The 72,089-nt window shown below is 36.9% G+C and overlaps 1 protein-coding gene across 1 annotated transcript; it reads left to right on the forward strand.

Moving 5' to 3' along the window:
• Positions 1-25,855: 25,855 nt before the first annotated feature.
• LOC104110093 (GDSL esterase/lipase 5-like) lies at positions 25,856-28,688 on the forward strand. The gene is made up of 5 exons (XM_009619514.4): positions 25,856-26,171; positions 26,288-26,409; positions 27,021-27,245; positions 27,589-27,853; positions 28,217-28,688. The coding sequence occupies exons 1-5, from the start codon at positions 25,907-25,909 to the stop codon at positions 28,450-28,452; spliced, it is 1,113 nt and encodes a 370-aa protein (XP_009617809.1). The 5' UTR covers positions 25,856-25,906; the 3' UTR covers positions 28,453-28,688.
• The last annotated feature ends 43,401 nt before the right edge of the window (positions 28,689-72,089 follow it).

The raw sequence follows: 72,089 nt of genomic DNA on the forward strand, positions 1-72,089 counted from the left end.
ACAATGGTGTGGGCAGTCTCAGAGTAACTTCTTGTTTCTTTTTCAAGCTTGTCGAAGAGTCTCACCATCTCATTGTTGAAACCCAAGAATCTGGCTCCTCAGTGACTTTGTCTTCTTTGTGGGAAAAAACTTGATTAAGAATTTCCTTGCTAGATCATCCCAATTGTGGATTGAGTTCGCGGGCACTTTTTGTAACCATTCCTTAGCTTCCCCTAGCAGTGAAAAGGGAAACAGTATCAGCCTGACATAGTCCTTGGAAATGTTCGGATAATTGTAAGTGTCTGTAATTTTCAGGAAATTCTGAATGTATCTTTGTGGGTCTTCATGAGATAGACCCACATATTGCCCTGTGGACTGAATCAACTGTACCATGTACTGTTTGAGTTCAAAGTGACCCCTGATATCAGGCTTCATAATTGCCTGAGTCATAAGAGCCAGATTGGGCCTTGTAGCTTCTATCACCGGACGCTCTTCATTACCTGCCATCTCTGCTGGCTGTGGTTGAACTACGATGTCCAACTCTCTTTCAATTATAGTTCTAGCTTCTACTTCCCTCCTCACTTTATGAAGTGTTCGTTCGATTTCAGGATCAAGAGGAAGGAGATTGTTTGCGCTTCTACTCCTCCGCATTCAAGAGAAGAGCCTGCGTTATCACAAATAAAGCAAACTAAAAATTAAAACTTTAACAAATAACGAATAAAAGCTTAACTTAACTAAATAATCAATAACTAAGTCCCCGGCAACGACGCCAAAAACTTGTTGGTTCCCCAAGTACACGCGCAAGTATACGTGGTCGTCAAGTAATAAAGTGACTCGAAAGTCGGACGTCGAACCCACAAAGACTTGGATTGATCGTTAACTAAGCAAACTAAAATTAATTAATTGTCCAAGAAATTTAAGAGTGATATTTTTCTATTAATCTACTAATGGGGAAATTAAACAAACAACAACTAAATTATCAAGAATGATAATTTGTATGACGAGATTTTACTTCAGATGAGATAAAAATTCCAGGGTTGCAGTTGGTTTATCAATCCTATTAAGTTCAGTAATCACACTCGTTAATCCAGATTATCTATGGTTACTAATTAACCGGATCGTTTATATGAATAGCATATTCCCACAATACTACTCGCCTGCCCACAATATATCAATCATATATTCCTATGGTATTGAGTCTATCATGAACGAATATAATACGGTATTTAATTAAGCAAGACTGTTAGGTATATTCTTATCCTAACCGCTAAATCTTCCCCCGAGCCACGGGTTCAGAAACAAGCTCTCTCTAATTCTACTCTAATCTAAACACGGCTTTTCCAAGCATAGCATAGATAGTAGGGTGAATTGGTAGCTACAACAATTCACAAATTAAAACTAGAATTAAAGAAACAACCACAAGATGATAATCCGAATTAACGAAGATGATAATCCGAATTAACGAAGATATAATTAATAAACGTTAATAATCATGTCAACCACAACCCTAGAAACTAGAGTGCTTAGCCACTCAAGTTCGTAGTAATAACTTTTCAAGTATTTTGCATAAATAAATTATAAAGAAAAGATAAAGGGATGAAGAACTCTATGATTTTCTCCTCCAAAAGTTGTCCACGTAATGCTCTTGTCTCTGGTCGCCAAAACCTCCTCCAAGTGGCATTTTAGGTCTATTTATATGTGTAGGAAAAGACCTAAACGTGTAGGTCAAGTCCCAGTCAAACCAGGAGACGAAATAAATCTTCAAAACTCAGACTGGACCTCGCCCTAGGCCTGGCGTCACCAGGCTAACGCCTGGTTAAGCTGGCCTTTGCCTTGCAGCACCAGCCTAATGCTCGGTTAAGCTGGCCTCGCCAGGTCTAACGCCTGGTTAAGCTGACCTTTGCCTGGCCTCGCCAGGTTTCTCCTTTTCACTATTCTCGAGCACACTTTCAACGTTTAAGTATCCCTTTTGCTCTACTTTCATCTTCAATTCATCTACACATAAAATAGATCCCATTACGCGTAAATAAAGTATAATTTATCATTAAAGTATGTAAAATGCAAGGCAAATAATGTACGAAACTATGGAATTATAGCCACACATCATACATTATCGAGGCGTAAAAGGAAGTGCATATTACTCCGAGGTCTAATATGGGGACTTAGCCCTTATTCACAGATGGATCCACTAGTATAATGGAGCTGAATTAAGTATAATATTAATTTCACCTTCAGGAGAAGTTGTTAGACAAGAAATTAAATGTTATCATGTAACTAACAACGAAGCCGAGTTTGAGGATGTATTGCAAGTTTGGAACATCCCAAAGAACTGAGTATCGAGAAAATCGAGATCAAGAGTGATTCTAAGTTTGTGGTAAATCAAATGCAGGAGAATTATGCAACACGAGAGACAGAGATGAAACAATACTTGAAAAAAACAAAAGAACCATTAATTCACTTTCGAGAATTAAAAGATACTCAAATTTCAAGAGAAGAAAATGCAGAAGTGGGTACGTTAGCCAATCTTGGATCAGTATCGGATATTACAAATTTTGAAAGTACAATAATTGTGCATATATTTCACTCATCATTCGATCGAGTAAAAAATGAGGTAAATTCTACTAACTTTATTTGGGATTAGCGAAATGAATTCGTAAATTATTTGCAGAACAGGATATTACCCGAGGAAACTAAATAATCACAGTGGTTACGAACACAAGCTGCCTCGTATTACTTACCTAGATGCTTTGGACCCGGACAAACTGAGTATTTTATGAGAGAAATACATAAAGTGCATTGTACAAATAATAGGTGGAAAATCATCTGTGATAACATTGATAATAACAACAACAACAACAACAACAAAAAACTTGAGATTTGGGGAGGGTAAATTGTATGCATACTCTACCTCTACCTTATGACGGTAGAGGGGCGGTTTTCGAAAGACCCTCGGTTCAGATGAGAACATTGATAAGAGCCGGATATTATTGGTTTTGAATGGAAAAAGAAAGTAGAAAACTTTGTAAAAAAGTGCGACAAGTGTCATACCCCTATATTTTGTGTTTGCTATGTGACTATTTATGAAGTGGGGAATTGATATTATTTGTTCACTACCACGAGTACCGGGAAATGTACAATTTTAATTGGTTTTGACTTACTATTTTACTAAATGGATGGAAGCAAGAGTTTTCAAATAAGTTAGAGAAAAAGAAGTAGTAATAGATTTTATTTGAAAAAATATAATTTTCCAACTTGGAGTACGGAAGAAAATCGCATGTGACAATGGTCCTCGGTTCATAGGATCAAGCATAACTGAATTTCTTGAAAATTGGAAAATCAAGAGAATAAATTTATCACCGTATCACCCTGGGGCCAATGGAAAAGCGGAGTCAACTAACAAGGTGATTATCAATAATTTAAAGAAATATTTGGAAGTTGTGAAAGGAAAGTGGCCAAAAATGTTACCGGATGTGTTATGGGCTTATCGCACTACGTCAAAAATAAGTGCGGGAGAAACTCCTCTCTTATTTATTTATGGTACCAAAGCTTTGACCCCCGTTGAGATAGAAGAGTCAAGCTTGTGATTTGCTCATACAACAGAGTTATCGAATGACGAGGCATTAGGAGTAAATTTAGACATGGTAAAAGAATGAATGTAATTAATTTTGATTCGAATGGCGACTCAAAAGCAAGGAATAAAAAGGTACTAAAATTGAAGGGAGAATTTATGACACTTCAAAACTGGGACGTAGTCCTTTGAAAGGTATTCCAATCAACACAAGATGTTAATGCTGGTAAATTGGGACCAAGCTGGGAAGTACTGTATCGAATTCGAAGCATTGCTGAAAAAGGGACATATGAGCTGGAAATAATGGAAGGAAAAGTGCTACCATCAAACTGGAATGTAGCACATTTAAAGAAGTATCACTTTTGAGAAAACACGTACGATCAGATATCTCTTGTCAAATTATTTATTTGTTCATATAATTTTACTAACACTTTTAGATAATACGCACAAAGCTAACTCGGACCAAAGAATGATAATAAATTCGAATTGACATGCGGAATTACTAATTATTATCGGTCAAGATTACAAGAAGTATGAAGGGAAGGGTCAAGCACATTCTTCATCGAAGAAAACCCCCAAGTCTCGTGCATATTTCCTTTTCAAGAAAAGAACCAAGGGAAAAAGCCATCAAAGTTGCATAAAGAACAATGTTTAAGTTCTCATGCTTCCAAATCAAACACCGAGGGGACTATACGGCTTACGAAGATATTGGCTCGACATAATTCAAGTTACGAAGTTAAATCTCGGGACAAAAGCTAATAATCTTTATGGATATTTTGTAAAGTGTAGAAACAGTTACGGAACAAAGATTTTCAAAAAATTTACAAGCGTAATACAATCAATAGAAATATTGTATTTACATCAAAAGTCTTTATGTTGCAATCACAAAACAATTGTACTATTCATATGAATGAATAATTACTTCAAAATTTTGCAAAAATGTCATCTCAAGTTTCAATGTACTTGCATATTTTACATAAACATGAAGATGATACGTCATCTTCGTTAATATTGGATAGGTAAAAAGACTCTCTTTTATTGTTAAAACCATGTTTAGTAATGGCTTTAAAAATGCATTTACTTAGACAAAGTATAAAAGTCATGCAATCAAAGACTCGAATAATTTAAACGAGCAAAGGATAAAAATTACATAACGAAAGCAAAAAACTTGCAAGAACTGTCTAAAAACAAATAAAACTTGGCAAAAATAAAAGTTAAGTTCAATGATTAGGGGAGACAACTTATTTTGAAGAAGAGGTAGCTGGAGAAGGATTATTAGTTGTAGGAAGATCAACAGTCTAGGAAGGATCATAATGGGGGCCCGGGGATGAAGGAAACAATTCTATGTCCTCATTTTCTTTGCTTTCATCTGCTTTACCCCCTGAAAGTAGAGGAAGGATCATAATCTGCTTTAATCAGGTAGCGGATTATCTTGCTAAATTGGTTACCACCACAAATCACAGGAGATTGTTTCATTCATTCCAACAAATACCCAACGGTGCAAAAGGACCTTTCCTCCTAGATAAATGGCAGTTTCCTAGTATAAGGACAAAGTATGAAAAATCTAATTTCTTTGTTAGCTAATTTGCTCATACGTTCTCAGGAAGGAGGGTGTATATAGATGAACCTCACCTTCCTGTTTTTGGGGTGATGGTATCAATAGACTATTGGGATTAGCCAACAAGAAACTGAACTGTTTCTGCAGTCTTGTTGCTTTGAATTTCGAGCAATACACTAATGATGTTGTTACACTAGATGAAATGCTATTGGATGCAACAACAAAATGGAATAAGCTAAGGAAAAATAGCATCACAACTCAAATACAATTAGGTAATGACAGTGAGTTATGCACTGATGATACGACGACCTACAACATACATCTACTGTACAGTGGAGAGTGCTATGATTACTCAATGTGGAGGACATCACCACTCTATCAAGAAGAAGGTGTGTATGGTTTTGGTTGTGGACTATCAAGAAGAATGATCAAAAGAGGATGAACAAATGTAGTAACAAACACATGGATGTTACTGAAAATGCCCAGTTTTGGTGTATGCGCGAACAGTTTATTACAACTGAAGGAGTTGCACCTTGGGGAGTATATACACATGTGGAGGAGTTTAAGGCCATAATGAGGGGTTATACTAGTAGGAGAATAAATATACAAGGAGGAATCAATGGCCATGTTATTCGATTCCTAAGGGAGGAGAATAAGATGGTACAGTTTTTATCTAACAATGTGTTCTTTTTTGCAGGAATAGATACTGTACACATACACTATCTTTTATATGGTATTCATAGTGTGGTTTCATCACTTTGTAAAGCAGTTGTCAGCTAGAATGGAAGCAGCAACTATGGGAAAAGACACACAACTACTGAAAATAATGCACAGTGGTTTTTTATGTGCGACCATTTTATGCACTGTTTTTTGGCTGCAGATAAGTATCTTATGGATGCACTGTGACTTCAATCTTCAATGTATTTCATTAATATAATAGATCAAGATAAGATACAAATAAAGATGATAACAAATTTTACTGGGAGGTCGCTCACAAGTTTGAGACTAAGGTTGTCCATTCCTGGACAGTGGAGTCTCATGCGTGAGGGAATGTTAGATATCACAAGGACAAAGATATCCACAAGGAAGAGCTACAACAGAATTGTTAGAACTGGGATGGAGCAGTGGTACATACAGAATCACAACATCAAGGGCTTTCACTTCATGGAATCATGGGAACAAAAGCAATAAAAATGGAGTTTGTGCAAAAACTGGTTAGTGTGAAGCGCTCAACCACTCCCTCACAGACGCTACACACAAAGAGGAAGGAAAAAAGCATGCGCAGATCATCAGCTAGACAAGGAAGACTCCTAGTTTCTTCAAATATACATGATAGGATAAAAGACATGGAGTATGACACACAAGAAGTGAACTGGACAATGCAATTGATCAGGAAATCTTATACACTTATCAGCCACACTATCTGTGCAATTCTAATGTCATGGTTCATGAAGATCACGATCTCATTTTGGAGAATTTTCTGTTATAAGTTTAAAACTTTCAAAGGGCTAGTTTTTATAACTTTCATGTTTGATTATACTAGGTGAAAGTTAAATACTAGATCAAATTATAATGCCAAATTTGAGAATCTTTGCTCAAATATGGTAATAGGTATTATGTACTCTACAATTCCATCACGTGAGGACGCATGACAATGTTTTTGTAATTTTATTTTTAATTATTGATATAGTAACAATTTGATTTAAAAAAAAAAACTGAAAGTTCCTCTTCGGGAGTAGAAAAGCTCGTACAACCTGTTAGATGCTTCAATAGACTCCTCAACTTTTTAATTCAACATTGAGATCAAAACCTTCACCACGAGTCTCATTCAGTATATCAAAACGACTGCAGGCAGGTCCAACTTACATTCATGTCTAATTTATTTTCAAGGGCTTCGTTTTTTTAGCCCATTGTACAACTTTTGCATGTAAGTTTTTCTTTTCAGCCTCGGCAGCTTTGTATGAAGTCTTTAAAGGCTCAAGAGAAAACTCGAGAAACCTAATCTCAGAAAATACACGGAGGTCTTCTTTGGCTTTTGTGAACTCTTGAACTAGTTCATCTGCATACATCTCTTTTTGGTCAAGAACCTATTTTAAACTTCGAACCTCTTATGTAGCTTTGGAGTGTTGCGCAGTAAAATTTACCTCAATTTTATTTATTTTCTTGTCTGCCTGTTTCACCTCAGCCTTCGTTACTACCAATTCTGAGGTCATCATTTTGATTTGTTTGCTAAAGAGCTTCTTTCTCTCTATCTGACTCTTCCTTTTCAAGTTGGAGTCTTTCAAACTATACTTTCAAAGGCAGGTAAATACGCATGAGAAAAAGAAACTTACCAAGGGTTTTTACTTTCTTTAATTTTCTTAGCAAAAATTCTCCGGGGTCATTACACATAAGTCAACATTCGGTCAATCTTTTCAACTTAAGTTCTAAACCTTAGAACTAAGTGTTCCAAATCACTCCAAAACCTCACCGGACCCTAACCAATTACCCCGCAAAGTCAAATAACAACCGCAAATCATAAATTGAGCAATAAATGAGGGAACGAGGTTGTAATACTCAAAACGACCGTGCGGGTCGTTACATTCTCCCCCTCTTAAACAAACGTTCATCCTCGAACGGGTTTAGAATTATACCTGGAGTCATAAATAGGGGTGGATATTTGCTCTGTATCTCCTGCTCAGTCTCCCAAGTAACTTCTCCGACTGGCTGGCATCTCCACTGCACTTTCACTGAAGCTATGTTCTTTGATCTCAACTTTTGAACTTGCCGGTCTAAAATGGCCACCGGCTCTAAAACATGAGACGGATCCCCGACATACTTCCGGAGCATGGATACATAGAATACTGGATGAACACCTGATAGACTAGGTGGCAAAGCAAGTTCATAAGCCACCTCTCCAATTTTATTAAGCATCTCAAAAGGCCCTATATACCGAGGGCTCAACTTTGTCCAGATGAGGGTCATCATATTGACGTTCTCTAATACGATCATAAAAAGAAGACAGAGAAACCACACAAGCCAAAACTCGACTCGACTCGAAAACATCTAATATGACAAACTGTTTGGCCAAGGCCTGAACATCCAAGGCTAAAGGCCTCTTTGCTACCGGTAAGTATGCTAAGTTGCCCAAACTCTCCGCCTTACAACTCAAGGCATCGGCCACCACATTGGCCTTTTCGAGATGACAGAGAATGGTGATATCATAATCCTTAAGCAACTCCAACCACCTCCGCTGCCGTAAATTAAGATCCATCTATTTAAATAGATGTTGTAGACTCCGGTGATCGGTATAAACCTCACAATGGACATCGTACAAATAATGCCGCCAAATCTTCAAGGCATGAACAATAGCTGCTAACTCAAGGTTGTGGACAAGATAATTCTTCTCATGTACCTTTAACTGTCTGGACGCATAGGCAATCACCCTACCGTCTTGCATCAGCACTGTGCCAAGACAAATACGCGACACGTCACAATACACAGTATAAGACTCTGAACCTGTAGGCAACACCAATACTCGGGCTGTAGTCAAAGCCGTCTTGAGCTTCTGAAAGTTCTCTTCATACTCATACGACCACCTAAACAAAGCACCTTTTTGGGTCAATTTAGTCATAGGCGATGCAATAGACGAGAAATCCTCTACGAAGCGACGATAATAATCGACCAAGCCGAGAAAACTACGAATCTCAGTAACTTAGGATGGCCTGGGCCAACTCTAAACTGCCTCTATTTTCTTCGGATCCACCTTAATCCCTTCACTGGACACTATGTGACCCAAGAATGCCACCGAACTAAGCCATAATTCACACTTAAAGAATTTGGCATACAGTTTCTCCTCTCTCAGCCTTTATAATACAATACCCAAGTGATGTGCATGCTCATCCTGGCTATGTGAGTACACCAAGATATCATCAATAAATACCATGACAAATGAGTCAAGATACGACTCGAATACACTATTCATCAAGTGCATAAATGTTGTTAGGGCATTGGTCATCCCAAAAGACATCACGAGAAATTCATAATGATCATAACGGGTCCTGAATACCGTCTTTAGAATATCTGAATCCCAAAGTTTTAACTGGTGATACCTAGATCTCAAATCAATTTTGGAGAACACCCTCGCTCCCTGAAGCTGGTCAAATAAATCATCGATACGTGGCAAAGGATATTTATTCTTGATTGTAACTTTGTTCAGTTGTCTGTAATCAGCGCACAGCCACATAATACCATCTCTCTTTTTCACAAACAAAACTGGTGCACCCCAAGGTGACATACTAGTCCTAATAAACCCGTTATCAAGGAGTTCTTGTAGTTGCTCTTTCAACTCTTTCAATTCAGCTGGTGTCATACGATACGGAGGGATAAAAATGGGATGTGTGTCCGACACCAAGTCAATACTGAAATCAATATCCGTGTCGGGTGGCATACCCGACAGGTCTGCAGGAAATACATCCGAAAAGTCTCGCACTACCGGTACTAAATCAATAGGAGGAGTACCTACATCAACATCTCTCACAAAGGCTAAATATGACAAACATCCCTTCCTAACCATATGTTGGGCCTTCAAATAAGAAATTACCCTGCTAGGAACATAATCTAGAGAACCTCTCCATTTAACCTTTGGCAACCCCGGCATTGGCAACGTCACGATTTTTGCGTGATAGTCCAGAATAGCATGACATGGGGACAACCAATCCATACCCAGGATTACATTAAAATCAACCATACTAAGCAATAAGAGATCAACTCTAGTCTCCAATCCCCCAATAGTTACCACACATGACCGATACACACGGTCCACCATAATATTATCGCCCATCAGCGTAGATACACATACAGGTGAAACTAAGGACTCACGGGGCATATCTAGATAATGAGTAAAGTACGATGATACACACGAATAAGTAGAACCAGGGTCAAATAATATAGATGCCTCCATGTTGCACACTGAGACAATACATGTGATCACTGCATCTAAAGCAACAACATTTGGTCTGGCAGGAAAAGAATAGAATCGGGCCTAACTGCCACCTGATCGACCTCCCCCTCTTGGGTGGCCTCTAGCTGACTGAGCCCTACCCTGAGCTGGCTGGGCAGGTGGTGGAGAAACTGGTGCAAAAGTCATAACATGACTCCTTTGCTGGACTGGACCTCGCGTAAGGTGGGGACAATATCTCTTTATGTGGCCCAAGTCTCCACAACTCAAAGCAACCCCTCTCTTAAAAGGCTGGTAAGTTCTGAGGCGGACCTTGAGAACCAGAATAAGTACCAGAAGTACCTGGCATAGATGATCCCTGAACTGAAGGAGCACATGGCGTACTCTAGGCTGGAAGTGCACTGAGAGATGACTGACCCTGATGAGAACTGTATGAACCGTGGTTGGATAATGCACCACGGTGAACTGGACGACCCGTTTGAGCGCGTTTGTAAGGACGACCCCTATTGTGGTAGGACTGCCCTCCAGAAGGTACCCCACCAGAACCTCCCAAACCTCGAGGCCCCTTGGCCTCCCTCTCACCATGCTCCTGGCTACGGACCACCTCTATTTGTTGAGCAATGTCAACCACCTCATCAAAAGTGGCACCAGATACCCTCTCTCTAGTCATAAGAAACCGCAGCTGATATGTGAGGCCATCAATGAACCTCCTAATCCTCTCCCTATCAGTTGGAACCAACCAAACTGCGTGACGATCCAACTCAGAAAATCTCATCTGGTACTGCGTCACAGACATGCCATCCTGACATAACTGCTCAAACTGTCTGTGCAGCTCCTCCCTGCGAGACTGCGGCACAAACTTTTCCAAAAAGAGAACGGAGAATTCCTTCTATGTTAGTGGTACTGCACCAATCGTCATGCACCTCTCATAGGCCTCCCACCATCTGAAAGCAACCCCAAAAAACTTAAAAGTAGTGAATGAGACCCCACTGGTCTCCATAATACCCGTTGTCCGAAGCATCTGCTGGCACTTATCCAGAAAACCCTGAGCATCCTCTGACTCGGCACCACTAAATGATGGAGGTCTAAGCCTCCCAAATCTATCAAGTCTCCTCTGCTCATCATCTGCCATAACGGGGACTACCGGGGCCTGAACAGCTGCAGCCGACTGGGCTAGTAGTGCCCCCGGTATCTGAAGTCCCTGTACTACCTGATCTGGAGTACAAGCAATAGGGATATGAGTACCTCCCCGTCCTGAGAAGTGGTTGGTGCGGCCTGAGGCGAAACCACCTGAGCAAGGCCAGTGCAAACAGTCAATATCTGAGCCAAAGCCTCCTGTAGGCTTGAAATCTCAATGGGCACAGCTGGTGCCTGAGCGGGTCCCGCTGGCTCAACTACATTTGGAATCTGCTCCTGAGTTGGAGCAACTGCTGGTGCTACAGGTGCTACTTCAACTGCTGTACGAGCGACACCTTGACCTCTACCTCAGCCCCGGCCTCTACCACGACCCCGGCCACTCACCGCCCTAACTGATAGCACTGGTGGCTGACCATCCGATCCGGTAGTACGTGTTCTCACAATCTGTGAGAGAATAAAATAACAGAATTTTAGTTTTCCGGAATCAACATGTTCGCACGATAGAATACAAGAAAGTGAAATTTTCCTAAGGGTTCGGCAGCCTCTCGAAGATAAGTACAACCGTCTTTGTACCGATATGCAAGACTCTACTAAACCTGCTCATGACTCGTGAGACCTATGTAACCTAGGCTCTGATACCAACTTGTCTCGACCCAATAATCTCACATGTCGTGATGGCGCCTATCTCAATATTAGGCAAGCCGACAATCTCAGTAAACCACCATATCTCTTGAATTTGAAAACAATATATTTAAATTTAGCGGAAGAAATCTCACAATACAGTTATAATCACTCCCCGAAACCCGGTGTCACTGAGTACATGAGCATCTAAATAATAACAAAGTCTGGCGGATAGGAACGCTGTATGAAAATATAGAACAGTATAATAACTAAAAGGAAAGAGAGTCAAGGTCTGCGGACGCCAAGCAGCTACCTTGATAGTCTCCAACAGATAAATCCTCAAATCTGGCAACCGTCGTACCCGGAAGTACCTGGATCTACACATGAGGTGCAGAGTGTAGTATGAGTACAACCAACTCAATAAGTAACAAGACTAACCTCTGGGCTGAAAGTAGTGACGAGCTCCGCAGGTACAACTCAGTATAAATAATAACAATGCATAAATGTAGGCATGCTTTCAAGTTCAACAGTTGCTTTCAGTACAAATAAAACAGATCAATTCTGAACAATACGAGGAATATGACATCTCTATATCTACATGCCAATGTACATATTGTATGTGATGCACCTTAATGAAAACTCCGTGTACTCACAATCTAAAATACTCAATCACTTAGTACTGTATATGGCCAATCCAGCCCAGGGAAGATCCATCCCGAATATATATATGTATATTCATCAACTGACAGTCAGTCACTCAGTATTGTATAAGGCCAATCCAGCCCAGAGGAAGATCCATCCCCAAATATCAATGATTCGGACAAGATACATGTCCAGGGAAAATCCATCCCTCAATATAAATTCTTCGGGAAAGATCCATGCCCAAGGAAGATCCATCCCTCAATATATATATCTATGGCAAGATCCGTGCCCAGGGAAGATCCATCCCAGCTATATATATATATATATATATATATATATATAAACTACGCTCACTGTGGGGTGCAGACTCCGGAGGGGCTCCTTCAGCCCAAGCACTATAATAGCCAGATCCAGGCATAAATAAATAAGCATAACTATCACTCAGAATCTCCAGTCTCTCGGGCTCTCAATAACATGAAGAATCAACCCGACATGATGATATGAATTATCAATGAATGATAACGGAGACTGAGATATGATATGCAAGTGATAGATGTGACTGAGTACAAAATTATAAATTTAAATAATTAGTTCAACAACAATACGACCCATGTGGGTCCCAAAATATACCGGCGCATAGATCTTTAACATGAGTCTCAACTCAATTTCTCTAACATGTGGAGGATGTGCGGATAATGACACTTATTTAATTATGCAACTCTACTGAATCAATTAAGTCACAATTCCTATGATGCACGCTCACACGTCCATCACCTAGCGTGTGCGTCATCTTCAAATAATTCATACAACATGTAATTTAGGGATTCATACCCTCATAACTAAGTTTAGAAATGTTACTTACCTCAAATCGCATAATTTCTTACTTCTGCTATGCCCTTGCCTCGCGAATTGGTCTCCAAAATCCTCGTATCTAGCCATAATTAATTCGATTCAGTCAATACGAATTATAGGAAATTAATTCCGTATGAAAATATAAATTTTCCGACAAAATCCGAAATTGCACTCAAAAATCGCTCGTGGTGTCCATATCTCAGAACCCGGAAAAATTTACAAAATATGAATGCCCATCCAACCACGAGTCCAACCATACAAATTTCACCAAATTCCGACATCAACTCGACTCTCAAATGTTCAATTGAAGTCTTTGAAGATTTCTACCATTTTCAACCCAATCTTTACCCATTTGAACTCAACAATCTTTCCATAAACCTTATTGATACGTATAAATAGTACTCTTATACCCAAGAATCATACTCTTAATCATCCATCTTTACCCAAACTCGAAATTGAAGACTAGGGGTTAGAACCTTACCTCTTGGGTGAAGATCTTGTGATATTTAGTTGTTGGATTTCAAAGCTTGAACAAGATCTTGATGAACAAAGCACTTGAGCTTCTTCCTTTCTCTAGAACACTCTCCGTTCTCTCTAAAAATGTCAGATTTTTGCTCCAAAATGAGCTTCAATGGCTATAAATCGAAGTTGGGTCAGGTCAAAAATTAGAAAGAATTGAAGCTCCAAAACGAGGGTCGCCTGGATTGGTCTATGGTGATTATGCGGCCCGCATACCTGTTCTGCGGTCGCATAATGCACCGCAGAATAGGTCTGCGGTCGCATAATGCACCGCAGATTTTCTCAAATCTTGTTTCACATCTACTTCACTCCGCGGCCATTATGCGGTCCGCAGAGTGATTCTGCGACCGCATAGTGGGCCACAGAAACGTCCTCTTCTGCCGAAAATTTTTCTTTACTCCTCAATGCATTGTTCAACCCAAAAAGTTCGAGTTGTACTAATTGATCTACCTCGGTACCACAAAACCTTAATTTCCTTAGCAAAAATTTTCTGGGGTCGTTATACATAAGTCAACTTTCGGTCAACCTTTTCAACTTAAGTTCTAAACCTTGGAACTAGGTGTTCCAAATTACTCCAAAACCTCACCAGACCCGAACCAATTATCCCGGTAAGTCAAATAATAACCGTAAATCATAAATTGAGCGGTAAATGGGGGAACGAGGTTGTAATACTCAAAACGACCGATCGTGTCATTACACATGTCCCACCAATTCATGAGTGTGAATAGCTGCGAACCTGTTGTACCATCCTTTATCATGATCATTCTCGGGGTTGACGATAATTCATTTTCTTCATGCCGTGAGAGTGAATACACTGGCACTAACAAGTTTCGGAGAGTATAGAGGGATAAGATGGCACAGAGTAAAATCTGTCGAAACTAAACCAGACAAATATCAAAGGCACGCTTTAAATTATCGGGTCTATATAACCAAGATACACATTCAAATTCTAGAAAAAACTCCATGATCACCGTGTCTATTGCAGGTTGGAACTCGATAATGAATGGATAAGTATATACGAAAGGATGACATTCACAGTAAGTAGTTATTTATTCACCTTTATGAGGAGCTTCGATTGAAAAATTAGCTCTCCACCGGCACTCTTTGCAAATAAGAGGAAGATGACCTGATTTGACAAGAGAAGGGTAATGATCCTGCAGATCATTACGGCCATCCTTTTAACTAATCTTCTAGTTCCACTCAACACAGTCAAATGTAAAGAAAATTCTTGTGGCATAATTTTAGACACTAAGGGTTCTACTAGGGCTTTATGGTATCTTTTGTTCTAGGTTTTCCCTTAGATGAAGTTTTGAAGGTAGAGGATTTGAAAGAACCTCCTTTAACAGAGGAAGAGCCACCGATATTCACCAGAGAACCAAGACTACAGAGCCTTCCTCCCCTTCTCCTAAACGTAGCTGGAGCCACTATGTTAGGGAGGTCGTCTACTATGATGGTACGACAAGGAGAAGTAGCAGGGTTGGAACAGACAGAGGATATGGAAGTCATTACAGAGGTGGAGGAAGAGATTGAAAGCAAAACAATGGGAAAGTAGAAAGGATTTCTAAGAAGGCAAAGATAAAAGAGAATAGAAGAATGTTTAAGGATTTGTGATTTCGTATTTATAGGAAAGAATTATGTCATCACAAATCGCGGTCATGGGACAGTCACTTCGAAGTCATGGAGCCGTAAGTGTCTAGAAAGCTGCTGCAAATCTCAGAACCAGTCAAAACTAAGCCATGTGTCTCGAGCATTAAATGAAAGAGGTGCATGTCTTTTTACTTCTACAGCACGTCATTACGATCTCGGGAAGAGGTGGCAAACATTCCCGCTATAAATAACACACCACTTTTCGAAAAATTGATTGATATTATTTGAAAAGTAGAGGGACTATCCGTATTAGTGAAAAATAGACTCGCCATGTGGGTAGTTTAAATAATGACACGTGTCACCAACAAGTATATGTATAGAGATAAATTATGCATATTAGAGACTTTGAGCAAGGAAGATTCCAAGTGAAACATTGTTACAGAGACTCCAATTATGTAGCAGAAATGCTTGTAACTATTAGAGCAAAGTCGAAACAAGAGATTTTCTTCACCGAGGCTATTTCTTTACTAAGACAAGTTAAAACCTCACTGAAGAGGGATCAAGAATGCATGCCAAACCTCAGAATTAAACTAAAGAAGAATCAGTTTAATTTTGATCATAGATATAGAATAGTTATTATATATTGCCTTTACATTACTATCTGCATTTTGAAAGCTCACAAACTACAGGGAAGGAATTTTCCTCACCTATCAAATGTAATAGTTTTAGCTTCGTCTCTGATTCAGGTCATATTTTGCACAAAGATGAGCTATTCATCTTAATTGTATCACATAGAGGAAAGGATAAAGCATCCACCTCATATACTAACATGATTCCTATGCAACAACACAGTCATAACATGCTCGAGGTCATGAGTACGCTACGTACAGTCTGGGTTATACATTTTTTTATCACAATCATATTTTAAATTTATTGTTCACTTCCAAAAGACATATTATAATGCATCGATATACAATGAAATAATTTTCTTAACATGGTATAATTTAATTAGTATGTAACTAGAACTACTAATAAATTCAGGTGGTTCCAATTTTAAGAAAATAAGATAAATCAGCTATATATACACACTTTATTTTCTCCTTGTTATTCTTAGGTGCACTTGAAGTTACAAAAAATCACACATAAATCAGATGACTTATAATCCAAATTTCCCTCATTATTTGATGCTGTAACCCCTTCCAATATAACTCGACTATATATCATAGGGTAAAAATAGTATTTCACTATTTGAGTAATTGTTTTAAATCTCTGATCAGTTCAGCTAGTGATTTACTACTAGAACAGATCTAAAAACATCACGCTTCATCCTTTCAGAAATTCAGTATTTTTTTAACCTATCGGGACATACCGATGCAGGCTAGTTGAAAAAATTCTCTCTTTTTTTCGGTTACTTACACGTTTCCATTTTCTGTTTGACAATTTCTATAGGATTTGAGGTTGGATCACCAAAATTGGACCTATTCCGTTTCGATGACTTTGCCCGCACGATCACACTCTCTTTGAATTTTCTTGCAACATAACATATCTACTCCATAAGTTTCTCTTTGAAAATTTTACCTCCTACAACAAACTATTACATCATATTTATTATAAATCAAAATAATTTCAAAATATTATAAATTATAGTTACCTTTTCTATTTTATAGCAAAATAGGTATTTATTTATATCTACCATTGAGGCATAAAATACACCAATTATGTTCTTTTTCTCTCTCTTCCTTCTCTCTATATCAACAAGATTCTCAATCCTCTCTCTTCTCCATCAAATCGGCAGAACCGTCGGTGTCATCATCATGGTCGTCGTCAGAAATCGTCGTCGACGTCATCATCCACTATTGGCTCATCTTCTTAGGCGAACAGATCTGGTCATGGCTACGCCGGAGAAGATTTGAGGGCCGGATTTTTTATCGTCTCTATTTTAGTTTTAATACAATGTATACAATATTTTGCTAGGCCGGAAAGCACCATCTCCGACGAACTTTCTTCTCTTCTTTGCTATTTTAGTCACATACAATGATACGAATATATTGTATTCTGTACAAATACACTCAAAAACATTATAGTTTTGTATAAATACATTATTTCTAGGCCTGTATTTATGTATACCGAAGGTATGTATTTTTTGAATACAGCCGAATAGTACTGTGTTTTGTAATTTTTTGTTGTTTAAATACAGTCGCATTGAATACGGTGAATTGAATACAATGTATAATAGTGAATAATGAATATCTGTGAATTGAATTCAATACACTCGAATTGAATAGAACGGTATACACCCTAACCTCACTGTATTTATAATTACAGACGCGCGAATACATGAAATACAACACAGTAGCAGCAAAATTTAGGTATAATTAATTTTATTGAGTTAAATTAGGAGTGATACATGCTAATTGATCCTCTTTCTGTATTAAACAGCTAAACTCCCCTATTCTTTAGCGAATTCCACTATTGTATTCATGAATACTGTCTCCCTTTACTTTACATCTTTCTTCTGGATTTCATGGTGTTCCTATTTATCCTATGATTGTTGTTGTGATACTAATATTGTCTCCCTTTTTGCCCTTTTGTCCTTTTTTTTATTTTTTTTTATTTGAGACGAGGTTCTTCCGGAAACAGCCTCTCTACTCATTCGGGCTAGGGGTAAGGTTTGCGTACACACTACCCTCCCCAGACCCCATTAGTGGGATTTTACTGGGTTGTTGTTGTTGTTGTTGTATTCATGAATACAGTAGCATGAATACAACAAATACAGTCACACAGTTGGACTCCCATATTTTTTAGGCAAATTCCGCTATTTTATTCATGAATACAGTAACGCGAATACAACGAATACAGTTGCGTAGCAACGAAATTTATGTAGAATTGATTTTATTGAGTTAAATTAGGAGTGATACACTCTCATTAATCTTCTTTCTATTATTAAACAATTGGACTTCCCTATTTCTTAGGCGAATTCCGCTACTGTATTCATGAATACAGTAGCGTGAATACAGTCGCACAACTGGACTCTTCTATTGTTTGGGCAAAATCCGCTATTGTATTCATGAATACATGTAACGACCCGACTGTTCTTGATAATTTACGCCCCTTTCAATATTTGAAGTCTTGAATAGTTTCATATGATGTATTATGGCGTGTATGAATTGTCAGTTTTGTTTTTAGGTGTTTCGGAATATGTTCGGAAGAATGAATTCCATGTTGGAAGCCTTAAGTTGAAAGAATTGACAAAATTAGACTTTTTAGTATTCGACCTCGGATCGGAGTTTTGATAATTTTGTTAGGTCCGGATGGTGATTTTCGACTTGGGCGTATGCCCGGAATTTAATTTGGATATTTCTAGAATGTTTCGACATCGTTTCTTCAAGCATAAGTGGTACCACATTAAGCAAATCAACTCCAAATTCAGTTTTGATTGAAGCATTAGATTCGTATTGATATTACGGAGCCATTATAAAAAGAATCTTCGAATTTGGACATTGTATGAGAGAGTTATGCTCATTTCCGTGTCAGAAAAAATTATTGTTTTTCTGGGGCAGAGGCAAATCGCAGGTATCAAATGCGATTTATAAGTCTCACGTATTAAATGCGACTTGCCTGGACAAATTCTAAAATGGGGGTTTCGACCATTTTTAACACATTTGGAGTTATAGAGCTCGGATTGAAGCGCGTTTTGATTCAATTTTCACCATATAGATTGGGGTAAGTGATTTTAACTCGGTTTTGGTTAAATTATACGAATATATTATTATTTTTATCAACAAATTAGTGTTTTGAGTTGAAAATGATAGAAAATTTTATAGACTTTAATTGAGGATTTGAAGGCTGAGTTGTGGTCGAATTTGAGTAATTTTGGTGTGGCTATACTCGCGGTTGAATGAGGATTCAGATTTTATAATTTTTGTCAGATTTCGAGACATGGGCCCCACCGTTGACTTTGGGTTGACTTTAAAGCGGAGTTGAATTTTTTTATAAATTGTTAAATTGTAAGTATTGAAGTATATTTTAATTAATTTGCACATTGTTTGACTAGTTTCGAATCGTTTAGCTTGGAATTGAAGAGATATGAAGGTGTTTGGAGGTTTATACGCGCGGAATGGAAATTTTTGAAGTATTGTTTAGCTTGCTCGGCATCAGATTCGGCTTATTCGAGGTAAGTAATATTTCTAAACTTGGAGTTGAGTGTATAAACCCTGAATATACGTGTTATGTGATTTGTTTGGAGGTGACGCACATGCTAGGTGGCGGGCGTGTGGGCGTGCACCGTAGAAATTTTGACGTAATTGATTTCGTGGAATTTTGTAGTCAAATAATCTTGGCATTATCCATGCACTTTCATGTGTTAAAGAAATTGAACTGAGAATCATGTTAAAAATCATGCTGAGACTATATGTCGGTATTATTGAGACCCACAGAGGTCGTATTACTGTTGAATTATTTGTTTAAATTGTAATTTCATACTTAGTCATGTTCATCTAGTTGTGAGGATATTTATGGGATCGAGCTGCACGCCGCAGCAGGCCATATATATATATATATATATATATATATATATATATATATATATATATATATATATATATATATATATTATTTATGGATCGGGGTCGCACGCCGCAGCAGGCCTTATAGGCATTATTATTATATGGATCGGGGTTGCACGCCATTGCAGGCATTATAGGCTTTATTGTTATGGAATCGGGTTGCACGCCGCAACAGGCCAGATTGGCTTATATTAGCTCTTGGGCAGGATCCGCCACTTTGGAGTCTGACATACCAGCAATGAGTGCAGGCACGATGAAATATAAATATATACACATGCTTTGGTGAGGGGCTTATGAGCCAGGCACCCGTACAGTGCTGAATGATTTGTTTTTGTATGTGTGTGTGTGTGTGATGAAGTGGGCATTTGAGGCAGATTGCTTGAGTATGTCGAGGGAGAGAGTGTCTGGGAATATCATCATGAAATCATTTATTTGACATGCATACTTGGCATGTAGGCATAGAGATGCATTTCTCCTCATGCTATGCGGTATTGTGACATTCATGGCCTGACATGTACATTGACATGTAGGCATAGAGATATACTTTCCTTATGTCATTTGATAATGAAATTCTTAATTGTGGAGGAAAGATTGTGTGAAAAAATCATAGTTTTTAAATTTACTCATACTTTGATGATTTGGTGAAAAGAATTGAGTTTTATTGTCATCTTTGAAAAACAATGTATATTTTTCCGGAAAATTGTGAACGAATAGAGCATCATATCTTGAGTTATTACTTATATTGTTTTATTTATGTTGTTATAAACTGTTTCTTGACTGTTGATGATGGACTCTAACTTTTGTCCAAGCTCGTCACTACTTTCAACATAAGGTTAGTTTTGTTACTTATTGAGTATGGGGTCGGTTGTACTCATACGACACTTCTGCACCTTGCGCGCAGATGTTGGATGCTGATGTAGCTGCGTACGGATGGAGCTGGATCTGAAAATATACCTACGTTCCAGTTATAACAGTCTCTTGTTCATGGTAGCTTTAGAATATTTAATATGTTCATGAATATTTCAGACATATGTTGTATTTTATTTCATACCAGCTTTGTAAATACTAAATCTTAGAAGCTCATGATTTGTACTACTAGTCCTTAGGGAGTGTATTAGAGTCAATTATATATTAATTGAATTAGATTGTTGTTATTTGGCTTACCTGGTGTGTGTGTGTGTGTGTGTGTGTGTGTGTGTGTGTGTGTGTGTGTGATGAAGTGGGCATTTGAGGCAAACAGCTTGAGTATGTCCAGGGCGAGAGTGTTTGGGAATCATCGTGAAATCATTTATTTGACATGCATACTTCGTATGTAGGCATAGAGATGCATTTTTCCTCATGCTATGCGATATTGTGACATTCATGGTCTAACATTGTCACCACCCAAAAATCTCACCACAGGCGTCGTGATGGAACCTAGTCTCTAAAACTAGGTAAGCCGATTACAATTACATTTCAAGCTATTTTTTTTTAAACATATAATTTAATACAAGTGTCGAAACCAACAGCGGAAATAATTATAATAACCTCCCAAGACTGATAATACTGAATCACGAACTCTAACTGAATATGCAATGATCTCAAGGATCGAATATATAATATTGTTCGAATAAGAGTTGACAGTACAATAAAATGGAAAGACTCCAAGGGACTGCGACGGCAAAGCAGCTCCACCTTGAATCCTCACGATCAACACACTAACTCTGTCCGAGTCCGATATCTCCAATACCTGGATCTGCACAAAAATATGCAGAAATATAGTATGAGTACACCACAGTCGGTACCCAGTAAGTATCAAGACTAACCTCGGTGGAGTAGTGACGAGGTACAGTCAAGACACTCATTAGTCTAACAAACGGTGCAATATATTATACAAAAATAATAGAAAACAAATAGCAGTGATAGCAACAATAATCAACTAGTGATGTAAATAGCAAGGCATCAAGAACACCATAATTATTACTCAGACGAATAAGAAACACAAGTACAACCAATTAAACAAGTCCTTCAAATATAAATCTTTCACGTATGATTCTTTGGAATAAATACCCTCCAAATATATTTCTTCAAATAAATATCCTTCGAATATAAAACTGTTTCAAGTAAATATCTTATATCATAATCATAAAATACGGGTCTCAGCCCCCTTTCATATTCTCACGGCACCTCGTGCCTATATCTTTATCACAACCGCATGTACAACTCTTGTGCCAAATATGCCAATACATAAAATACGTACGATCAATTTATTTTCAATAAAGTAAGGTTACAAATTTTAAACCAAGTAAGAATTTAACAAAGAAATGAGTTTATTTTAGAAATAGTTTGAGTGAAGAAAATGACATTTCAATTTAAATAAAGCATCAGATATGCTACTGGTTTGGATGTACAACTTATTAAATTAAAACATAATAGTAATTTTTTTTATTTAAAACAACTTAATTATCAAGAACAAGTACAAACCAGACATACAAATCCTCAGAGTCTCGTACGAAAAAGCCAAAGCCAACACAATACTACAAGAAATAAAAAATACTTAATATTAAGTCAAATAATACATCACGGAGAACACAGAAATTTACATATTACGTCAAAAATAAAATAACCAAAGGCAAGTGCAGCCAAAGAGAAATATCAACAAAAGGGCATTCCCGAGGTACCGCCTCGTAGTCTCAAATCATAAATAAATTTCAACAAACAATAATGCCCCCAGGCCATCACAAGTCATCAAAAATCAATCCCCGACATAGCCCACCTTGTCTCGCCACGTGCACAATAATAAAGTAAATGCCCGCCTTTTTCTCGCCACACGCGCATAATAATATTCCCACCTTATCTCGCCACATGTGCAAACCCACATATATATAGACCGCATTGTTATGCCGCATGTGCATATATCAATAGTAACAATAGCACGGCAGAAATCTCGTGCAAACACCCGAACAAACCTCCCAACAATATCACGTGCCAATATCACAACATCTCATAAATTGCACCTCAAGTGCTCAAATATTACAGTATATCAGAGATTGCACATCAAGTTCTCAAATATTATAACTTGCCACAAAAATCAACAATACATTAATTTCCACAATAAGGGGTCCATGGATCGACCATAATGTGCACAAAATCTTAACAAAAATATCCGGGAGTAAATAATTCAATAGAATAATATTTCACAATTTAACACTTTGTCTCAATATGATTTACGACTTTTATAACTCAATACCAATTTCAACAACATGAATTGGAAAGTAATTCATCAAGGAACAACGCCTTCTTAAATCCAAATTTTAGATAATTATATTAACGCCTCAATTTAAACTTATTTAATTATTTATTTGCAGATGAAAAATTCGTAATGTGATTATTTCCAAGAAATATCAATTTAACCAACACACGAATTCAGGTAAAAAGTCCAAGTGACAATCACACCAAATTATCATATAAAATACAAACTCGATAAACAAGGAATGAGGCATGAAAAATCAAGGATTTACTAAATTTCAACAATTTTCTAATTTAATATATAAGGGCGTCTACGAATTTCAACCAATATAATTTGCACATATAAACCAAGTACGTACTCGTCACCTCGCGTACATGGTTTTCAATTACACAATTTTCACATAGGACTCAATACCTATGGGGTAATTTACCCACTCAAGGTTAGGCAAGATACTTACCTTTTTAAAATTAGGTCGATATTCCAAAATTGCTTTCTTGCTTGAATTGACCTCCGAACAGCTCAAATCTAATCAAATTAATTGTATAACTTTATTAAAATTCATCGAAAATAATTTTGGATAATAAAACGTCAACTTAAAATTTTACATTAAAAAGTCAATGCGGGGCCCGCATCTCGGATCCCGACAGGATTTTTACGAAATCCGAACACCCATTCCGATACGAGTCCTACCATACTAGTTTCACTCAAATCCGACTCCGAATCGACATTCAAATCCCAAAAATTCGTTTTATGAAACTTCTACAAATTTTTCCAAAATTTTCATCTCAAAATACTAATTAAATAATGAAAACAATGATATATTCATGTATATTAACCAAATCCGAGTTAGAATCACTTACCCTTATTATTTTCTTGAAAAATCCACGAACAATCGCCACAAACCGAGCTCTCTAGGTCCAAAAATAAATGAGATGAAAACCTTGTTTATGTGGTACCACATATGACTTCCAAAGTGTTGACCGCACATTTTTTTGTGCGGTCCGCACATTTAAGTTCTTTGCGGCCGCAATCCAAATTGTGCGGCCGCACTTCAGCAACCACTGCACTACTAAGCTTCAGTTAATTGACCATAACTTTCGGCACAAATGTCCAAATGATGATTGGTTTACCTTACTAAAAACTAAACTCAAAGGGCTACAACTTTTGTTTTTGGACCATCTTCAAATTCCTCGTAGATCAAAAGATATAAGCTTCTGAAATTAGACCATCGAACATGCAGAATCCCCTTTCTGCGGCCGCAAGAGAAATTTTGCGGTCTGCACTTCACCTCTGCTGTCCGTAATTTTCCTTCTACGGTCCGCAATTTTTCTTCTACGGTCCACACATGAGGCTTTGCCTCAGCACTCCAAAATGTGCCCTCGCACTCTTACTGTTTCCAGAACATCATTAGAGTGTCGAAATTCCCAAACTCGTTCAAAACTCACCCCGAAACACACCCAAGGCACGCGGGACCTCAACCAAACATACCAACAAGTCCTAAAACATAACTCAGAGCTGCTCGAGGCCTCAAACCACATCAAACAACGTCAAAACTATGAATCGCACCACAAATCGAACTCATGAAATTTTCAAATCTTCCAACTTGCAAAACTCGTGTCGAAACATATCAAATCAATCCGAAATGACTTCAAATTTTGCACACGAGTCATAAATGACATAATGGACATGTTCCAATCTCTGAAATCGAATTTTGATACAATAGCGCGAATATAGTCGCATAGCAGCGAAATTTATGTAGAATTAATTTTATTGAGTTAAATTAGGAGTGATATACGCTAATTGATCCTCTTTCCGTTATTAAACGGTTGGACTTCCCTATTTTTAGGCGAATTTCGCTATTGTATTCATAAATATAGTAGCGCGAATACAACGAATACAGTCGTACAGCTGGACTCTCCTATTTTATTTAAGCAAATTCCGCTACTGTATTCATGAATACAGTAGCGTAAATACAACGAATACTGTCGTGTAACAACTAAATAGTAGCTATAGAAAATAATTATGTATATAGTAGGTATAAGAAGTTAATAGCCACTAAACAATAGTGAATTCTGAAAAATCCTTAATCTCTTTTATGAAAAATTAAGGAAAATATCAACCAGGTAACTTATACAATATGTCTTTAGTCAATGCAAGTCTAGCATACGCATGATGAATCTTATACTTATATCGAATGCACATGCGTGCATCTCTGTTTATATTTGAGCCATATATTTGCTGAATCAAAGTACACAAATTTGGAAAAGATTGGAGCTGGACCAATAAGCTGCTATTAAGGAAAAAATCACTTTAACCAAATTTTATGTAAATATTGAAATTACACCACCTCAAAATTTGAATAATTTACCGTTTTCCCAATATCCATTCTTCAATTCAAACATAAAAATGCTTCTTGGATTACGATATTCTAGTATTATAAGCTATTTCGTAAATGTATTTCCATGTAAGTTTCAGAATAGTAATTTCATTGACAAATTTAGCAAATAAGGACTGAGTCAATTGTCAAAGACTACATACAGTATTATATTTAAAATATGTACATTTCTAGCCTAACATTATTAGTATATGATCAAATGAAGTTTAATGTAGATCTTGAAGTTATTTTTCTTACTAAAAAAAAGAACAACTTTTTTATATAAAAAGGAAGACAACTAACAAACTGTTCCATCAATTAATCATCACAGAAATAATGGCTTTCGGTACGAACTTGTTTTTTGGATGCTGTTTGATTCTCTTTGCATTTCTTTTGGGCAGTCCAATTGAATTTGTTGAAGGCAATATTGGACCTTTTCCTGCCCTATTTGTGTTTGGTGATTCAATTTTGGATCCAGGGAATAATAATTACATTAACACTACGACTCAATTCCAAACAAATTTCCCGCCTTATGGCGAAACGTTCTTCAAATCTCCTACTGGTAGACCTTGTGATGGTCGTCTCATATCCGATTTTATTGGTATTAGTTCTATCGATGAGCTACCACTTAATTCTTAAAATTTCTATATATCTTTCCCTTTGTATTTGTGATTGTCAAGAACTAATTTGATAATGTTTTTGGTTTGTTGTTTGCAGCGGAATTTGCAAACTTGCCATTAATTCCTGCATATTTTGAAATTGGGACCGATAAATTTCTTCATGGGGTGAACTTTGCTTCCAGTGGCTCAGGTTGTTTAGTAGAAACCAACCGTGGTATTGTAAGTGGCCTTCTTATTTTTCTTTTTAAAGTAAAATTCTTTTCAATATTAGATTTTCTTTCGTTTGTTTCTTTGTTGAATTAACTTAAATAGCCGCACAATCAATTGCTTAAACAAAAAATAATCGGAGGATATATATATATATATATATATATATATATATATATATATATATATATATATAATTTATATATTATATGTGTATAATCATGTATATCTATGTAAAATTAATGTATACAAACTAGAGATAATACCGTCAATATTAGACTCTCTTTCATATTTTTTTCTTTTCATTTTGGCATCTCTTTTTCCGTTTGTACGTGATTTTTCTAGGTAACTATAAAAACCACTATCTTCCCTACGGAAAAGCTCAAATTTTCTGACGAAAGTAGTATACCAAATAATAGAAGTTGGCCAACAAGGATTGAGGTCGAGTATTAAGTACTCACCTTCATACTTAACTAGATGATGTTAGTCTTTTTTATTAGGGAGGGTTTTACTCTCTAATAAGAATTTTTCCGTGTCAATTCAGATTTAGTAGGGCCTCTATACGGGTACCGAACCCTATGTGAGAAACCAAAATAAATAACAAAAGTTGTTCCAATTTACAGGTTATAGATCTTCCGACGCAGTTGGCACATTTCAATGAGGTGGTTCAATTATTGGAGAATAAGTTAGGGCAACATCAGGCACAACAACTCCTCACTAATGCTGTATACATGTTTAGCACTGGAAGTAATGATTATGCTTTCCCTTACCTTTCCAATCCTAAGTTTCCATTTCCTAAGGAAGAATTTTCAGAGATGGTATTGGGTAATTTTACTGCTATTTTACAGGTAATCATGACATTATTATCAACATTATTTGGAGTCATGTGAATCAATGTAACATGCAATTTGGTTTAATATTTTTATTTGATAACCTTTAATTTAATATATTTTACTATTTTTGCTGATCATAACTTTTTTATTCTTGTATTTTCACACTTGTTCCGAAAATAATTTTTTTGAGCTAAGGTTTATGAGAAACATCTCTGCCTCACATAATGTAAGGATAAGGTTGCATACACCCTACCTTTCTCAGAGCCTTACTTACGTGATCACACTCAGTATATTATTGTTGTTGTTGTTGTTGTTGAAACTTTAATTTAACATTATTTGAATCATTATAATGTAACAGGAAATTTACAATAAAGGAGGAAGAAAATTCACCATATTTACGTTGCCTCCAGAAGGTTGTTCCCCAGGTGGAAGAGCATTTAATGAACAAGCAAATGGTACAAGTGGGGACTGCATGCAAGAACTCAATGGCTTATTGCAAATGCACAGTTCTGCTCTTCCCCAAAAGCTCAACCAACTACAACAGAATTTGACTGGATTTAACTATACGTTATTTGATCTTTTCAAACTCTTTACTGAAAGGATTGATAACCCTTCCAAATATGGTAAGTTCTATTTTCAGTTCCAACGCATTTCAAATTAGTTGACCCTCATACTCTGAACTCGATCGATTATTCTTTCTAGGATCAGAGGCGGACCTATATATCTATAGATTAGAGGGGTCACCTGACCCTGTTAATATCGGGGGGAAATTCCAAATATATATATATAAATATTTGTATATATATTTGTATATATGTTGAAAACGGTAATATAATTTGCTTGGAAACCTTAATCAAAAGTCCGATAGGGGCACTGGTTGAGCAGTCCGCTCATGTGTTCCCGCCACCTTTAAATCCTGGGTTCGGCTCTCTTTAGTATGGAGAGTACGTATTTCATTTTAATCACAATTTATTTTGTTTGTGCAGGTTTTAAAGTATCAATAGAAGCATGTTGTGGTACAGGTCAATTTAGAGGAATTAATAGTTGTGGAGGTAAGAGGCAAGTGAAAGAGTACGAGTTATGTCCAAATGTGACAGATCATGTGTTTTTCGATGCCAGTCATCCCACAGAAGAAGCAAACAGGCAATTTGCTGAACTATTATGGAATGGAACGACGGATGTCATTGCACCTCAAAATCTCAAATCTTTTTTTATAATGTAATCGGTGGCGAAACTAGAAAATTTAATAATTTTGAACACCCTTTGCCAGTGGGCAATGCAAGGGTATTCAAAGTTTATTTTTAATCAATAACAAGTAATATTTTACCTTATACGTAGTATAATTTTTCGGCGAAGGGTGGACCTTTGGGCCAACATAGCTTCGCCTCTTAATGTAACTTAATATTTGGGATTAGGGTATATATAGTATAAACCTTCTGAGTAAGATGATTTTTATTACTCCCACCTCAAAGATTGTACGTATATACTCAACTAAATAGAAGGGCAGAATTGTGTTTCCATATATATATATATATATATATATATATATATATAGGGGAAAATGCATACATTTTCTGTTAGTCTCAAACTTTATTCCGAAATTATTATCTTTTATCACATGTATCTTTTATACACTTGCTAAAGCTATTATTATGGTTCTCCCTTTATGGACAGCCCTTCTTAATGGGAATACATCACAAGTCCAGCAGTTTTCCTGGCCGTTGTTGTTCAGTTGTGTAGGTTAATTAGATTTTTCAATTATGCGTAGTAGTACAATTTATATTAAGCTCGTAACTTATTATTAAATAAATCGTACTAAATCAGTCTTGTCCATTAAGTTGGTCACTTGATATATAGATGTACCACGTAAAATGTCTAACCTTATAAATCAGTCATTCAATTAGGATTAACAATCACGGGATCTTTGACTCTGCATCTAGGTATATATTTTTGTGATTCTTTTTGTAAGATTGTCATTTATTGCAAGATAGTCAAATATGTCATTTAATTCATGTCACAGTATATATATTTATGCATCGAATTAATTTTACTGGACATTCTCTACTCTAGCTCTGATAAATTAATTATCCTTTTTTTCTTTTTTGCAATAATTAAATAGAAAAGAGAAGGGCAAGTATTATGGTTGACCCTTGAAAGAATGGACGGAGAAAAGACTCGTATTAGGGTTGACCTTTAAAAGAAGGCAACATGTTCCTTCCTATAGTTTAATGGATTTAATTACTCCAGTCGGTTTAACATAACAACTCATTGCCAACAAAACTATTTTTAAACAAGAACTCTTTGGTCGCAAATAGGAATTGTGGTAGTATGATTAGTACTTCTTTCATTTTTAAGTTATTGATTTGGGATCAAGTCCAAGTATGTAATCATCTTTATTAAGGATCGTTTTACCCCACTTTCCAATGCAAATCTAAATTTAATACCGAATAACATAGACAATGAGATAATATATTAACTATTTCTCAAGCAATAATTCATGATGTCCATTTCAAAGCCACTGGGAATTATAATACACAAAAACATGAATGGCATCTTTAACAAGTTCTCCAATGGCTTTGAACTCAAGCTTCTTTCATGGCTTCATCTTCATCTTATTAGTATTCATCTTAACCAAATTCACTGCATGCGTTGACAAAGATGTTATTACATGACTTGATAAAACTGCCCTCTTTGTGTTTGGCGATTCGACAGTGGATCCTGGGAATAATAACTACATCAACGCTAGTCTTGACTTCCAATCGAATTGGTGGCCTTATGGTGAATCATTCTTCAAGTACCCTACTGGTAGACCTTGTGATGGTCGTCTCATCTCTGACTTTATAGGTATCATCAGTGGCAAAACTAGGAATTTTTTTTGAAGGGTATTCAAATTTGAAAAGAGTGAAAAAAAGTTCCCGACAAAGGGTGTTCAATATGTGTTATATAACTCTAAAACGTAATATTTTGTCTATATACACAGTGTAATTTTTCGACGGAAGGTGATCAGTTGACCATCCTTGTGACCATGTGGCTTCGTCACTGGGTACCATATCTAAGAATTTCACCAACTAGATAATATCTTATACTCCATTTATAATATGTTTTAAGTTTTCTTTAATTTTGCACCAACGACTTGACAAAGGTTTTGAACCCCTTTAACCACTTAGTTATGCTTTTAGGCTGTGTTATGGGGATTTAAAATATGATATATAGAGACACAAACGAATTTTACATCTGCCCCTGCCATCGAGTAGGTAAGAGTCTATACAAGAGTTTATACTAGTACGGGTAATAACATCAGAAAGAGGGTGAATGACTTGTTGGAGCTGGTCAAATTACGGAAAGTAAGGGTGCGTTTGGTACCAAGGAAAATATTTTTCATGAAAAATATTTTTATTGAAAATGAGTAGTTTTATCACTTATTTTTTCTTGTTTGGTTGGTGAGTGAAAAAACGTTTTTCGGAAAATATTTTATAGTGTTTGGTTGGAGAGTATAAAATATTTTTAGAAAAATAATTTTTTATGCTACATTCCTCAACCCACCTTTCCCAAAATCCTCATGTTTCTTGTACTCCCCTCCCCCCTCCCCCCGGGACTCTATTTTCTTCAAGAATTTAATTATTCTTTTCAAAATTCACACAAACCCAAAGAAAATAATGTGCTACTTTACGTTTTTCACACAAAAACAATGTTAAAATTTGAGCTCGATAACTAAAAAGAAAATACTTTTTTTGTTGAAAAAGAAAGTATTATTTCTACAACTTGAAAAGAAATTACTCATTTTGTTGAATAAAAGAAAATATATTTTGTATATCATGAAAAGAAAATGCTCATTTTGTTGAAATGAAAGAAAATACTTTTTTCTACATCATGAAAATAAATGAAAAAATATATATTTTCTACATCAGGGAAATAAAATATTTAGTTTGTTGAAATGAAAAAATATTTTTTCTATATCATGAAAAATATATACTCATTTTGTTGAAAAAAAATTAACATGAAAATAAAATACTCTTAATAATATTTCTATTTAGGGTGGGTGGTGGGCGAGGTTGGGAGTGGGTGGGGTAGGGATGGTTTGGGGAGAAAATGATCAAAATGGTCCTTAATGTATAGGGGTTGAAATATTTTGGTCTTTGATATATATATATCACTTAATAAGAATAGTCCTTAATGTATACAAAAGGTGATAGCTTTGGTCCTCGACCCTAAAACTAACAGTAAAAAATAAAAAATTCTGTTAAACTACACCCCAATCTCTCCCGGCTCCCTCCTCTTCTCTCATACACCATTAACGACCTTAAATCCAAACCCTCTCTCAAACAAGAATGGATCTTCTTGGGAAGCTAAATTGTTTTGCTTGTTAGTCTTATGGATATTATAGATGGAAATCCTTTTTTTGTTGTTTGAATTTACTTGCGAATCTGTTTTAATCGATCACTTCCTTTGTTAAAATTTCAGTTTGATTTATAATTTTACAATCGGAGATACACAGACCTGAATCTAATGCTTGAGTGTTAGATCATGAAATATATTCTCTATGGTATTCCAAGTTTGGAAAACCAATTTAATTTCATTAATCTTAAGATAATAGTTTTCAATGTGCTATAGAATTCTAAACGTTTGCTTTGTATCTTGATGAAGTTTGAATTGTTTTCTTACTGGGAAAGATTCAAAGAAGCAAAATAATGTTGAACCAGAAAATTCTAGCCATTATAGGACTAGTAATATAGTCGAAGAAGAGGTGATGGGTCAATTCATGATATGCAACCAGTAATGGTGCTTGACAAGATTTCAACAGGGACAGTTAAAATCGTGTTGTCCAAATTGCTTTGTAGTTGTTGTGCAAAAATAAGTTTTGATCTTTAAATACAAGGATATATCATATGAGTTCACTCTTGTTCTTGATATTTTCTTCTATTCAACATATCAATCATGTGTAAAAATTTTGGTTGTTTGAAATGGGTGCTTTGGTAGTAACAGAAATGGTTGAAGATATGCGAGTTGGGGCTGGGTCTTTTTATTGAGAGATTGGCAAGGTAAAAGATAGAATAGGAGGGGGGAAATGGGTCTGTCAGACTTTGCTTTTGAGGGATTGGGATTAAATTTAACAAAATTTTTATTTTCTACTATTAGTTTTAGGGTTGAGGACCAAAGCTATCACATTTTGTATACATTAAGGACTATTCCTATTAAGTGGTATATGTCAAGGACCAAAATATTCCAACCCCTATACATTAAGGACCATTTTGATCATTTTCTCATAGTTTGGGGGTGGGGTGGATGGGGGTTGGTGGGGAAGGGGAATATGGTGGAGAAGGTTGAAAAAGAGTTTTGGAAAATATTTTCCCTTCTTTTGATAGAGAAAATATTTTCCTCCTGTTTGGTTGGCTTAAATGTTTTGGAAAATATTTTCCTTCAATTGAAGGCAAACATAGAAAAATTGAAAACATATTTTCTAGAAAATATTTTCCTTCATACCAAACACACCCTAAGTCATTCTTATTTTTATAAAACTCAAATTCACTTTAAATAAGTTTATCCAAATCTATTTGTATATGGATTTAATTAATACTACACTAATATAGTTGTGAGTAATATTGTGTTCGAAACAGAAAAACTCTGCAAGGTAAAAATAGAAAAAGAAAAGAGACAGAAATGTAGATGAAGAACAAAGATTCGTGCCAACTAATTTGACAGTATATCCTTAAGAAACTTAATCCCCTTCTAGTACCCGAGGTTTAGGGTTATTTTCTCCCATGATAGAACAAATTATCCATACTAGTGTAGCGGTATTTTAAACCCCAGTGTTTCAACCAACGCAATAAGGCAGAACAAATTACATACAAATTCTATTTTATTTGTGAGGAAATATACATAAGAAAGAAGAGTGCAAAAAATATGATGTGTTTAAAATCTGATATAGTGCCTCTATATTTATAGGCAATGAATGGGAGAGTAAAGAGATGCAACCCAAAAGGTTCCTTTTCGAAACGCCAACAATAGTGTAAGGAAAATTTTGTAATATCAAGTCAATAAGGTAATGTAAAGAAAATTCATTAACACAATCAGTTTATATAACATAAATCATTTTTTATATTGCGAGATATAAATATACTCTAGATTTTGACGTCTTTTAGCCAAAAAGGAGAGTAGTCTATATCCTTGCATTGAATTTGTACAATTTTCTTGTAATGGAGATCTAGCTGTACGACTTAATTTGGTCTATTGTTGTTTGCAGCGGAATATGCTAATTTGCCATTCATACCATCTTATTTTGAAATTGAGAGTAAAGGATTTGTTCATGGAGTGAACTTTGCTTCAAGCAGATGTGGATGTTTAGTTGAAACCAACCGAGGCCTTGTAAGTTACATTCTTTACTGTTATTTATGAGTATTTGACTGTGAACCCAGTTTTAATGTAAGTGCTAGGGCTTTTGTTCTTCTGCAAAATAAGACAGATGACTGCTTTGAAGAACTGAATGAGCTGCTGAAATTGCACAATTAGATTCTTCCAAAAAGGCTCAAGCAATTACAAGAGGAACTAAAAGGATTTATGTATACATTGTTTGATCTCTATAATGTAGTTGATCAAAGGATTAACAACCCTTCAAAATATGGTAAGTTCTATTTTTACTTATCGAACTGATTTACATAATTATTTATTCAATATGAGAGCAGCCCGATGCACTAAGTTCCTGCTATGTGCTGGGTCCGAAGAAGGGCCGGACCACAAGGGTCTATTGTATGCAGTCTTACTTTGCAGTTCCGCAAGAGGCAATTTTCACGGCTCGAACTCGTGACTTCTTGGTCACATAGCAGCAATTATCATTATTCAATAGGCAGAATAGCCTAGGAGACACCTATACTTGTTCCGGTTTGACATCTCGATCCATGTACTCCACAAAGTTTCATCCAGACATCTCTACTCGATCAAAACTAGTATTTTCAACATTTCTAATCATTAACCAAGCTTATGTGGAATTGAATCTGCTGAGTTGGACGAAATGTGTGAAATGCACGAGTATAAAGCTAGTGTAAACAACGAATTTGATTTTAAAAAAAAAGATTAAATAAAATAAAATTAAAAAAAAAGTTAAGAAATTGTTACTTTATTATTAAAAAGTTCACCCTCCCCTCCATGTTTCTTCTTCCCCCAATCTAGCAACCCTCCCTTAATTTTCTCCTTAGTGCTCTTCTTCGCTAACCCCTCCCTTCTTCATATACTCTTCTTCTTCCCTCTTCATACTTGCCTTCGTATACTGTTCAGTCCCAAGATTTACCTCTTCGATATCGCAAAGAAATTGTCTTTCACACCCGATTTTTGCTTCCATTTTGTTTTATTTCAAGAAAACCAAATCTAAAGGTAAGTCAATAAAAAACACGTAATTTGCTAACAATATAGGGCATCATGAGAGATTTCATTGAGATAATAGAAGCTGGAGACCCAAATGATCATGGGTTTTCTTTTTTCCTTTTTTAAACATTTTTTGTTCATAAAAATGATAAAGATCATATGGGCCTTCTTGTTGAAACAATATCTTGAAATCATCATAAGTAGGATTGAGATCTCCACAGAAAAGTGGGAATTGCATGATTCCAAAGTGTTTGTGGCTGCGATTTGTAAGGATTTAAAAAGTGTTAATTCTATTAACTATTTGATTTTCTTCTTTTTCTTTCTTTGTTTCTGTTTTCGTTTGTTAATGAGTGTTTTGAGGAATAATTGCTGGGTGTATTTGGGGGTAATAGAGCTAGAAAACTTTTGGGGTTGTGAAGGTGGATTAATGAGGGGGAGGGGTGACTGCTTGGGGTGGTGAAGGTGGCGGCATAGAAGTGAGAATGATCAGAGATAGAGAGTAGAGGGGAGGAGTGAAGTGAAGTGAAAAGAAAATAAAAAGAGAGTAGAAAATTTTGAAATTAAGTGAAAAAATAATGATGTGGGGTAAAAAATCTGAGGTGGATATAAGGGTATCAATGGATATTTAAAAACCGACTAAACCAACCGAACCATACCGCACCAAACTGATTTTTAGGTTTCTTTTAAAAAATCGTAGGTTTTTATATAAATCTATAACCGTACCGATAATTAGGGTAGGTTTTTTATTTTATAAAAATAAATCGAAAAAATACAAAAGTGTACAGAATAAATTTTACACGTGAAAAATATATTTATATAGTAAGTTTAAAAATAATAAAATATTATATTTTTATTTGGACCTTGAAATTATAAAAACGGTTATAAGTCAATGAGTAATTTAACTCAAAATATTAATTCCTAAATCCTATTATGCTACTTCTACTTAAACTAAGTTATTTTTAGCATCTTCATTAGCAAGACACAAAATATTTTAGTGATTATGAGCAGAAAACTACAATGTATTGAATATGTTTCCTCTCGCGTAATCTAGATTTATTTTTTTTTGAAATATTTAATCTTCTATAAACTTTATTCTTGAGTCTCAACTTGGTTAATATCTTTCCACTCGTGTGATTTATATTTTCTTTGTCTTCGCTTGATTTCTTTTACGTTGCTATAGAATAGTCGATGGATCTATACTATGGTCATCTTTTATGTTTTTTTTAATTCATCATCCTTTAAACAGTAAAAATGTCTAGAGAGTTTTGCTAAGTCCTATAAAAGAACATATGTTATTCCATTCTAGTTCTACTGGTGACTTTTACGTGACATTTAAAAAAATACCGAAAATTAACCGAACCGTACCGATACCGAAGAGAAACCGACATGATTGGGACGGTTTCGAAAAGTCTAATTTTGGTTATACATAATAGAATAACCGAAAAATTGATATGGTACAAATTTTATAAAATAACCAGTCGAACTGAACCATTGACACCCCTAGGTGGACATGGATGTGTCATCCACATAGGATCTTTGAAGAGCACGCGGGGTCGAGAGGGTTTAAAAGAGTTATTTTGAACGAGTATAGGTGTATGGATGAAACTTTGTGGAGTACAGGAACCAGGATGTCAAATCAGAATAAGTACAGGTATCTCCTAGGCTATTCTACCTATTCAATATGAACTATTTAAATTGGGATCTTTACACAAATAGCCAGTCGGATTCCTATTTATTTTTCTAGCCGGTATACATAAATTATATACATATTATACAAGAATTATACATATGCTCACTATTTTTTTGTTTAAGCGGTTGGATTGACGGCTATTTAGATTAATTTTTTCATTCATATCTTTGTAGGTTTTGAAGTATCAAAGATGGCATGTTATGGTAGGGTTGCTTATTAGGCGGGATCGGGCGGAAAATTATGCTTAACGGTTCGACTTAACAGTTATCGGATTATAAATATAGTAATCTGTTAGCCATCCAATAAGACAATGGGCGGATTGGTATCGGGCGGTCATCGGGCAGCTTATCGACTAAACCAAATAAAATTTTTTTGAACAATCATTCAGTCAATACCAAACAGTTTCAAATCAATACCAAATTTTTAATACCATCTAAGATCTAACCAAACGGTATTTTTTAATTGAAGAATCTTCAAGATTACTCATATTGTCGTATACGTATTAACCAAATTTTTAATACCATCAAGACTACTCATACAGACATACATATATTAATCATTGAGATTTCGATTTTTTGACTTCTCGGTTCTCAGTTCAAGAGAGAGACAAGACTAATGACTTCTCTGTCTCTAGTGGGTGCAGACAATTGAGAATTAGAAAATAGAAATTAGGGATTTAGCCATTTAGGGTTTCAATAGTACTTTATATACATAGGGATAAAAGTATAAATATAAAAATTCTTAACGGGTTAACGATTTATTCGATAAGAAAATTGAGTAATCCGCCCCCAAACCGTTAAGCCGTTAATCATAAAGTCTCAATCCGTTCACCATCCATTACTCCGATAATCCGATACCAATAAGCCAATAAGTCATCGATTTGGTTCGGTTAACGGTTTCGGTTCGATTTTGAACAACCATATGTTATGATACAAGACCCTTTCGAGGAATTAACAATTGTGGAGGTAGAAGGAAAGTGAAAGAGTACCAACTCAGATGCAAAAAATATAGTGGATACGACTACCATTCTTTTTCATGTCATATCCACTGCATATTTTGCATCCGATAAGATATGCACCTTTGATGATCCATTCTTTGTAGCTTTTTCTAACGTTTTACGAATTGCTAGTGCTTCAGCCGTGATGTCCTTTCCAACAATTGAATTAGGGTGTCAATGGCTTGGAACAGATGACTATAGCTATCCATGGCCGCCGTTATAATGGTTGTCATCTTCTTTTTCATGTAATGCATCGTCTGCAAAAATAACAATACCATCTTATTGCACAATAATATTTTATCCTTATATATATTAGTACAGTCAGATACGTAAGTAGGAAGAGATGTGGTCAGCAAAGTGGTCTCATATTCATGGAAATAAAAAAGTGCCTTGTTCACAATTTCACTAGGTTCACAAATATCTCCACTAAAGTTCACCAAAGCGTTCAAAATTTATCACGGATGAGATCGAAATAATCAGGTGACACGCGGAAGCTAGTAAAGTAAACCTTGAACGACGATAAATCAAATAACAAAAGAGAAATATACCAAAAGAGACACAAGCATTAAAATGGTTCGGTCAATTGGCCTACGTCCAGAGGCAGAGATGAGCAATCCACTATATAAAAAGTGAGTACATCATATCGAGAGAACACTCTCACGAAGAGGCAAACACAAGTGATAGTCTAACACTTGTCCGAAAAGCTCTCCCCCTAATTAAACAAGACTCTCAAATCCCTTATAGCTACATTGTTGATGCTACTAAATGAGAAAGAAGGATCCTCAGTTTATAGAAATACAAAATCTTTTCTTCCAAGAAAAAGGACTAGCCAAATATGGAAGAATTATATTTTCTTTTTCGTAAAAGGAAAAAATAATTATGGTAAATATGTTGCCCTTCCTTCAAGAGATAGAAAAATATATGGTAATAAAATTAGAACAAACACCTAATAATTTTTTCTCCTTGCCTGAATTTTCTAATAAAATAAACTTGATCCATCTTATTCACATAACCTTCAACAGGTCGCATCTCTAAATCTCCACCACAAAGTTTGTCTCAATGTGAGTACTCTCCGGTCAAATTCTCAAACAAAATCAAGATTACCATCAAATAGGTTGCGGCTAGAACTAAACCCACCAAGATGAACCTGTCTTGAACCTCGCTCTGATACCACTTGTTAGGACCGAAATAATTAGGTATCATGTGGAAGCTTGTAAAGCAAATCTTGAACGACGATAAATCAGATAACAAAAGAGAAATATACCAAAAGAAACACACGCATTTAACGTAATTCGGTCAATTGACCTACGTCCACAGGTAGAGATGAGCAATCCACTATATAAAAAAAAGAGTAAAGCATATCGAGAGAACAACCTCACGAAGAGGCAAACACAAGTAGTAGGCTAACACTTGTCCGAAAAGTTCTCCTGCTAAACAAGAGTCTCAAACCCCTTATGCTGACTACATTGTGAATGCTACTAAATGAGAAAAGATCCTCAATTTATAGAAGTACAAAATTTTTTCCTCCTAGAAAAAAGACTAGCCAAATATGAAAGAATTATATTTTCCTTTTCGTAAAAGAAAAAAATAATTATGGTAAATATGTTGCTCTTCCATCAAGATATAGGAAAGTCAAATATGATTAAAAAAAAAAACTGGACAAACACCTAACAGTCACATGATCGAAACACTTAGCTTAACAAGTGCAATAGAATCAGCATGTTGATTAACATTAATAAAAATATTATTCTACCATCTAGCAAAATCTATATAGTATTTTCTAAGTTAGGGCTAATTTTCAAACCAATTGTGCTTTATGGTATCTAAAAAGCAAATTATCATTAAACTCTTTCTTTAAATTTATATTACTTATTTGGCATTTGTGAAAGATAACATCTCTATTTATCTTTGTGAAAGATAACATCTCTATTCAGTAAGCAATCAGATTTTAGAGGTGCTTGGACGAGCATATAAGCTGGCTAGACTACTAATTAAACACTTTTTGGTTGATTTATGCGGTAACCACCAAAAACTCTATTTAACTATCCATTTTATTTTTGTTATTAATCCTTTTGGATGTATTGATACTTTAGATGAATTTTATATTTTTTTTATGTAAATAGTTCTCAGGACATTTAATAAGTCATATGCACAACAAAGAAAAGAAGTGTTTATTAACACTTTATTACTACCATACCAACATTTTATTATAAGCTTCAGCGTTTTCATTCGAACACATGTTTTTTTTTTATAAAATTTCCAGTAGAGCTTGGGTTGTATTGCATAACATGGAATACACCTGAGGAGGATGTGGTCTTGCCTCAGTTACAAAAATGTTTAGTGCAGTATTACAGTAGAATACTATTACAATTACTAATTCATAAAGGCAATTAACTTACAAAAAAATTTGCCTTATCATATTTTATTCTCATACTAGACAATGCCATCTATCTAAATGATAAGCTCCTTTAGCATTCCTGGGCAGATCTTGAAATGCAAAAAGAATTTTGACATCTTGTATGGTAGTTGCATATTTTGCTAGACCATCTGCCACTTGATTGGCTTCTCTAAAACAATGTCTTACCCCAACATTAGCTTGAGATAAAATCTGCTTTGTTTCTAGTATTACAGCTTTGAACTTGCAGTTCTCCACTGTATTTTGAATCAACATGTTGGCAATAATTAGAGAATCAACCTCTAATATAATTTCCCTGAATCCTTGTTTGATGCACCATTCAAAACCATATTTGGCTGCATAGGCTTCAGCCACATTGTTGCTGCTGCAAATTCTTTGGACTGCAAAAGTCATAATTAAATTTTCGCCGCAATCTCTAACAATTCCACCCATACCCGCTAAGCCTGAAGAGTGAAGATAGCTTCCATAAGTGTTGATTTTCACTTTTCCTTCAGGAGGCAAATCCCAAATTCGAACACATGATAATTGATTATTCGTAAAATCAAATTCACCACTTTAGAATGATTTTCAGCAAATAACTGATGATTAATAACTACTTTTAATTATTCTCAATTTAATAAGCCAAAATAAAAATGCATTCCAGAAAGTTTAAGATCATTCCCACGGTATATTTTTAAAAGTTCCAACAATATACCAGTTGAACAAAAAAACAAAAAACAAAAAAACAAAACTCAAAGTTGATATATATTTGGTTCCCTGGTTGGGCCTAGTGGCAGTGGTGGATCTAGAGCACAAGCTATGGATTCACCGGAACTCAGTATTTTTTATCCAAATTTTGTATATGTATTAAAAAATCTACTAATAATTTTGAACTAAGTTATTATTATATATTTACTTGAGGTCGTTGTAAGAAAATATAAACTTCAAAATCTGAATCCGCTTCTGCTTGCTGGTGGTAGGAAAGAGCTACCTCGAGAGCTAAGTGTGGTTGCAGTTGAGGAGATACAACCACATATCCATTTACTCGAATGCTTCAATCCACGAAAAACACTGGCAAAAATTCGCCTCTTGATTCTTCCTCTAACTGGCAGAACCCTCAGTACAGTCGTTCTCGTCTTTCTTCTTGAGGATGAGATTGATTCTTTGGTTGCCAACATACTTAAATCTTTTAAGTTTTTGGCGTACTTTTGGTGTGCATGAGAGAAATTGGCAGTGCTCCTCAATAAAAGGACTTGTTTATATAGAGACAATAATGTAATAAGGAAAGAGGAAACTTCGTGCCACCTTCAGCTTATTCCATTGCATTCTAGATCTGATAAAATTATGGAGTAATATTACTGAATCAAAAAACTGTTTGTAGGAAAGAAGCTAACATTTTTGTCGTTTTACATGAGCATCTCTCGAGTACTTACAATGGCTTATATTGTAAGGGAAAGGGGAGCTGAAGTTGAGCTAAGCAGAAAGGAAAAATAAGGAAATAGAAAGAGAGAAAACAGTTCGAGCAAATGAAACTGTTTCATCTTTTCATACATAAGACCCTATTTATACAAAAGCTAACTTACTAACTGGGTTAATTAATTAGCAAAACTAACTCAGCTGACCATTAACCACTTCAAACTAATTATGTTTGTCGCGATCCGGAATTCTCACCCTCCAGACCGTGATGACACCTAACATTTCACTTGCCAGTTAAAGTTAGATTATTTTTAAGCTATTTTTAACAAATCAAATTAACAAAAACCATTTGAACTGAAATAACTGTTAAAGAACTAAAATAAAGTGTGAAAAGTCATAATAACCAAAATACCGAAATACAACCCAAAACTGGTGTCACAAGTGCACGAGGTACTCGAATAATACAGATAAAGGTCTGAATGAAAGTAAAATTGTCTGAAAGAAAATACACACCTAAGATAAAGTAGAAGGGGACTTCAGGGCTGCGAATGCCGAGCAGCTGTACCTCAAGTCTCTGTACTGATAGTCAACCCGAACAAGCTACTGACCGCTGCTGGGACCGACTCCAAAATCTGCACAAGAAGTACAGAGTGTAGTATGAGTACAACTGACTCCATGTACTCTGTAAGTGCCGAGCCTAACCTCGACAAAGTAGTGACGAGGCTAAGGTGAGTCACTTACAACAACTTGTACGCAATATAAAATAATGACACGAAAGGAAAATACGGAAACGAAATAAGGCAGTTAGCTCATGAAAATAACTCAATCCTCAAAGAAAACCAGTAAATGCCAGAAATACTAATTCTTAGAGTCTCGTACGAAAGTACCGAAACCAACACAATACAATAAGGAACAGAAACAGATAAACTATTGCAGCGCGCAACCCGATCCCACCGTACAATACTATCCTCCCTTATTCCACCATATAAATATCATCAATAATAATAATAATAATAATAATAAGTAAATATATGTTGTGGCGTGCAACTCGATCCCACCATATAATCAGAGTCAATATCATAATCCACTCTTATTTCACCATATCAATCCACCCTTATTTCACTTATTGCGGCATGCAACCCGATCCATAAATAACTCAATAAGTGCAATAATTTAACAACTCGAATCATAAGAATCTCTACCCTTAACGAATATGAAAGCTACAAATCAAGAAGGAATCTCAAACCAGATCATGAAAGGCTTCACTTAATACTGAGCAACAAGACAAGTCAAATATATGACAGTTAAAGGGTACAAGTAAGACAATTAAGGCAAGTATCAATTAAGCATGGGAGCATGGAAGAAATTAACATGTATAATGCGAGAATAATAAATGACAAGTAACAAGTTAAGGCATAGGAAGCAATTAAGGCATGTAACAATCCAGACATGGAATGTCATAATTAATAAAATTCGGGTAGACATGGAAACAAGTAATCGACAACGTATAGACACTCGTCACCTCGCATATACGCCGCTATTCATGAAATTCACATAGCACATAGCTCAAGGATTCATATTCCCTCAAATCAAGGTTAGACCCAATACTTACCTCACTCCGCAATAAACTCAAGGTTCAACTACAGCCTTGCCTTTCGAACAAGCCTCCAAACCAACCAAATCTAGAAAATTATTGACCAAACGATTCAAAATAAGCCTTAGAAACTACCCACGAATGTAAGAGGTTCAATTTACATCATTATTGAAAAAGTCAACAAATCAACCCCAGGCCCGCTTAATCCACACTCGAGGATCGGACCAACTCCTGATCACCCATTCACCCCCGAGCCCGGTTATGCAATTCAATTTGAAATTTGACCTCAATTCGAGGTCTAAATCCCAATTTAATAAAAATCTTTTATTATACCCACATCCTTAATTTCTACCATGAAATCCTAGATTTGATGTTGAAATCTTATGAAATGTAATGGGTAATTGAAAGAAAGTAGATTAGAGTCACCTACCAATGAATTTACGAAGAAAATCTCTTGGGAAAATCGCCTCTAAGGTTTTTAGGGTTGAGAATTTGGAATAAATTAGCTAATTCTCGTTTTCCTTTCTTTTGTCCAGGTGCAGATGTCACAATTACAATATGGGGTTCGCAATAGCGAACCCCGCAAATGCGAGAAAGCCTTTGAAATAGCGAAGATCCCCCATCTTTGCTGCCATCGCAAATGCAATAGTTTTGTTCGCAAATGCGAACTTGGACTTCTGCAATTGCGACCATTTGATCGCAAATGCGAACCACCCTCCCCCAGTACCACTTCACAAATGTGAACTACTGGTTGGCAAATGTGAACCTGACAGAAGACATGAACATTCACAAATGCGACACTGACCTCGCAATTGCGAGGTCAGAGACCTGCACGAGAACCAGTAATTTCCATAAGTTCAAAACATCTCCAACCTATCTGAAACTCACCTGAGCCCTCGGGGATGCAAACCAAGCATGCACACAAGTCCAAAAATATCATACTAACTCGTTTGTACGATCAAAAAACTAAAATAACACCTAAAACTACGAATCGGATACCAAAATGAATGAAATTTTCAATGAAACTGAAGAACATGCAACTTTTCAACTGAACGTCTGAATCACGTCAAATTAATTCCGTTTTGCACCGAAAATTGCACACAAGTCATAAATACTGTAATGAACTTATACTAAGTTTCGGAACTAAAATCCGGATCCGGTAGCAATAAACTCAAACTACAGTCAAACTAGAAATTCCTTTAAACCTTTAAACTTCTAGTTTTCAACAAATGGCAATAATTCCAACTAGGAACATTTGAATTCGAGTCAGGGCATACACCCAGGTCCTAAATAACGATACGGACCCACCGAGACAGTCAAAATACTGATTCGGGTCTGTTTTCTCTAAAACACATACTGTGCACGCAAATTGAAGAAGGCTAAACGGAGCTATTCGGGGTTTCGAAACACAAAATTGAGGGTTAAAACTATAAATGACCTATTGGGTCATCACATTCTCCTTCTCCAAAACAAACGTTTGTCCTCGAACGGGCATAGAATAGTACCCGGACTAGTGAAAAGGTGTGGATATCTACTCCGTATGTCCGACTCGGACTCCCAAGTGGCTGCCTCGATCGGTTGACCTCTCCACTGCACTCGAACTGAAGGATAACTCTTAGATCTCAATTATCGAACCTACCGGGCTAGAATAGCCACCGACTCCTCCTCATAAGTCAAATCCTTATCCAATTGGACTGGGTTGAAATCTAACACATGAGATAGATCACCGTGATACTTTCGGAGCATAGACACATGGAACACCGGATAAACTGCTGATAAACTAAGTGGCAATGCGAGCTTGTAGGCCACCTCACCCACTCTTTCAAGAATCTCAAAGGGTCTGATGTACCTAGGTCTCAACTTGCCCTTCTTTCCGAACCTCATCACACCCTTCATGGGTGAAACCCAGAGCAATACCCTATCTCCAACCATGAATGTAACCTCACGAACTCTACTATCGGCATAACTCTTCTGCCTAGATTGAGCGGTACGTAGCCGATCCTGAATAATCTTGACCTTATCCAAGGCATCGGTATGAACCATCCAACTGGCAAACGACACCGCCTCCCGTATAATTCCTCATAGGGAGCCATCTAAATGCTTGACGGTAGCTGTTGTTGTACGCAAACTCCGCAAGCGGCAAGAACTGATCCCAAGAACCCTCAAAATCCATAACACAAGCGCGAATCATATCCTCCAATATCTGAAAATTATGCTCGGACTGTCCGTTCGTCTGGGGATGAAATGATGTGCTCAACTCAACCTGCGTGCCCAACTCATGCTTTATTTCCATCCAAAAGTGTGAGGTGAACTGCGTACCTCGATCAGAAATGATAGACACGAGCACACCGTAAAGATGGACAATCTCGCAGATGTAGATCTTAGCTAACCGCTTTGAAGAATATGTAACTGCTACTGGAATGAAATGTGTCGACTTGGTCAACCTGTCCATAATGACTCATACCACGTCGAACTTTTTCTGAGTTCGTGGGAGTCCAATAACAAAATCCATAGTGATATGCTCCCACTTCCACTCAAGAATCTCAAACTTCTTAAGCAAACCACCAGGTCTCTAATGCTCGTACTTTACTTGCTAACAATTTAGACGCTGAGCTACATACACAACTATATCCTTCTTCATCCTCCTCCACCAATAATGTTGTCGTAAGTCCTGATACATCTTAGCAGCGCCCGGATAAATAGAATATCAGAAACTGTGGGCCTCCTCAAGAATTAACTCACGAAGTCCATTCACATTGGGCACACAAATACGACCCTACATCCTCAAAACCCCATCATCTCCAACAGTAACCTGCTTGGAACCACCGTGCCGCATCGTGTCCCTAAGGACAAGAAAATAGGGATCAGCATGCTGACGCTCTCTGATGCGCTCATACAAGGAAGACCGAGCGATTGTGCAATCTAAAACACGACTGGGATCTAAAACATCTAACGTCACGAACTGATTGGATAAACCCTGAACATCTGCAGCAAGCGGCCTCTCACTAACTGAAATATATGCAAGGCTACCCATACTTACAACCTTTCTACTCAAGGCATCGGCTACCACATTGGCCTTCCTGGGATGATACAAAATGGTGATATCATATTCTTTCAACAGCTTCAACCATCTCCTCTACCTCAAATTGAGATCCTTTTGTATGAACTAATATTGTATGCTCCGATGATCCGTGAATACCTCACATGACACGCTATAAAGATAGTGCCTCCAAATCTTCAGCACATGAACAATGGCTACCAGCTCCAAGTCATAAACAGGGTAATTCTTCACGTGAACCTTCAACTGTCACAACATGTATGCAATCACTCTGCCATCCTGCACCAATACTGCACCAAACCCAATACGAGATGCATCACAATACACCATGTAAGATCCTGAACCAGTGGGCAACACCAACACTGGCGCCATAGTTAAGCATTTTTGAGCTTCTGAAAGCTCAACTCACACTCATCTGACCATACGAACGAGGCACCCTAGTCAATCTGGATAATGGGGCTACTATAGATGAAAATCCTTCTACGAACCGACGATAATAACCCGTCAAACTCAGGAAACTTTTGATATCTATAGCTGAAGTAGGTCTAGGCCAGTTTTGAACCGCCTCAATCTTCTTAGGATCCACCTTTATGCCCTCTGCCAATATAACATGCCCCAAAAAGGTGACTGAGTCTAGCCAAAACTCACACTTTTATAACTTGGCATATAACTGGCTATCCCTCAGAGTCTGAAGTTCAATCCGAAGATATTGCTAATACTCCTCTCGAGTACGCGAGTAGATCAAGATATCATCAATGAATACAATCACAAAAGAATCCAAATAGGAGTTAAACACCCAGTTCATCAAATCCATAAATGTTGTTGGGGCATTTGTCAACCCAAATGACATCACTAGGAACTCATAATGAACATACCGAGTCCGACAAGCTGTCTTAGGGACATCAGATGCCCTAATCTTCAACTGATGGTAACCAGACCTCAAATCAATCTTCGAAAACCCTTTGGCACCCTAAAAGTGATCAATTAAGTTATCACTCATCGGCAACGGATACTTGTTCTTGATAGTAACCTTGTTCAGTTGCCGATAGTCTAACACATCTCATCGATCCATATTTCTTCTTCACGAACAACACGGGCCAGGGCAAGAAACTAGGTCTAATGAATCCCTTATCAAGCAAATCTTGTAACTGCTCATTCAATTCCTTCAACTTTGGTGGGGCCATACGGTATGGAAGAATAGAAATGGGCTAAGTGCCCAGAGCCAAATCAATACATAAATCAATATCTCTGTCGGGTGGCATCCCTGGAAGATCTGCAAAAAATACCTTGGGAAACTCATGAACAACTGGTACTGAATCCATGGATGGAACCTCCGTACTAGAATCACTGACATAGGCCAAATAAGCTTTACATCCTTTCTCGACCATATGTCGAGCCTTCATATAAGAAATAACTCTGCTGTTAGAGTGGCCAGGAGTCCCTCTCCACTCTAATTGAGGCAACCCTGGCATGGCCATGGTCACCATCTTGGCGTGGCAGTCCAATATAGCATGATAAGGTGACAGCCAATCCATACCCAAGATAACATCAACATCTACCATATCAAGAAGTAAAAGATCTACACTAGTCTCAAGACTTCCAATAGTAATCACACACGAGTCACAACTAGATATGAAGCAAAATAGTATGATATGTAGGACTAAGTAGATCCCAGATCAAATAGAACTGAAGCGTTTCTATGGAAAACGGGAACAATACATATGATAACAGCGTCAGATGACTCAGGCTCAGGCCTAGCTGGGAAAGCATAAAATCAAGGCTGGGCCCTACCATTCTGAACTACATCTCTATGACGGCCTCTAGCTGGCTGGCCTCCACCTCTAACGGCCAAACCTTCACCTCTGATGGCATGAACCCCACCTCTAGCTGCATGACCCCTGCCTCTAGCTGACTGAGTGGGCAGTGGAGAAACTGGTGCCAGAACTATGGCATGAGAACTCTACTGTGGTATGTCGCCCAATAATCTCAAACAGGACCTCCTGATATGCCCAATACCACCACACTCAAAAACACATCCTGCTGTTGTGGCTACTGAAGCTGAAGCTGACCCAAACTGGCCGGATAACCACATTGATAACTCTGAATCGGAGGCGCACTGATAGGAGTTGATAGTGCACTGTAGGTTGGCTGCCCAGAGTAAGGCACATAAGGACCACGACTCCCTAAAGCACTATGAGATGTCTGAAGCGCGAAATGAAATGGCCTGGGAAGATGGCCCCTTCCATAAGTACCCATGCCTCCAGATGGGGAGCCACTGAAACTACCGGAATGACGAGGCTTCTTATCTAACACCGGCCCTCTCTCCTAAGCACAGACCAAATCTATCTATTTAGAAATATCTACGGCCATCTGGAAAGAAATATCACTCCTTGTGTCCTTGGCCATCGGATGCATGATAGTGTAAGTAAGCCTATCAATAAATCTCCTCACTTTCTCTTTCTCAGTAGGAATAAAGATAGTGGCATGGCGAGCTAAGTCCACAAATCGAGTCTCGTACTAGGTGACAGTCATACCGCCTTGCTGAAGTCGCTCAAACTGCCTGCGGTCTCCTCTCTCAGGGTGACATGGATGAACTTATCTAGAAATAGTTGTGAGAACTGATCCCAGGTAAGTGTAGGCAACCCAGCCGGTCTAGTCAACTTATAATTTCTCCACCATCTCCGGACGGAACCAGTCATCTAAAATGCTACAAAATCGACCCAATTGGTCTCAATTATACCCATATTGCGCAACACCTCGTGGAAATGGTCCAGAAAATCCTGTGGGTCCTCAGAAGATGCACCACTGAAATGAACAGAAAAGATCTTGGTGAACCTATCCAACCTCAACATAGCCTTAGAAGACAAAGTGTGTCTATCACTAGCATGTGCCGCAACAATCGGCTATACTACCCCAATTGGCGGTGCTACTGGAGTTTGAAACTAGGGAGCCACCTTCTCCGAGGTGTGAGTAGCGGGAATCTGTGCTCCTCCCCAAGCCCGAGAGACGATGGGTGCCACCAGGAATGTACCGGTCTGGGCCACACTCTCCATAAGGACCACCAAATGAACTAGAGTGTCCTGAAGCACTGGTGTGGCTATGTACCCCTCCGGGACCTGAGCTGGTCCGACAGGTACAATCTGAGCTGGAACCTCCTCCTCGAAATCCACCTGAGGCTCCACTGCGGGTGCTACTGCTCGAGCTCTAGGTTGAGCTCTGCCTCGGCCTCTTCCCCTAGTCGTAGCTTCCACAGGGAGCTCCGGCTCCTGTCTGATTGTAGATGCAGTGCCTATTCTCTCCATCTGCGAGAAAATAAGAATAGAAAGGTTCAATCATCAATAATAAAATAAATATCACATGACAGAGTAAGAAAAGAAGTGATATTTTTCCTAAACTCCATAGCCTTCTGAAGATAAGTACATACGTCTCCGTACCGATCCTCCAGACTCTACTAAGCTTGCTCGTGACTCGTGAGACCTAGGCAACCTAGTTCTCTCATAACAACTTATCACGGCCCGAAATTCCCACCCTCAGGACCGTGATGGAGCATAATATTTTACTTGCTAGGCACGCCAACGTTAGATTAGTTTTAAGCCATTTTTAACAATTCAAATTAACAAAAACCATTTGAACTGAAATAACTTTTAAAGAACTAAAATAAAGTGTGAAAAGTCATAATAACCAAAATACCGATATACAACCCAGAACTGGTGTCACAAGTGCACAAGCTACTAGAATAATACAGATAAGAGTCTGAATGAAAGTAAAGATGTCTGAAAGAAAATACACAGCTACGATAAAGTAGAAGGGGACTCCAGGGTTGCGAACGTCGAGCAGCTGTACCTCAAGTCTCCGTACTGATAGTCAACCCGAACAATATACTGACCGTCGCTAGGACAGACTCTAAAATCTGCACAAGAAGTGCATAGTGTAGTATGAGTATAACCGATCCCATGTATTCTGTAAGTGCCTAGCCTAACCTCGATGAAATAGTGATGAGGCTAAGGTGGGTCACTTACAACAACCTACACACAATATAAAATAATGACAGGAAAGGATAATACGAAAACGAAATAAAGCAGTTAACTCATGAAAATAACTCAATCCTCAAAGAAAACCAGTAAATGCCAGAAATACCAATCCTTAGATACTCGTATGAAAGTACTGAAGCCAACACAATACAATAAAGAATAGAAATACATAAACTGTTGCGGCGCAAACTGATCCCAACGTAAAATACTATCCTCCCTTATTCCACCATATAAATATCAATAATAATAAGTAAATATATATTGCGGCATGCAACCCGATCCCACCATATAATCAGAGTCAATATCATAATCCACCTTTATTTCACCATATCAATCCACCCTTATTTCACTTGTTGCTGCGTGTAACCCGATCCAGAAATAAATCAATAAGTGCAATCAATTAAATAACTCGAATCACAAGAATCTCTATCCTTAACGAATATGAAAGCTACAAATCAAGAAGGAATCTCGTACCAGATCATGAAAGGCTTCACTTAATACGGAGCAACAAGACAAGTAAAATATATGACAGTTAAAGGGTAAAAATAAGAGAATTAAGGCAAGTATCAATTAAGCATGGGAGCATGGAAGAAATTAACATCTATAATGTGAGAATAATAAATGACAAGTAACAAGTTAAGGCATAGGAAACAATTAAAGCATGTAACAATCCAGACATGGAATGTTATAATTAATGAAATTCTTGTGGACATGGAAACAAGTAATTGACGGCGTATAGACACTTGTCACCTCGCATATACGTCGCTACTCTTGAAATTCATATAGCACATAGCTCAAGGATTTTTATTCCCTCAAATCAAGTTTAGACCCAATATTTACTTCACTTCGCAGTCAACTCAAGGTTCAAGCACGGCTTTGCCTTTCGAACAAGCCTCCAAACCAACCAAATCTAGCAAATTATTGACCAAACAATTCAACATAAGCCTAAGAAACTACCCGCGAATGAAAGAGGTTCAATATAGATCATTATTTAAAAAGTCAATAAAAGTCAACCCTAGGCCCGCTTGGTCAAAGCCCCAGGTTCGGACAAAAACACGATCACACATTCACCCTTGAGCCAGGTTATGCAATTCAATTTGAAATCCGACCTCAATTTGAGGTCTAAATCTCAATTTTACAAAAATTTCTAATTCTACCCAAATTCCTAATTTCTACCATGAAAATACTAGATTTGATATTGAAATCACATGAAATGTAATGGATAATTGTAAAAAGATGATTAGAGTCACTTACCAATGAATTTAGGAAGAAAAACTCTTGGGAAAATCGCCTCTAAGGTGTTTAGGTGTGAGAATTTGGAAGAAATGAGCTAATTCCCATATTTCCCTTCTTTGTCAAGGCGCAGATGTCGCAATTGCGACTTGGGGTTCGCAATTGCGAACCGCCCAAATGCGAGAAGGCCTTCGCAAATACGAAGATCCCCCATCTCTACTGCCATCGCAAATGCGATGGTTTTGTTTGAAAATGCGAACCACCCTCCCCCAGTACCACTTTGCCAATACGAACTACTTGTTCACAAATGCGAACCTGACAGAAGACATTAACGTTCGCAAATTGACTTCGATATTGCGAGGTCAGAGACCTGCACCAGAACCAACAATTTCCTTAAGTTCAAAACATCTGCAACCTATCTGAAACTCACCCGAGCCCTCGGGGCTCCAAACCAAAGATGCACACAAGTCCAAAAATATTATACGAACTCACTTCCGTGATCAAAACACCAAAAATAACACCTAAAACTATAAATCAGATACCAAAATAAATGAAAGTTTTAATGAAATTTAAGAACATGCAACTTTTCAATCGGACGTGCGAATCACGTCAAATCAACTCCGTTTTGCACCAAATTTTGCAGACAAGTCATAAATATTGTAATGAACTTATACCAAGTTCCGAAACTAGAATACGGACCCGGTAGCAATAAAGTCAGACTACAATCAAACTTAGAATTTTTTTAAACCTTTAAATTTATAGTTTTCAACAAATGGCGATAATTTAAGCTAGGGACTTTTGAATTCGATTCCGGGCATATGCCCAAGTTCTAAATCACGATGCGGATCCACAGGGGTTGTCAAGACACTGATCCGGGTCTTTTTACTCAAAACATTGACAGAAGTCAACTCAAATGAGTTTTAAATACCGATTTCACATTTTTATTAATTTGTTTAACATAGAAATCTTCTGGAAAAGACACAGACATCGCACGCAAATCAAGAAAGTCTAAATGACCTATCGAGTCATCACAATGTACTACACCCTATTGCATATGTACAAGCTACTCTTTAATGCAACTATGCACTAACACTTTCTGCATTGTGTAACCGTAAATACTAATTTTAGAAGACTTAATGGGTTTCTCCTTGTAAAAGCAAATTCGTAGACATTACGTCTTGAGTTACCGCTCGATGGTAATTATCACAAAGTAGAAGAGTTCCTTGATTTCCACAGCCTATATATCCTCTATAAGATGTAGAGAATTAAACCCTATACATCGTGTGTTTCCCAGAAGAAACACTAACCCTTTTTTTCTACACCCACAATGGTGTATTTATAGGTTATAAGTAGGGTTTATGAGGAGAATTAATTAATGGGCTTATGGATTATCTAGCACCCCTTATGGGTAGATCCTGTAGGGAAAATAATATTCTGTCTAGGAATAATATCCACGATAAATAATAATAATAACGCAAGAGAGTAATAAAGATACCAAATCTTTTAACAGGATAAAATATAATACTCGAGCGGAGCAATATTACCACTATAATATTATAACTTAATAGTATCAAGAGACTACTACAACTTTGAAAGAAAATAACACTCTTTATTTTAAACACCTCACTACAATATTAATCACACTCACTATTTATCTCACAGACTATGATTTGTGGATTACTCTCTCTAACTTCTGTTACTTCTCTCTGTTTTTGGTGTGTTTTAAGAAGTAAGAGAACTCCTCCTTTTATAGGAGAAAAATACGTAGCCTCCAAGAATGCTACAGGAGATGTATTAATATCCTCCACTTATTTCCAAACTTTGGCTCCAAGAAAGAGTTGTCATCCGAGTTTTATTTCATAGGCACATGCCTATTTTGATGGGATGGACTCCACAATCTATCCCTTAAATTTGATTTTTCTTTTTCATTTCAAGTCTTGATCTCAATCTCTGAAAATTTTTAAACTTGAGAGGTTTTGTAAGGATATCCGCAGTTTGATCATGAGACTTAACATATTTGAGCTCGACTTCCTTCTTGGCAAAGCATTCTCTGATAAAGTGATACCTTGTATCTATATGCTTGCTTCTATCATGATACACTGGATTTTTCGCGAGTGCTTGTGCGGATTTGTTGTCAATATAAATCTTTGTAGCTTTAATCTATTATAAATTGAGCTCCTTCAATAATCTTCTCAGTAAAATAGCATGATATGTACATGATGTTGTTGCTACATATTCAGCTTCACAAGTCGAGAGAATAATAATTGATTATTTCTTTGAACTCCAAGAAATAACAGAATTACCCAAGAAAAATACAAAACCAGTTGTGCATTTTCTATCATCAATATCTCCCACATAATCACTGTCACAAAATCCCACATGTTGAAATCACTAGAAGAAGAGTAAAATTCCCAAAATCAATTGTACCTTTTAGGTAACAAAGAATTCTTCTAGTGACTTTTAAGTGAGTAGAGTTAGGAGCTTCCATGAATTGACTTACTACTCCAACTACAACAAATATATCTGGTTTGGTACAAGTCAAGTACCTAAAACTTTTCACAAGACTTTTGAAAAATGTGGGATCCACTTTTTCTCTTTCATCAAACTTGGACAATTTTGTCCCACTCTTCATTGGCTTATTCACAGGGTTGCAATTGAGCATGTTGAATTTATTCAATATCTCTTTTGTATAGATTTCTTGAGAGATAAAACTTCCATCCTCCATTTTCTTCACTTCTAGGCCCAAGTAGTATGACATGAGTCCTACATCCGTCATCTCGAACTTACGGGAACATATCTTTCTTAAAAGCTTCAAACAGACTTGGATTATTACCCATGAAAATAAGATCATCAACATAGAGACAAACAAGAAAGATATCTCCATTAGTATGAACTTTAAAGTAAAGAGCATATTCATGGAGACAACGAGTAAATCCATTGTCTTGAAAATAATTGTCGATGCAACTATTACATGCCTGTGGGGTTTGCTTCAATCCATATAAAGCTTTCTTTAACCTAAACACTTTATCTTCATGGTTTTTGACCACAAATACCAGTGGTTTTTCAACATAGACTTTTTCTTCAAGATAGCCATTCAAGAAGGCTGACTTGACGTCTAGTTGATGGATCTTCCACTTTATTTGCGCTGCTAACAAGATCAACAAATGAATGGTCTTCATGCGGGGAACAGGTGCATAGACTTCTTCATAGTCAATGCCTTTCCTTTGCTTGTAGCCTTTAGCCACAAGTCATGATTTGTATCTCTCCACTTCTCCATCAGCATTGTTCTTTGTCGTGTATACCCATTTCACTCCAATTGCTCGGTGTCCCTTGGGAGGAGTTGTTAACTACCAAGTGTTGTTCCTCTCTATTGACTTGATCTCCTCCTCTATGGCTTGTCTCCACCTTTGTCTATAACAACTTCATCAAAGTTCATTGGTTCACTATCAGCAAAGAGAAAGCATAAAAATCAAAATTAGTAACTTCTTCGGTGTCCTCATAGAGCTCTAGAATACTCTTCGTCCTTTGCGGCTGTTTATTTGAACTTTCTTGAGAAGAAGGATATAAAACATTGGTTGGAGAAGAAGGTGGAGTTGTATCCTGCACATGTTCCATGGTCTCTGGTTCTTCTTCATCACCAAAGTATGGAAGACAATTATATGAAGTTTCTTCCTAAGCTTCCCAATTCCATGCCAATTCTTCATCAAATTCAACATCGCGACTTACCACTACTTTGTCGCTACATGGGTTGTATAACTTATATCCTTTTGAACTATTATCATTGCCAACAAACACAAGCTTGACACTTTGATCATCAAGCTTCGCTCTCCCTTGTTGTGGCATATGAGCATAGGCTATACTCTCAAAGATTCTCAAGTGCTTAACACTTGGCTTTCTTTCACTCCATGCTTCTTGAGGGGTTTGATCTCTAACATTTCTTGTTGAAGACCTGTTGTTCAAATAAACTGCACTAGAAATAGCTTCGGCCAAAAATTTCTTGGGCAAAATTTTAGCTTTCAACATACATCTAGCCATATTAAGAATCGTTCGATTCTTCTCTCTGCAACTCAATTTTGTTGGGGTGAATAAGGTACCGTTAGAGGGCGACAAATTCCATGAGACTGACAGAAGTCATTAAATTCTTTTAAAGTAAATTCGCCTCCTCTATCGGACTTTAAAGCTTTTATTTCATAGCCACTTTCTTTCTTCACAAGTACTTTAAAAATTTTAAAAGCAGCAAAAGCTTCAGATTTTTGGTTTAAGAAATAAACCCAAGTCTTTCTACTAAAGTCATCAATGAAGAGAAGAAAATATTTACTTTTACCAAAGGAAGGTGGATTGATTGGCCCACACACACCAGTGTGAACAAGTTGGAGTGGCATCGTTGCTCTTGACATAGACTACTTCGAAAAACTCCTCCTTGCATGTTTTCCAAGAAGACAAGCTTCACACAATTGATTTGGATGGTTGATTGATGGTATCCCATGCAACATCTTATTTTCTCCCATTGATTTGAGCGCTTCAAAATTCAAGTGCCCAAATTGCATGTGCCAACACCATAATTCATCTTGCACATTATCCTTCAAACATTTTGCGTCAATTATCTTAAGATTCAGAGAAAACAATCTATTTTTTGCCCTATGCACTTTAGAATTAGAATTCCACTTGTATCTCTAAGCCAATGATGCATATTTTTTATGTGAATATTATATCCCTTTTCAATAAGTTGTCCCAAACTCAAAATATTACTTTTAAATTTTGGCACATAATAAACATCTTGAATTAACTTGTGGCCACCATTTTTATAGAAGATTAGAATCGTACCAATTCCTTCGATTTGAATCTTTGAGTTATCTCCAAAGGACACATTACCTCTCACCATCTTATTTATCTCCACAAACTTCTCTTTGAATCCAAACATATGATTGCTTGCTCCATTGTCCAAATATCACGAGCTACAATCATCCATATCTTCTTCCTTGAGTGCCAACAATAATGTTGACTCATCTTCTTCTTTCTTGTTCTCAACAACGTTAGCTTTCTCTTCAATATTGTTATGACATTGCCAAGAGTAATGATCAAATTTATGACAATTATAACGCTCAATTTTTGATTTGTCATACTTTTGTCCATTATTTTCTTGATTGTAGCCACATCCTCTTCCTCCTCTTTGTCCACGACCACGATCTTTGAATGTTTGGTGGATTTTAACTTCATTGTTGAAGTTGTTACCATTACTTCTTCCTCTTCTATGACCGCCATGGCCTCGTCTCTGTCCATTCCCTCGATAGCTCTTTTTACCTCTATAATCCTTAAAGGATGCCTGAGTTTTAAGAAATTTCTCCAATGGCACTTCTTGTCTCCTTTTGATCTTTTTTTCGGGGGCCTGTAAAGAACCCTCCAATTGCTCTACCATCATAGAGTCTAAATCTTTAAACTCCTCAATAGCACACACCACAAAATCAAATTTAGGTGTTAAAGTGTGAATGATATTTTCTACCACACGGACATCTTCTATGTCTTCCCCGTATCTTCTTAATTGATTCATAATAGCCTTCACTTTTGAACAATAATCCAAAATGCATTCGGATTCTTTTATTTTTAAAACTTCAAAATCAGCCCTTAAAATTTGAAGTTTTACCTTCCTCACCTTGTCAACTCCTTGGAGAGAATTTTGTAAAATCTCCCAAGCTTCCTTTGAGGTGGTAGCATCTGCCACCTTCTCAAACATGGCATTATCCAATCATTGGTGGATGAGCGTGAGAGCTTCTTGATCCTTCTTCCTTGTCTTTGCTAAGACATATTTTTCATTTTGAGACAGAACTTTCTCATTATCGGGTTTTACATACCCTCTGTCTACGATTTTTCACACATCCTAGGAGCCAAGAATGGCTTTCACGCATAGACACCATTTCTCATAATTATCTTTTATGAGATGGGGGTACTGAAAAGACAGCGGGCCATTATTTTTCATGGCTCTAATACTACATTGTTGGAAAAATAATATCCGTCTAGAAATATATCCACGATAAATAATAATAACAAAAGAGAGTAACAAAGATACCAAATCTTTTAACGGGGTAAAATACAATACCCGAGAAGAGCAATATTACTACTATAATATTATAACTTAGTAGTGTCAAGAGACTACTACAACTTCAAAGGAAAATAACCCTCTTTATTTTAAATACCTCACTATAATATTACTCACACTCACTATTTATCTCACAAACTACAATTTGTGGATTACTCTCTCTAACTTCTATTACTTCTCTGTGGGTGTGTTTTAAGAAGTGAGAGAACTCCTCCTTTTATAGGAGAAAAATACGTAGCCTCTAAGAATGCTACAGGAGATGTATTAATCTACTCCACTTATTTCCAAACTTTGGCTCCAAGAAAGAGTTGTCAGCCAAGTTGTATTTCATAGGCATATGCCTATTTTGATGGGATTGACTCCACAATCACTCCCTTAAATTTGATTTTTTTTTTTCATTCCAAGTCTTGATCTCTCCTTTAAATATATTCTTGTCTTAACTTTGTGGTTTTAGCAGGAGAAAAATATTTCTTCAAAAAATTTTGAGTCATCTGATCTCATGTGGTAATAGATCCTTGAGGCAAACTTCGCAACCAAGTCTTGGCGTTTCCTTTTAAAGAAAAAGGAAATAACCTTAACTTGATTGCTTCAGGAGATATTCCATTATACTTAGCAGTTTCAACAAGTTCTAGAAAATCAATTAAATGACTGTGTGGATCATCACTTGAATCTCCAGTGAAGATACAAGATTGTTGAATTGTTTGAATCAGGCCAGTACTGATTTCAAAGTTGTTAGTTGCCACTGAGGGTTTCCTGACACTAGATTCACAGTTAAAGTGATCAGGTCTAGTATAATCCCTTAGGTTTCTGTTTGCTGGCCTTGGTGTCACTTCATCAAATTGATCCTTTCTATGGACTGGTGGTGGAATTTTCAGTAGGTTGCGCTCTTCTACTTCTTGATTCTCCGTTCCTTCACAAGCTATGCTTTGAGAAAATAATACTTGTCCTTTCCTGTATAATCGAAGAGATCTTTTAATTTCATGATCGTAATTGACCAACTCTTTTGTAGAAGAGCGGTTCATAAACTAATCAAAATTCTAAAATAATAATTTTAAAAAAAAAAAAAATTAACTCCTAGAGTGGTAGTTGTAGTGGTACTAAAAAGAAAATAATTAAAATAAAGTGATGCATAACAAGATTTAATAGTTCTACTTTTAGGTTGATGTTTCTGCTGTTTAAGTATATAGTAAATATGCAACAGAAAGGTTAGGCAACTTGCAAAAAAAAATGAGTTTTTGTCTATAATAGCTGACCATAACTTAGTATATAGTAAATATGCAGAAGAATGATTGGCAGCCTAAAACGAATTGAGCTTTTGTCTATACTTGCTGTCCAAATCTTGGAATTAACTGTGTAAAAAAAAATTATCTATATGAATTTGTTCTGTTTTTTTTTTTTCTTTATGTTTGGACTAACACTTGGCTTTCTACTAATTTTTTTTATGGTTTTGTGGTTAAGATATGTACTCAGAGAGAATATGGTGTGGTATGATCAAGAATCTCACTTATAATTTTGTTACTGCCTATTTTTGTTGATGCATACAAGAAAAGATTTTACTGCCAAGGAAATGCAAAAGTAAAAAAGGAGAGAGATTTTCTTTTTAGGCTTCAAAAGTTCACTTTAAATGCATCTAAACACAAAAAAAAAAAGTATATCCTATATATATAAGTTTCTAATATATTTATGAATATAAATTACTTATTTTCTTTATTTGTTATCATCCTTTATTCGTAAGTATTGTTCTTGTACAGTTTTAAAGTGTGAAGATAAAATTTTACATACCTTCGAACATAATATTTTTCATTTATGCCATCTAACTTCCAAGTTTGTGGTTTTTGTTTTTATGAAGGCAAAGGATGAGTATCTCCAAATATGAGAAATTATTGAAATTGAGAAGTTTTATGATCACAAATAGGTAGAATCAATATAATTTAGCTAGAACTTCCCCCAAATGTCTATCGAGGCAAAATTTCAAACAACATTGATTTTTAAAAATTAGGCTTTTTTTGTTTTAACTTTTTAGCCTCTTTATCCCGAAAAGAAAAAAGTGTACATATATATCCTTTTAACACCCAAATTTGATCCTTCAATATCATTGCTACACCATCAACGTGAAGAAAAATAAGAAATAATACAAAAGTAATATTCTTACTCTTTCCAGCTATCTATAATTGAATAGAAATGGTTATCAAAGCAAGGGATGAAGAATTATAAGAAAAGAAAAAAAGAAGGAAAGAATGGACATTCTGAAAAAGTGTGCTTCATATATATATGAATGTCCCATACAAAAATACAAAAAAATGAAGAAAAATGTATATATGCTTGTGAAATAAACTCATGGTTGACAAAATAATTAACTTTAATGATAAAGCTGGAAAGAACAAGTCACTGTAAATATAGCCTTTACCCGTTACCAGCATTAAGCCAAAACTATAAATTTGTCTTTGTAAGACATGGCCTAAATTTATTCATGGATAATCATAGAGCAAGAATATTCAATCTTAGAGCCAAAGTATTCAAACTTAAAGCTAAAGAATTCTAGCTTGGAGCCAAAGAATAAAAGTATTTTCTTTTATTCTTTTTTTTTTACTTGGGGACCACGAACATTGCCCTATAAATATAGTTCATCTTACTTCATTTGAATCTTCCAACATTTTGATTAGAAACTCATTTTAAGTATTCTTGTACTAAGAGTTTTATTATATTCCATAGAGTTAGTGTTGGGAAACACCTTGAGTGAACCTCTTCTTTGTGAGTGATTATAGGTTATTCTCTTGGGATATATTTTGAGATAATTAGAGTTTCATCTCTAATTTTGTACTCTCTTTTCTGTACCGGTTGTTATAGAAAAATTTCTCATCTACGCTTGTGAACGTAGTCACCTTGACCGAACCACGTTAAATATTGTACCTCTTTTATATGCTTTAATTTCCATTATTATCAACTTTTATTGTCTTGTTATTGTCATTATAACGTTATTTGGCTAAATTTTGCACTACCCGAGTTTTCGTCCTAATAAATTGGTATCAGAGCCGGATTTAACCGGATTTGTTTCAGTAACCAATATGACCTTAATAAAGACTTATGTTGAGAAATTTGATCGAAGTGCAAACTTTGGAATGTGGCAATTAAAGATAAAAGCTATCCTAATTTAGGATGGCTTAGACTTGGCATTGCAAGGAAAGGAGAAGAAGCCGGATAAAATGACGGACGAGGAGCTTGTCGTCACAAATAAAAAGGCAAAATCAGGTATCATCTTAAATCTCTCAAATGAGGTTTTACGTGACGTTTCTGTAGAAACCACAGCCAAAGGCATGTGGAAAAAATTAAAAACCATATATATGAAGAGGACAGTGGAAAATAGACTTTATCTGAAGCAGAAGCTTTACACAATTCGTATTGGTGAAGATACATCTATTCTCTCTCATCTTGGTACCTTTGATTCCATTCTTATGGATTTGAGTAATATAGATGCTGAAATTAAAGATGAGGATCAAGCCGTGTTACTGTTTTGTTCTCTACCCCCACCTTTAAGCATATAAGAGATACTATGCTTTATGCAAAGGATAATATCTCTTATAAGGATATTAAATCTATCTTCAATTCAAAAGAACAAATAGATAGTGATATTACTGGGGAAGCTAGCGGAAAGTTGGCTTGTTTGATAGGGGAAAATCCAACTCAACATCAAGATACAATAATTTAGAGTGTCGCTATTGTCACAAGAAAGGTCACATTATCTCCGAATGCTATAAGCTAAAAAACAAAAGAAAGGTATAAGGAAAGGAAAAATGAGCACAAAAATACTGACACCGCTGAAGCTAGTATAGCAACTGATGAGATTGAGGGAACTTTATTTTTAGCAACTGAAACTAGTTTCATATCATACAATGAGTGGATTTTACGGTTGTTCGTATCATATGTGTCCCAACAGAGACTTGTTTTCTACATATGATTCAGTTGAAGGTGGAGTTGTCCAATTGGTTAACAATGCTACTTGTAACATTATTGGAAAAGGTACAATTCGGATCGGAATGCATGATGGTATAGTGAGAACTCTCACTGATGTTAGATATGTTCCTGAGTTGAAGAAAAATCTCATCGCTTTGGGCACTTTAGAATCTCTTGGGTGCAAATTCACTGGTGAAGATGGAGTTCTAAAAACTTTTCAAGGTGCTCTTGTGATCATAAAAGCACACAGATCTGGTTCGTTGTATACTTTATTGGGATCTACTATTATAGGCACTACTACAGTTTCGGTATCAAACAACTTGTCTGATTTTGATGGCATTATATTTTGACATATGCCCATTGGGGCTTTTGCGGAGAGGGTGGAGAAAATTTACTATATCAGCCAAAATTTGGCCAAGGTGGAGTTTTGTAATATGGCCAATATTTTGGCTAGTGGGTCCATCTCATATAGGCATAAGTCTATTTGCAAGAATAGATGGTTGGCAATATCTTTTCCTTGGAGCCAAAGTATGCATTGTGTGGTAGAGATTATTTGATCAATTTTTTTTTTCCTTTTATTAGTGCTTGGAGCCCAAGTTTGGGTCCTATAAAAGGAGAGCCATCTCTCTCATTTCAAACACACCTTCAGATATAAAAGTAGAAATATTTCTACTAACCTTTTGTCTCCACTTTCATTATAGACTATTTTGTAAGAGAGTGAGTGTTGAAAAATACTTGTGTAAACCCTTTCTTTGAAGTGATCTTGTGAGGTTATTATTTTAGGGTATTTGGGACTAATTAGAGTATTTATTCTAATTTTGTACTCTCTTTTGTACTCTTGTCGGTATAGTGAAATTGCTCATTTTCGCTTGTGGATGTAGGTCACTTTGACCAAGCACGTTAAATTTGTGCCTTCTTTATCTGCTTTAATTGTCGTTATTATCAACTTGCATTATCTTTGTTATTGTCATTATAACGTTGTTCGGCTAAATTCCGCACTACCCGAGCTTTGACCCAAAAACATTTTCAATACTTTCAAAGTTCAAACAGTCTCCCTCAAGTTAGCTGGTGAAAAATATTAACCATGCTTAACTTGCAGACCATCTCAATGCAAAATAGTAAAACATATCTGTAATAACTTCTTGACGGGGAATATGTTTAACCAAAAAATAGGATCTTTGGTCAAAGCCTATATTTAGAAGAAATCGGGCTACTGATAACTAAATAATACCCTACTTCCTAAACAATCCACTTGAAAAGAAATAAAATAGCAATGTGAATTAGTAAAAAAGAGATAAGGAATGGAATGATAATCTATCCCTCAAATTACGTAGAAGGCTTTTTTGAAGCAAGAAAATGTAAGTATATTCCAATAGTGCTCGGAACTTGTCCTTACAAGTGAGATTCTATATCCTTATATAGGAGTATCCAATTATAACGCTTCCCCCTATTTATGATAAATTCATTATGAGCATTAATGGTATGAATTGCTCGTTATGGTTGATAATCATAACTGACACATTCGTAACTGTAAAGGCCTTGTAACGACTCTGATTCCCCTTATTTACTGCTGGTTCATGAATCTTTCTTCTTTTTGGTTTTGATTCATTCCGCTCGTGCCTCTTCAACAACTGTTTAGGCTCGGTCATTTGTTCTTTACTGTCTCATGGGTGTTTACTCCGCATCTTTCTTGCTCCATTAATTTCATTAATGGAATACGCTAGTTGTCACTTCACCATTGTTTCACGTATCAAGTTTTGTTAGCTCAGTAAGGTTCCATGTGTGACACCTTTTTTTCACCAATACAGATAGTCCCCCAACTTTTTGAATATTCTTCAATTGAATATTCGGAAAATGGTAAGTATTTATGGCAGGAATCCTTTGCTGGAATGAGGTGGATTCTTATCGATCCTTCGCTGAATGCTAACCTCGTCTACTATGAGGGCTCGTCAAATTGTTTATCTATACCTGCAGGCATAAATGCAGTGTCCACCACAAAAGGACGTCAATACAAATAATGTACCGAGTATGTAAGGCGGAACTGAAACATAACAATAAGTCAACATTAATTAAAGACATATAAGAATCAACCTGAATCTCTGAAGTGTCGCCGTATATGCATACTTATTATACTTATATATATAATGCTTCTCTTTGAGACTCTTATCCATATCGTATGATGCATGACTTCCTAACTGATTAGTGGTAACTGCCCGACCGACCATAGCGCGATGGTAAATGTATGACTGCCCGACCGGTCGTAACTCGATGGTAAATGTGTAATTGTCCAATCGGCCGTAGCTCGGTGGTAAATGCATGACTTCCCGGCCGACCATAGCTCGGTGGGCGGCTGCGTCAGTCACGAAGTGACGGTTTCATTATGACGCTTCATAATGACCTTCTTTTAATGATGATTGTGTCTTCTTATAAATACTTCATTCTTCTTTGATTTCTCGAAGTCCCTCTTCTACAATATTCTCTATATTACTCTTCCTTTTTACTTCTGTATCTACTCTTTATTAGTTCTCCATATAATCATGTCTTCTTCTACACCAGACCCTCGCAGGGTTGTTATCGTCGATGAGCTCGCTCTTTCTACTGTCCCTACTAGAAGTAGGAGAAGTGGTAGACTTCGTAGTTTAGGCTCGTTGTCTAACCACGGTTCCTCTTCTCATGGCAATGCTGTTAAATCTTCCTCTTCTAAGCCTAGGGCTCCTTTAATCCCTATATCTTCCTCTAGGAATAGAGACTCGAGTGAACCAGTGCGTGAACCAACAGTTGCAGAGATTGTTCCACATGAATTTTCTTTTTTATCCGATCGTGAATCCATGAGAAATCAAGTTTCATCCATAGCTTCCCTTAATCCTGCTGACCTTTATCCTACCTTGATTACCATTGGTCTTATTTCCCTGGTTCGAATGTAATTGGAAACCAGATTTTTCAATCTTAGTTCCCGGTTCCAACCAGAGAACAACTTCATACCAAGCTGGTTATTCTGTTGTTTACACTTACCGCTTTACTTTAGGGTATAAACCACATATCGATCCAGTAATCATAGAATTTTGCAGTTACTTTAATGTATCTTGGACAAATTGGCCCCATTATTTGGAGGGTTGTTGCATGCCTTCGTTATTGATCAGATCTGGCTTCTATGCCTTTTACTTTCCGGCACTTGCTTCATCTTTACTCTCCTAAACTACTTCGTGAAGGAGTTATTTCCCTTGTGGATAGAAGTAAGAGGGTATTGGTTAGCCCTGAAGATGACAAAGACTGTGGCTGGTATGCCCGTTTTGTTGCTGCTTTCTGTCACGACCCAAACCCCGACTAGTCGTGATGGCATCTAGCCCAACCCACTAGATAAGCCAATTAACCACAAACTAATTCCAATAACAATTAATAATACAATTAAGTAAAGAAATATCTGAATCTTATTCTTTCCCTAAGGACTGGTAGTACTAATCATGAGCTTCTAAGAATGGAGTAAACAAAGTTGGTATGAAGTAAATACATCAACTGTTCGAAAAGTACATAAACAAAGTGTTATGAATCTAAGGCTACCATGAACAAGAGGCAGCAACAATCGGAACGCAGGTACATCTTCAGATCCAGCTCCCAACGAACACAGCAACATCAGCAGCCAACATCTGCACGCAGGGTGCAGAAGTGTAGTATGAGTACAACCGACCCCATGTACTCAATAAGTAACAAACCTAACCTTAGGTTGAAAGTAGTAACGAGCTTGTACCAAGGTCGGGTCCCAACTTCAATAACCAATAATATTTTATAACAACATAAAACAAGTAATAACAGAAGTAACTCAACAATCAAATGCTCAACAAAAACATAATTTCTGAAAATAGTTCTGCCTTTCAAGTACATCAATGAATACCGAAATCGTTTACCGGAGTTGCCAAAAATATGAATAAGTTTGAAAACAATAATTTTCCCAAAATCTTTTCAATAATAAATAAGATGTTTCATTTTCTTTCCAGATAACCAGTGTAAAACAAATGCATCACTATGCCCATCTATCAACATGTATGAGAAATCATGAATGATGTGATACCGTACAGCATGAGAAAAATACATCTCTATGCATGTATGTCATGTGTGCATGTCAATGCAATGTATCTCAGAGATGAACTCATGTACTCACACTCTCAGAGTACTCAATCTCACTTTCTCACACATTTCACTCATCATGCCCAATCACTCGATACTGTATATGGCCAATCCGGCCTAGGGAAGCTCCATCCCGGAATATACACATCAACTGATCATCAGTCACTCAGTACCGAGCAGGGCCAATCCAGCCCGTGGAGAAGATCCATCTCCAGGTATATAATACTTCAGACAAGATCCATGCCCAGGGAAGATCCATCCCTCAATAATATCAACCGTGCTCACTGGGGTGTGTGCAGACTTCGGAGGGACTCCTTCAGCCCAAGCACTATAAACCGCACGGACAACTCACGTGCTATATAAAGCCTATAAGACCCGCTGCAGGCGGGCAGCCTTGATCCACATAATAATAATAATAATAATATATATAAAGCTAACATGGCTTGTTGCGGCGTGCAGCCCGATCCAAAACATATCCTCACAGACAGGCCCTTGGCCTCCCTCAGTCATCAATCTCTCCAGTCTCTCTCTCATGGGCTCACAATGTCATGAAAATAGCCCGAAAATGATGATATGATGCATCAATAAATAACAACAGAGACTGAGATATGATATGCAATGAAATGAATATGACTGAATAAATTTTCAATTTAAAACAAATAATCCACAGCAATATGACCTCTATGGGTCTCAATAATACTGGCACATAGCCTCAACATGATTTTTTAATATGATTCTCAGCTAAATTTCTTCAACATATAAAACTGCATAGAAAATGCCAAGATTATTTGACTACAAAATTCCACGGAAACAATTATGTCACAATTTCTATGGTGCATGCCCACACGCCTGTCATCACCGTCAAACAATTCACATAATACGTATATTCAGGGTTCATACCCTCAGCTCCAAGATTAGAAGAGTTACTTACCTCGAACAAGCTGAATCCAATGTCGAGCAAGTTAAACAATGCTCTAGAAATTCCATTCTGCGTGTATCAATTTCCGAATGGCTCGAATCTAGTCACAATTAATTTGATTCAGTCAACACAAATTATAGAAATTTATTCCATACCAAATACTAATTTGTTTCCACAAAATCCGAAATTACACTCAAAAAATGGTCTGTGGGGCCCACGTCTCGAGACCCGACAAAATATACAAAATATACACAATATGAACGCTCCTTCAACCACGAGTCCAACCATATAAATTTTACTCAAATCCCACATCAACTCGACCCTCAAACCTTCAAATTAAACCAAGGAGGTTTTCACAATTTTCCAATTTAATTCACCAATTAAATGTTTAAAACAACTATGGATTCGGGTAATTTGACCAATATTGAGTTAAGAACACTTACCCCAATGTTTTCCTTGAACATCTCCCAAAAATCGCCTCTTCTCGGTAAAAATGAAAAATGGGACGAAGTCCCATTTTCAGAACTTAAACTCTCTGCCCAGTCATTTTTTCTATGGGATCGTTGACCAAGTCTCGTGATCACGAAGCACAACATTTCCACTACCCAAAATAACCCTATGTGATCGCGGACACGGTTATGCGATCGCGAAGACCAAAATAAACTGCCCCTAAAACATCTCTACGCGACCGCACCATATCACACGCGAACGCGAAGCACGAGCTTCCCAGGCCTACATGATCACGGACGGCCCACGCGTTCGCATAGAACAATGCTCGCGAACCCCAACTGCCCCACCTCCTCTTCGCGAATGCGGCTTGATCCACGCGTTCGCCATGCATTCTTTCTTTCGAGCTGCATGATCACATAAAACAAAACTCAGCAGCCCCTAATTAATGCTGCGCGATCGCAGACCTTCTCATGCGATCGCGTAGAAGAAAACCACATACAAATATCAGAAAATATCCAGCAAAATTCCAAGTCCAAGAATTGATCCGTTAACCATTCGAAACTCACCCGAGGCCCTGGGGACCTCAACAAAATACACCAACAAGTCCTAAAACATCATACGAACTTAGTCGAAGCCTCAAATTACATCAAATAACATAAAAATCACAAATCACACATAGATTCAAGCCTAATGAACTTTGAAACTTTCAGATTCTACAAATGACGCCGGAACCTATCAAATCACGTCCGATTGACCTTATATTTTGCACACAAGTCATAAATGATATAACGAAGCTATGAAAATTTTCAGAACTGGTTTCCGACCCCGATAAAAAAAAGTCAACTCCCAGGTCAAACTTCTCGAAAATTCAATTTTTGCCATTTCAAACCAAATTCCACTACGGACTTCGAACAAATTTTTCGGACACGCTCCGAAGTTCAAAATCACCGTACAAAGCTATTGGAATCATCAAAACTCCATTTTGGGGTCGTTTACACATAAGTCGACATCCGGTCACTATTTTAACTTAAGCTTTAAACCTTGAAACTAAGTGTTCCAATTCATTCCAAAACCTCACCGGACCCAAACTAATTAATCCGGTAAGTCATAAAATAACTGTAAAGCATAAATTGAGTAGTAAATTGGGAAACGAGGTTATAATAGTCAAAAACGACCGGCCGGGTCATTACATTCTCCCTCACTTAAACATACGTTCGTCCTCGAACGTGCCAAGGATTGTTTCCAAGCCATCAAATCACTATTCCATCTTACCACGCACGTACCCGGGGGTGATCCCATGTCACCCCATTCCACATAGGCCCGACAACACATTGCAACTGAAAATCCTTAATTTAAGCTTTGCCCAAAAACCTTGGAATTCAATTCCCAACCTTCAAAATTTCTTTTCAAGATACGAATCTTACATTTACACACTGTATGAGTCTGAACAAGCTGGATCGAGCTATAACTATAATCACGGATATAATCACCCAGCATATAACACAATTCGCCCGCTCGTAGCACCATTCCTGATCATAGTAACTACTCCAAACCAAACAAATACTAGTATTAGACCCATATCGAACCAAACCTCATCTTGATAATAAGAGAAACACGCGAAATTTCATGACCACTTACCAGATCAACAAGTCACGGAGCTTTCTCACCCCAACCAAAAACATAATCGTTTTCTGAACTGACTTTCAATATTATCCTTCCGAATATACCGTAATCAAACCTGATAGTACCCATTCTAGGTCCAATGACCTTATATTGTTAAACACAACTATCCCACAGACATGTCGCACCAATATAACTCAGAGTCACAAATCGTGCCATCCGTGCGCCAATACGCAACCGATCATGCAATACCCAAATACTCATCCCGCTCAAATTCTGCCATAAGTCCCCCAATAGGACCGCGCCATTTGTACATATAACAAATGAATCATAACTCCTCGTAGCATAGAAGAGTAACTCACAGATAGTAGTATGGAGCTAACCAATCCGACTCGGTGTAGAATACGCATCCTAATTGAGCCTACCATTGGACCCCCAAATCAACTCTAGTTACCCACAAATAGATAAATAACCCTCCAAAAATCCACAACGACTAAATCATAATACATATTATCATCTTGCTAGCTTCGGCCACGACTTCACATTCTATCACCATGAAACAATCTGCTCTAGACAACTCCCAGTCTCCAAATCCATAGAACACACGAATCACCATTTCTGATCCCATCTCCACCGCCTGAATGTCTAACACGTCTCTCATACACGATCCTCCCACGAGGAACACTTCTCTCATTCTTTTGTGTCACATAACAACATCTTAATATCAGCAGTCGATCAACCAGAAGAGTGTCGTAATACCTATGAAACATCCATAATTCAAAACATAGTGCGCCTTCTGAAATGTACACTCTACTCATGCAATACCAAATAGTTATATCTAAACATTGAAAACCGTCCATGTCATCTAAGAATTTATGACCTCCCCTTCAAAACTAAATTGTATACTTGAACCTGCAAATCTCAGTCTCAGTCCACGCGCCGCCTCTATTAGGCCATTACATGAAAACACAAGAACCTCATTAACACTCTAAGTCGCCAGCAAATTACATACCCGATCAGTTAGAATCCTTCCTCTCGCTTCCTTTCAGGAGGAAATCACAATACACAACTCGTTCCCCACACCGATAGAAAATATCTGGTTCAAACCATGGTAGAAACCATCAAGAACACTTTGAAACCCATTTGCACATAACCAAGCTATCAGAACTAAATCTCTCTAAATCAACCAAGCCACGCAGGTCACCAAACCCAAGAGTATTGCCACAAAGCACCTGTAGAAAAAACCCTATATCATAAGCACCCCAAGAACCGAGCATATCCATTACCATACTGATCTAACCTACTACCAAGTTGTCCTATTTCTCTGAGTCCCTTCTGAATTTGTCTTCAAATTGATACTTCTCCTTGATAAAATACCACAATCTTTAACCACAACCCTAACATAGAGCCACAACGCCTTAAGGCCCATAGGCAGCTGAATTCCCTCTTAAGCATCCCAAAAGTACCACAACCGAGACATCCACTCTGAAAGAACTTATGTGAATTTAAAATTGTTCCTCTTCCTTTTTATTATACCAAAATGTAGAATCCATAGTCATACAGAATAACTGCGAGTCCCGGTACCATCAAATGCAAATCTCAGATTCTATCTATACACAAATCCGAAAAAAATTCTCAATTGCTATATATACATCTCGGACCTATTAGAACCTTCTCAAGAGTAACCCACTCTGCTCAAACTTGAATTGCACTTCCCAAACAGGCTAAAAGGCGCATACCCCATTAGCACAACAACACTCAAAGAAGTAACCATGCCTTATCGCCACCGGTCGAATTCATATTCCATGTGCACTACATTATTCGCAATTAACAACTTAATCATTCCATGATTTTAATATTTTCATAAGTGCATTATATCCCGTATTCAGGAAATTTCCTTACTCGAGTCATCCTCGATCTCAACCTCTGCAAGTCATAACTAATCCACAAGTATGCCTCAGACCAAAACTAAAATTTAACATATGACCATGAATTGAATTGTCAATAGCAGGCTCCCCCACTTGGCTCAAAGCCATAGATTAAAACACTTCATACCTCACAATACCCATATTTTATTACTGACATAATACTATAGTCAGTCCAACGAAAATTCTTCTCAAGCGCCAACCATAAAATACCTCTATCATCCACTAAATTCGCATTTATTCTCTTGACAGTCAAGTCAACTTTCTCAACCAGCTTCAAATTTAAACCTCCACACATACGCCCCGCTGGCAGAAAAAAAACTCTCCACTCACATTATAAGGAACACACCTACGTAGATTACTCTGCAGGGGATAATCCACCTGCTTAGCCTCAAATTAGTATCTTGTTGTACCCTTTTGCCGTCACAATTACTATGCAATCACTTAGTATTCCTGAGTCCAAACTCATTAATAAGACATGAGAATTTAATTTTCTCCAAAATTTAACAACGTGAAAGATCCTCCAAAATGTTAATTCTCGAGGTTGTACGTCATATCAAAATGAATATCAAGCACCCAATGGCCATCCTTTACTTTTCAAGGAAACACTTCTCGTCACATTCCAAATCATCTTAACACATCCCGCAGTTATATCATACTCATCACAAAGCCATTCCACCGTTCATCGAGCCACAAATTCCCCTCGTATGGACACTAACGGACATATGGGTCCAAATGTACAAGTTGCAACTGAAGCTACCAAGCTTAAGCTGTGGTCTAAACCTGGCCTCAAGTCCTCCATACTAGCCCATCACCAAAACACATAATACAAATCTCGAACCTCGTTCATAAAATAACAAACCGTCGATGCACAGCTGATACCGAGCGCTCATGTGCGCATACCAATACGTAAAAGGAATTCAAAGAGTTATGTCTCAAACTGAATCAATTTCGCATAATAAGGAAAGAAAGACGGAAAATTATCCTAAATGCCCTGTAGCCTCTCGAAGATAAGCATGGACGTCATCATACCGATCTGCAAGACTCTACTAGATACTTGCTCATGACTTGTAGAACCTATGAACCTAGAGCACTAATACCAACTGGTCACGACCCAAAATCCGACTAGTCGTGATGGCATCTAGCCCAACCCGCTGGATAAGCCAATTAACCACTAACTAATTCCAATAACAATTAATAATGCAATTAAGTAAAAAAATATCTGAATCTTATTCTTTCCCCAAGGACTGGTAGTACAAATCATGAGCATCAAAGAATGGAGTATACAAAGCTGGTATGAAGTAAATACATCATTTGTTCGAAAAGTACATAAACAGAGTTTTATGAATCTAAGGCTACAATGAACAAGAGGCAGCAACAACCAGAACGCAGGAACATCTTCAGATCCAGCTCCCAACGAACACAAAAACATCAGCAGCCAACATATGCACGTAGGGTGCAGAAGTGTAGTATGAGTACAACCGGCCCCATGTACTCAATAAGTAACAAACCTAACCTTAGGTTGAAAGTAGTGACGAGCTTGTACCAAGGTCGGGTCCCAACTTAAATAACCAACAATAGTTCATAACAACATAAAACAAGTAATACCAGAAGTAACTCAACAATCAAATGCTCAACAAAAACATGATTTCTGAAAATAGTTCTGCCTTTCAAGTACATCAATGAAAACCCAAATCGTTTACCGGAGTTGCCAAAAATATGAATAAGTTTGAAATTAATAATTTTCCCAAAATCCTTTCAATAATAAATAAGATGTTTCATTTTCTTTCCAGATAATCAGTGTAAAACAAATGCATCACTATGCCCGTTTGTCAACATGTATGAGAAATCATGAATGATGTGATAACGTACAACATGAGGAAACTACATCTTTATGCATGTATGTCATGTGTGCATGTCAATGCAATGTATCTCAGAGATGAACTCATGTAATCACACTCACAGAGTACTCAATCTCACTTTCTCACACATTTCACTCATCATGCCC

This window comes from Nicotiana tomentosiformis, chromosome 3 (genome assembly GCF_000390325.3).
Source record: "Nicotiana tomentosiformis chromosome 3, ASM39032v3, whole genome shotgun sequence".
NCBI classification, from domain to species: domain Eukaryota; kingdom Viridiplantae; phylum Streptophyta; class Magnoliopsida; order Solanales; family Solanaceae; genus Nicotiana; species Nicotiana tomentosiformis.

Excerpts from the sequence above, each read along its gene's own strand:
- LOC104110093 (XM_009619514.4), top strand. The coding sequence starts at position 25,907 with ATGGCTTTCGGTACGAACTTGTTTTTTGGATGCTGTTTGATTCTCTTT. Across the intron at positions 27,246-27,588 it reads ATTTTACTGCTATTTTACAG|GAAATTTACAATAAAGGAGG; the intron begins GTAATCATGACA and ends ATAATGTAACAG. Across the intron at positions 27,854-28,216 it reads TGATAACCCTTCCAAATATG|GTTTTAAAGTATCAATAGAA; the intron begins GTAAGTTCTATT and ends TTGTTTGTGCAG.